Here is a 72,089-nt window from a genome sequence, read left to right on the forward strand (position 1 = left end):
CATCTCTAGCTTCCTTTCTGGTCGTTCTATAGCCGCTGCCGTAGACGGCCATCGTTCTTCTCCTAGATCTATCAACAGTAGTGTTTCTCAGGGCTCTGTCCTATCATCAACTCTCTTCCTTTTATTCATTAATTACCTTCTAAGTTGTTCATCTAACCCTATTCACTCATGCGCTGATGACTCCATCCTTCACCTTTCCATCGGCTTCAGCTGCGCCCATAGCGGCAGTTAGTTCAAGAAACAAGGGATAGCACACCTGTCTGACTTGGCTCATATCTCTGACTGGGGTAAAAGTAACCGCACACCCTACCTTACAAACCCTGGCCCCCACATCCTACCTCACACATCTTACCTCACACTACGTGCCCCACACCATCTCTCACATGCCCTGACACACTCTGCCTCCCCAACCCAGCCTCACATACCTTCCATCACACACTCTGCCTCACACACCTTTCCTCACGCACCCTCTACCACTCCCTCTCACTCCATCCTCTTATCCCTCCGCCTCCCACTAGCTGGTTAGGTCGGCTTAAATTACATCGTATTTTACGAACTCATTTACCCTGGTCATATTTTACCTCACTGTCTTAGCACAAAGCTTAGTATTTCTCCTCCACATCTCCTACTCTGTGTGTGTGTGTGTGTGTGTGTGTGTGTGTGTGTGTGTGTGTGTGTGTGTGAGTGTGTGTTCTGTTTTCATGTCTATTTACGTACTGCCAAACACTGCATGCACTGAGCTGTGGCCTTGATGAAAGAACTGTACCTAAAATGCGTGACTTACAATGCATTGCCCCCGAAATGGAAACAGAAGAATAACGTAGTGCCCCCGACAACGGGGCAAGTGAAATACAGCCCAGTATGCCCGGGAATATGCTGACACCCCCACACGGACCCCACGGGGTAGCCTCCACCAGTCGGAGCAACCCCCAGCAACAACGGGATATGTCAGCCCTGGCCGTGCGCCCCTATGCCACGCAGCCACCACGCCGTCGCCATCGTAGGAGAAGGACACTACCTTCATGGAGTGGGATTGTTGAACCAGCTAGGGGTGGAGTTGTTCTAGACACTCCAGACAGCGCCCCTCAGGAGACGGCCTATTGTCGCTCTCGCCCTTGTAAGACAGCCTATTGTCGCTCTGAAGGTGCCCTGGTCAAGACGGCCTATTGTCGCTCCCGCCCTCGTGAGACGGCCTATTGTCGCTCCGAAGGTGCCCTGGTAGAGACGGCCTATTGTTGCTCCCGCCCTCGTGAGACAGCCTATTGTCGCTCCGAAGGTGCCCTGGTAGAGACGGCCTATTGTCGCTCCAAAGGTGCCCTGGTAGAGATGGCCTATTGTTGCTCCGAAGGTACCCTGGTAGAGACGGCCTATTGTCGCTCCCGCCCTTGTGAGACGGCCCACTGTCGCTCCGAAGGTGCATGGAAGGAGGCAAGGAGCGAGACGTCACCCCGGCAGGAGACGAGAGCCCAGGCCTCCCATACCAAAGTGGCCCAGACAGGCCTCACAGCCTCCCCTGGCCTTCGCTCCCTACACCTGGCTCTGGAACAGATGCACCTGACAGGCCCCAGTGTAAGCCGATGCCGCAGCCCTCACCTGTCGGCGCCCCTAGACGCTGGAGACCGCAGTTCGCAGTCTTTCCCGATCCTCCCCAGGATGCCCGGGCGTGATCTCCATATGCCCCCACGACGACGTAAGGCTCCCACCTCCAGCCGAGACTTACACCAGAGGTTTCTGGAGCTATTCGGCCCCAGTCCCGAGGGCCATACCCCTGAGCCCAACCCGGAGGCCACGGGTAGCCCAGGACGCGAGAGGACGCCCCTACGAGTTGTCCTGTGCCCTCTTGGCATGCCTCCCCTTGGCGGTGCCCCTAGCCCGGCAGGATTGCCGACGGCGTGTTCCCGTCCCTGCCCCCCACGATGAATACGTGTGATGCTGCCCAGAAACAGTGCAAGTGACTTAGGTTAAGTGTGACAGTGCCGAACCTAGTGTAATATAGTGCAGTGACTTAATATAGTGAATATTGGGGCAAGTAAGATCACAGTGAGAGAATAAAGGACAAGTGTGCGAACCAGGATCTGATGAACTATATTTATGAGTGACGTCCCTTATATACAATTAGTAAGACTATGCCGCCTGGAAATTCCTCCGTGGTAATACACCTCCATTGCTGTAAGACCTAAAAGAAAAAATACGAGAAAGTGTAAATGATATTCCCCCACTCACACTACCCGTAAATCCTGTACGACACTCCCTCGTCCCAGTATCTAGTGTAAGTGTAAACCAAGAATAGAATCAATTACCAAAGTCCCTTTTCTATTGGAAAACATGTAAACCCAATTGTTAATACTTGCCTCTCTCCAGTATTACTAAAACTCCCTCCTAGCCATCACAAGTCACTCCCTGCACCCCCCCTCCTCCCCCCCTTGTGAGACTCACTCCCCGTGCCTCACGTGCGCACCTATATTCACTGTACCCTGAATACACTAGGCTTCGTTGTGTTGGCATTAAAATCAGATAAGCAAGTATCCTGCGAGATACACATGTCCTAGATAAGATTTTTCTTTTGCTATGTATTATGTTGTAATATCTGCTGATTTGTCCTGTGTCTGATTGTGGTAATATACGTGTAAAGGTTATTGCCTGAAGTTTTTGTGTCCTGCCTCTCTTTAGTACACTAAGCTCCGGTCTCGAAAGAGGACCCCTCTCCACGTTAGGTGTTTTAGGAACGAGAAGTCGAGCCTATTTACACCTAGCATTAAACTGGTGGCCAGCGGTGGTTCTTGACCCGGGCGTAAAAGAGAGGTAGTCAGAAATATTTGGCAAAATGGCAACTAAACTGCACGTTCAATTACCCAAGTTTGACCCCAACCAGTATGATATACACACATATCTGGCAATAATTAAACCCTTACTGGATATTGGCTTTGAAAATGACCAACAGAAAATTGCAGTTACACTACCTCTATTGGGCAAAGCACATAGCACCAAAAATCGTCCCGGAGCTCACCTGGCAGAACTTTATGGAGTTCGTTGTTCAGGCCATCACCCCATCATTAGGGAAAGTGGTGGCACTATCCCAACTGGATAGTCTAAAATTTGACGGGAATCTAAATGATACCCTAACTCTGGCAAGACGCCGAGTCACCATTGCCTACCCGGAGGCAGATAAAGAAACCCAGGAACAACTCACGTTTCATACACTCCTCAGGATTCTCCCCGGTTTTATTAAAGAACATTTCATAATGCACAAACCGACGGGAGACCTGGATAAAGATATTAGTTTAATGGGGCGCCTTCTAGCCGTCCATGCCACCCCTCAATGCATCGGCGAGATAAGTCATTTCCCCATTGACCTCATCACCGTCAACCCATGGGAATTTTCTCTGTGCTGCCACGGATGCCTGATCCACGACATCCGTGAGCAGCTAGAAGCTGCCCAGTGCAGCCAAATGACACGAGGGCGCTTACAAACCTCCCCACCATACACAAATTCCCCTAAGCCTCAGGGGAAGAAACTACAAAAAAGGAAACACAAAAAGCGCCCCCCCCACTGCCCCCGCATCCCACCGTAATGGCGAGGACCACCTCACATCTCCCCCAGTCTACGACAGGGGGGAACGTTATCTTTCCTTTTCCTCCCCTCTCACCATCTCTTCAGTTCTACCTTCCCCTATTCTTGCCCCTATCTCTAACCTTCCCACCCCACACACCACTATACCCCCTCAACACAAAACCTGCCTCCCTCTTCACAGGCCTCCTAGGACCCTTCCCTCATCTTACCCTAACCTACTTCCTAAAACCACCTCCCCCTGTCTACTGCCTTCCACCTACCACCCCGCACCACCCACCACCATCACTTCACCACCACTCGCTTTCCCCGACCACATGGTTAACTCATTCACCTTCCCTATCACACCCTCCTCCTCATCCCCTCCCACCTTTTTTTCCTCGCTCACCTTCCCTACCCCACCTCCAACCTCACCATCCCCACGGACCACCACCTTGTCCCCAATAACCTCACCAGATGCCTTGCCACCCATCACACCCAGCACCCCACCACCCATCACTCTCTCACGAGCTCAGCCCCCTGCTACCACTTGCACCGCCCCATCCCTGAACATTCAGACAACCCCGCGAGGCTGCATCTCCCCACCACCACTGGCTCCCTCTCCCCCTACACCTCACCCCACCTTTCCTCGCCTCCGACGACACACACCACCTGCCACATCCCACTCCACAGCCCCTGCCAAGCCACCACGGTTCCAGCACCACACACCATCCGCCATCACCTCCACACCCGCACCATCCCCTGGCTTTGCACCCACCGCCCACCCCACACCACTAGCACAGAACCCTGCTACCGCCCAAACCACCCCACCACGAAACACCGGGATGGCGCCACAAAATTGCACTCCCTCCTCACCACCTCTCCTGCCACCTCACCATCGCTACCAACCCCACACCCCCAACCTACCCCTGCGCCCGCATCGCCTGTCACTTTCACATACGAGTGCTATGTTTCCTCCTCGCCATCCCTCTCCACCCCCTCTACCATCTCAGCCTCCCCTGCTGCCACCACCCCCCGCACCTCACCTGACATCTCACCCGCCACACCTCGTTCACCCTCACCCCTTCCCTCCGCAGCCTCACCCTTTCCACCTGAGCCCACGCGCCCCGCCCACCCCACCACCCCTACAGGACAACCCACTACCACCGCCCTCTCCCCTCCACACCTATGCACGCCCACTCCGATGATCTTACCCTCCATCGCGCCCCCAACACGCGCAACAGCCCATGCTAACCAACCCCGCCCACCCCGCACGCCCACTTCCCCACCCACACCTCCCCTCAGAACCACCACCACCCCCTTCAGCCGACTCTCATGCCCACCCACCCAATACACCCACACTCCTACACGACCCACATCTCCACGACTTCACACCATCGCCCGGCAAACCATGCTGCAACACCTCCAGCCCATGTACACCACCCACGACACGCAAGCATTCCACCTCCAGCCACGGGGACGTGACTTTTTACAGGGGGAGAGTGGTAAAATGCGTGACTTACAATGCAGTGCTCCCGAAATGGAAACAGAAGAATAACGTAGTGCCCCCGACAACGGGGCAAGTGAAATACAGCCCAATATGCCCGGGATCATGCCGACACCCTCACACGGATCCCACGGGGTAGCCGCCACCAGTCGGAGCAACCCCCAGCAACAACGGGATATGTCAGCCCTGGCCGTGCGCCCCTATGTCACGCAGCCACCACGCCGTCGCCATTGTAGGAGAAGGACACTACCTTCACGGAGTGGGATTGTTGAACCAGCTAGGGGTGGAGTTGTTCTAGACACTCCAGACAGCGCCCCTCAGGAGACGGCCTATTGTCACTCCCGCCCTCGTGAGATGGCCTATTGTCGCTCTGAAGGTGCCCTCGTCCAGACGGCCTATTGTCGCTCCCCTCCTCGTGAGACGGCCTATTGTCGCTCCGAAGGTGCCTTGGTCGAGACGGCCTATTGTCGCTCCGAAGGTGCCTTGGTCGAGACGGCCTATTGTTGCTCCCGCCCTCGTGAGACAGCCTATTGTCGCTCTGAAGGTGCCCCGGTAGAGACGGTCTATTGTCGCTCCTGCCCTTGTGAGATGGCCTATTGTCGCTCTGAAGGTGCCCTGGTAGAGACAGCTTATTGTCGCTCCTGCCCTCGTGAGACGGTCTATTGTCGCTTCGAATGTGCCCTGGTAGAGACGGCCTATTGTCACTCCGAAGATGCCCTGGTAGAGACGGCCTATTGTCGCTCTGAAGGTGCCCTGGTAGAGACGGCCTATTGTCGCTCCCGCCCTCGTGAGACGGCCCACTGTCGCTCCGAAGGTGCGCGGAAGGAGGCAAGGAGCGAGACGTCACCCCGGCAGGAGACGAGAGCCCAGGCCTCCCATACCAGAGCGGCCCACACAGGCCTCACAGCCTCTCCTGGCCTCTGCTCCCTACGCCTGGCTCTGGAAAAGACGCACCTAACGGGCCCCAGTGTAAGCTGATGCCACAGCCCTCCCCTGTCGACGCCCCTAGACGCTGAAGACCGCAGTTCGCAGTCTTTCCCGATCCTCCCCAGGACGCCCGGGCGCGATCTCCATACGCCCCCACGACGACGTAAGGCTCCCACCTCCGGCCGAGACTTACACCAGAGGTTTCTGGAGCTATTCGGCCCCAGTCCCGAGGGCCATATCCCTGAGCCCAGCCCGGAGGCCATGGGTAGCCCAGGACGTGAGAGGACGCCCCTACGAGTTGTCCCGTGCCCTCTTGGCACGCCTCCCCTTGGCGGTGCCCCTAGCCCGGCAGGATTGCCGACGGCGTGTTCCCGCCCCTGCCCCCCACAATGAATATGTGTGATGCTGCCCAGAAACAGTGCAAGTGACTTAGGTTAAGTGTGACAGTGCCGAACCTAGTGTAATATCATGCAGTGACTTAATATAGTGAATATCGGGGCAAGTAAGATCACAGTGAGAGAATAAAGGACAAGTGTGCGAACCAGGATCTGATGAACTATATTTATGAGTGACGTCCCTTATATACAATTAGTAAGACTGCCGCCTGGAAATTCCTCCGTGGTAATACACCTTCACTGCTGTAAGCCCTTAAAAAATTAATACGAGAAAGTGTAAGTGATATGCCCCCACTCACGCTACCCGTAAATCCTGTACGACACTCCCTCGTCCCAGTATCTAGTGTAAGTGTAAACCAAGAATAGAATCAATTACCAAAGTCCCTTTTCTATTGGAAAACATGTAAACCCCATTGTTATTACTTGCCTCTCTCCAGTATTACCATAACTCCCTCCTAGCCATCACAAGTCACTCCCTGCATCCCTCCCCTCCTCCCCCCCTTGTGAGACTCACTCCCCGCGCCTCACGCGTGCGCCTATATTCACTGTACCCTGAATACACTAGGCTTCATTGTGATGGCATTAAAATCAGATAAGCAAGTATCCTGCGAGATACACATATCCTAGATAAGGTTTTTCTTTTGCTATGTATTATGTTGTAATATCTGCTGATTTGTCCTGTGTCTGATTGTGGTAATATACAAGTAAAGGTTATTGCCTGAAGTTTTTGTGTCCTGCCTCTCTTTATTACACTAAGCTCCAGTCTCGAAAGAGGACCCCGCTCCACGTTAGGTGTTTTAGGAACGAGAAGTCGAGCCTATTTACACCTAGCATTAAACTGGTGGCCAGCGGTGGTTCTTGACCCGCGCGTAAAAGAGAGGTAGTCAGAAATATTTGGCAAAATGGCAACTAAACCGCACGTTCAATTACCCAAGTTTGACCCCAACCAGTATGATATACACACATATCTGGCAATAATTAAACCCTTACTGGATATTGGCTTTGAAAATGACCAACAGAAAATTGCAGTTACACTACCTCTATTGGACAAAGCACATAGCACCAAAAATCGTCCCGGAGCTCACCTGGCAGAACTTTATGGAGTTCGTTGTTCAGGCCATCACCCCATCATTAGGGAAAGTGGTGGCACTATCCCAACTGGATAGTCTAAAATTTGACGGGAATCTAAATGATACCCTAACTCTGGCAAGACGCCGAGTCACCATTGCCTACCCAGAGGCAGATAAAGAAACCCAGGAACAACTCACGTTTCATACACTCCTCAGGATTCTCCCCGGTTTTATTAAAGAACATTTCATAATGCACAAACCGACGGGAGACCTGGATAAAGATATTAGTTTAATGGGGCGCCTTCTAGCCGTCCATGCCACCCCTCAATGCATCGGCGAGATAAGTCAATTCCCCATTGACCTCATCACCGTCAACCCGTGGGAATGTTCTCTGTGCTGTCACGGATGCCTGATCCACGACATCCGTGAGCAGCTAGAAGCTGCCCAGTGCAGCCAAATGACACGAGGGCGCTTACAAACCTCCCCACCATACACAAATTCCCCTAAGCCTCAGGGGAAGAAACTACAAAAAAGGAAACACAAAAAGCGCCCCCCCCACTGCCCCCGCATCCCACCGTAATGGCGAGGACCACCTCACATCTCCCCCAGTCTACGACAGGGGGGAACGTTATCTTTCCTTTTCCTCCCCTCTCACCATCTCTTCAGTTCTACCTTCCCCTATTCTTGCCCCTATCTCTAACCTTCCCACCCCACACACCACTATACCCCCTCAACACAAAACCTGCCTCCCTCTTCACAGGCCTCCTAGGACCCTTCCCTCATCTTCCCCTAACCTACTTCCTAAAACCACCTCCCCCTGTCTACTGCCTTCCACCTACCACCCCGCACCACCCACCACCATCACTTCACCACCACTCGCTTTCCCCGACCACATGGTTAACTCATTCACCTTCCCTATCACACCCTCCTCCTCATCCCCTCCCACCTTTTTTTCCTCGCTCACCTTCCCTACCCCACCTCCAACCTCACCATCCCCACGGACCACCACCTTGTCCCCAATAACCTCACCAGATGCCTTGCCACCCATCACACCCAGCACCCCACCACCCATCACTCTCTCACGAGCTCAGCCCCCTGCTACCACTTGCACCGCCCCATCCCTGAACATTCAGACAACCCCGCGAGGCTGCATCTCCCCACCACCACTGGCTCCCTCTCCCCCTACACCTCACCCCACCTTTCCTCGCCTCCGATGACACACACCACCTGCCACATCCCACTCCACAGCCCCTGCCAAGCCACCACGGTTCCAGCACCACACACCATCCGCCATCACCTCCACACCCGCACCATCCCCTAGCTTTGCACCCACCTCCCACCCCACACCACTAGCACAGAACCCTGCTACCGCCCAAACCACCCCACCACCAAACACCGGGATGGCGCCACAAAATTGCACTCCCTCCTCGCCACCTCTCCTGCCACCTCACCATCGCTACCAACCCCACACCCCCAACCTACCCCTGCTCCCGCATCGCCTGTCACTTTCACATACGAGTGCTATGTTTCCTCCTCGCCATCCCCCTCCACCCCCTCTACCATCTCAGCCTCCCCCGCTGCCACCACCCCCCGCACCTCACCTGACATCTCACCCGCCACACCTCGTTCACCCTCACCCCTTCCCTCCGCAGCCTCACCCTTTCCACCTGAGCCCACGCGCCCCGCCCACCCCACCACCCCACCACCCCTACAGGACAACCCACTACCACCGCCCTCTCCCCTCCACACCTATGCACGCCCACTCCGATGATCTTACCCTCCATCGCGCCCCCAACACGCGCAACAGCCCATGCTAACCAACCCCGCCCACCCCGCAAGCCCACTTCCCCACCCACACCTCCCCTCAGAACCACCACCACCCCCTTCAGCCGACTCTCATGCCCACCCACCCAATACACCCACACTCCTACACCACCCACATCTCCACGACTTCACACCATCGCCTGGCAAACCATGCTGCAACACCTCCAGCCCATGTACACCACCCACGACACGCAAGCATTCCACCTCCAGCCACGGGGACGTGACTTTTTACAGGGGGAGAGTGGTAAAATGCGTGACTTACAATGCAGTGCCCCCGAAATGGAAACAGAAGAATAACGTAGTGCCCCCGACAACGGGGCAAGTGAAATACAGCCCAATATGCCCGGGATCATGCCGACACCCTCACACGGATCCCACGAGGTAGCCGCCACCAGTCGGAGCAACCCCCAGCAACAACGGGATATGTCAGCCCTGGCCGTGAGCCCCTATGTCACGCAGCCACCATGCCGTCACCATTGTAGGAGAAGGACACTACCTTCACGGAGTGGGATTGTTGAACCAGCTAGGGGTGGAGTTGTTCTAGACACTCCAGACAGCGCCCCTCAGGAGACGGCCTATTGTCACTCCCGCCCTCGTGAGACGGCCTATTGTCGCTCTGAAGGTGCCCTCGTCCAGACGGCCTATTGTCGCTCCCCTCCTCGTGAGACGGCCTATTGTCGCTCCGAAGGTGCCTTGGTCGAGACGGCCTATTGTCGCTCCGAAGGTGCCTTGGTCGAGACGGCCTATTGTTGCTCCCGCCCTCGTGAGACAGCCTATTGTCGCTCTGAAGGTGCCCCGGTAGAGACGGTCTATTGTCGCTCCTGCCCTTGTGAGATGGCCTATTGTCGCTCTGAAGGTGCCCTGGTAGAGACGGCCTATTGTCACTCCGAAGATGCCCTGGTAGAGACGGCCAATTGTCGCTCTGAAGGTGCCCTGGTAGAGACGGCCTATTGTCGCTCCTGCCCTCGTGAGACGGCCCACTGTCGCTCCGAAGGTGCACGGAAGGAGGCAAGGAGCGAGACGTCACCCCGGCAGGAGACGAGAGCCCAGGCCTCCCGTACCAGAGCGGCCCACACAGGCCTCACAGCCTCTCCTGGCCTCTGCTCCCTACGCCTGGCTCTGGAAAAGACGCACCTGACGGGCCCCAGTGTAAGCTGATGCCACAGCCCTCCCCTGTCGACGCCCCTAGACGCTGGAGACCGCAGTTCACAGTCTTTCCCGATCCTCCCCAGGACGCCCGGGCGCGATCTCCATACGTCCCCACGACGACGTAAGGCTCCCACCTCCGGCCGAGACTTACACCAGAGGTTTCTGGAGCTATTCGGCCCCAGTCCCGAGGGCCATACCCCTGAGCCCAGCCCGGAGGCCATGGGTAGCCCAGGACGCGAGAGGACGCCCCTACGAGTTGTCCCGTGCCCTCTTGGCACGCCTCCCCTTGGCGGTGCCCCTAGCCCGGCAGGATTGCCGACGGCGTGTTCCCGCCCCTGCCCCCCACGATGAATACGTGTGATGCTGCCCAGAAACAGTGCAAGTGACTTAGGTTAAGTGTGACAGTGCCGAACCTAGTGTAATATCGTGCAGTGACTTAATATAGTGAATATCGGGGCAAGTAAGATCACAGTGAGAGAATAAAGGACAAGTGTGTGAACCAGGATCTGATGAACTATATTTATGAGTGACCTCCCTTATATACAATTAGTAAGACTGCCGCCTGGAAATTCCTCCGTGGTAATACACCTCCTCTGCTGTAAGCCCTAAAAAAATAATACGAGAAAGTGTAAGTGATATGCCCCCACTCACGCTACCCGTAAATCCTGTACGACACTCCCTCGTCCCAGTATCTAGTGTAAGTGTAAACCAAGAATAGAATCAATTACCAAAGTCCCTTTTCTATTGGAAAACATGTAAACCCCATTGTTATTACTTGCCTCTCTCCAGTATTACCATAACTCCCTCCTAGCCATCACAAGTCACTCCCCGCATCCCTCCCCTCCTCCCCCCCTTGTGAGACTCACTCCCCGCGCCTCACGCGCGCGCCTATATTCACTGTACCCTGAATACACTAGGCTTCGTTGTGATGGCATTAAAATCAGATAAGCAAGTATCCTGCGAGATACACATATCCTAGATAAGGTTTTTCTTTTGCTATGTATTATGTTGTAATATCTGCTGATTTGTCCTGTGTCTGATTGTGGTAATATACGTGTAAAGGTTATTGCCTGAAGTTTTTGTGTCCTGCCTCTTTTTATTGCACTAAGCTCCAGTCTCGAAAGAGGACCCCGCTCCACGTTAGGTGTTTTAGGAACGAGAAGTCGAGCCTATTTACACCTAGCATTACAGAACCATCAGGCATTTCTGACACAACTCAGCTACTTTTCAATTGTGTCCCTACTCAGCAACGACCCCCTCTTACCATAAAATATTACCCTTACACATATACCTCACTAGCTCTTCCCTCCACCTGGCTTCTGTCTCACCTTTTTCGTTCAGCCAACTTAGACTGATGATACCACCTTAGGAGCTCTCATTCTCCGCTTTGTATGTAATATTTCTTCCTGTCCTATTTTCCTCACTCTACCCAACCACTGGATCAAAATAAATAGCACGGGACTTTTACTGCAACAATTTACCCACTAATGTTAACCCTGGAATTTACAATGGGCATAAAATAGTGGATTATGCGAGTGTATTCATAGTATATGACTAGGATGACTAGGAATAATATATTTTAACCCGACCCAGGAGGACAGAGTACGTCAAATGTAATCTCGTGGTAAATTTAATCGTCTGTTTGTATTCTTCATTAATATCGGTTCAGGAAATGAGGGAGTGGTGGAAATATAGGTACAGAAGGATTACAGACAAGACACAACGTGAGGGAAGTGCAAGCATTTGGGGAGGTGGAACGTGTGCTGGCGTGATGGATGTTGAATGGGGAAACGAGAGAGAGAGAGAGAGAGAGAGAGAGCATTCTGTAAAACTGTAACTAGAGAATGCCTCTGCAACAATGAGTCAAAATTCTCTGCAAGACTTATACCTGATTCAGCTCTTCAGAACGACCATATTACACTGCATCTACACAGAACGGGCTAAACAAAGGTGGTGGTCTCTGGGCACAGCATCTTGTGGAAGGCCCTTAATAGGATAAGCACCGGAGATGTAAAGCTAATGGCTATTCCTGGGGTATACAGAAGCTCAGTAGTATAGACAGCCATCGCATTTATATGCAATACTTAACCTATGCAATACACATAACGTACCAGTATCTACCTCCATTTCTATTTCAGTCACATGGAATTTCTATGATCCTTATGCCACTCCCTCTGTATTCTACTGATTGCTTTGATATTATCATTATAATCATGTGTTAATTATGCATTTACATGTCAGTACAAAGTAAAAAGGCGCATTACAATTGGATGGAAAGCTTAAGGTAACCATAGAGACATCATGAAAAGTACCTTGCCAGTATGTTTGAAATGACACATATATACCAGTAACGAATCTGTAATCTCAGCTGTGACGTACGGTTGTGGGACCTGGCTACTAACCAGATCGATGAAAAAACAACTAATCCGTTCTCGAAGAGCAATGAAAAGGTCAGTGTTGGGAATATCTTTAAGAGACTAGAAAAGAAGAACTTGGGTGAGAGAGCAGACTAATGTCAAAGACATTATAGAAGTTATAAAAGAACAGAAATGGAGGTGGGCAGATCATATAGCAAGAATAAAGGATAACCGATGGAGCAAGAGGCTGACTGATTGGACTCCAAGAGATGTGGGCGTAGCAGAAAACGGCCAGACAGAATGTGGAGAGATGAAGTAGAGAAGTCTGCAGGCAAAACTTGTCAGAGATTAGCCAAGTCTAGGAATTTGTGAAGGTTTGGGAGCCTTTTGTTCATCACTGGACTTGCATTGGTTGATGATGACAATTGTGATGACAAAGTTAAAACAACTCGAAGTCTTTATAAGGAAAAGTAAGCTGTATGAAATTAATACAAATACAGTTGATGCTGGTATAAGTGTGAAATGTATATATTAGTAAATCCCGGTACTTTACCTATGACATGGTAAATGGCAATATTTTTGACTTTCGATGTAGAGTTGGAACTAATAAAGCAGTTCTGGTATATTTCTAACAACTAGGATATCGATGTCAATATACAGCATGTTGCAATGAGAAGTACAGTGTTCCAGTATTCAGCTTCACGCATAGGTATTTTACACCATGTCGTGGGAGCAAAGTCATCAGTTATAACCTTCACACCGGAGACTTTTATCCCCGCCAGCATTGTGGTGGCGTGATGAAATACTACCGCTCCTCTGACAAACTGCGCTGAGGTGAATGGTGTACAGTCTACCGGAAAAGTATTGAGCCCCCTGGAGCCGATGTTTCTGAAAATGCACACAACATGACATGCATGGAAGATTCAGTTGGGTTGGCATTTCCGAGAGTGGTCTGCACCTTCCAGATTTCGTGTTCCAGATAGTCGCCAAATTTGCAGCATGCCACTTACTATCACATTAGAGAACGAACTCGTACAATATATTCGTACTATATACAAAACCTTTACTGTTCCTTGTAACGCAAGTGATTCAGGATCCGTAGTCAACGTCCGCTCCAACAGATGGGATCCCATGTAGCAATATAACGTTCCTGAGTTTGCATGACCCGAGTTACTGTGGAACTGCTTTGAATGCAATATTCAGAAAATTAAAAATATCTAATACCGTATTCATGGACATGTACACAAATGAGTATTAAAATGTAATAGGAAATAAAAATAACATTGTGATGTACTGTATATAATTACTATTTACATCAGAAATGAATTAATTTAGTGGAGGATTTTCTGAAGCCTAAGTCAAAGCAATGTCAAACTCTCTTAGCCTATGGGTTTTACAGCCACACAGACACATCACAAAAATCACGAGACATTATCATCTCACTTCACGAAACAAATCTAAGCCTCTTGATATACTTCGGTACCTTACTATATAACTCTACTAATTGTACACTATGACCCACAATAACAGAATCATGTGCCTAAGGGATAACTGGCAACTCCTTCACAGTAGGATGGCAGGTCTGTCAACATAATCCAGGGGTAAACAGTTGCTTTTCAGAAGGCTTCGTCCACTGTGTCCCATTGCATCGACGACGAAAGGGGTCGTTTTTTTTTTTTCATTTCTACACACCCAGTCACAGTGCACCACACGGACGCCTACATCCCTGACCGTTCATTTCTGCCACTTCCTATTCAGCTGCTGACTTAATTCTCCTCACACAGGTTAAGGTTATTACTTGAACCTCTGAAGGCAGAAAGGATGTCAGGACTCCATATTATAATAATACAACTCATAGATAGAAAGACAGATAATAGATAGATAGATAGATAGAAGCACCAAGCCAGGGGGTGAGATAGGAAGTGTATCAGCGAGAATCAACCAAAAGGAAACTAGCTTGCAACTCTTAAGTGAAGGAATGCTAGAAGTGGACTGGAAGCAGTGCATACACACAGACATACAGAGTTCTAGAAGCTTCCACGACAGTATAGCACACGAGAACGTAGGAATCAGGGATCAGAAAGGGGCTAGCCATAGAACCAACAGGTAGTGGAGAGAAGGAGGCTAGCAACAGGGGCGAGAGGGTGGCAGAGAGAGAGAGAGAGAGCGAGACAGGGAGGTAGCTAGCTGGACTCTATATACTTCACTCGTGTGTGAGAGACTTCAGTTAATCTTTTCAAGACAAATAATATTATACATAGTCCCATACTCATCTTTACCTCTTCTGTCATTGCATGACAAAGGAAATGAAGATTATCTACTTACAAACCTACTCACGTATAACAACCGCTCGTCCACGAGTCATGTATGTATAACTGATCTACAAAACACACTACAAGAAGCTACGAAGTTTCTGCGAAAGATGGTGGTAGCTAAAGGACGAACCTCGTCTACGAATCAACAGTGAATTTCTACAAAAGATTCTATGTGCAGTTTACCTGTACGTATGTGTTTCTACTCTGATAAAATAAAACACTATCTTAAATATAGTAAGAATATTAAGTATACATCTTGTCATACTCCCGCAAATGCACCACAGACCTTCCTTCAAGAAACTAAACTGTCGTGTTTTAAAGGATGTGGCAACTTGTAACACCTTCCACGGCACTATTACAGAACTATTACAGACAAGCTCTCACGATGCCCACCACTTGACCCAAACAACAAAGCAACAAGCCTAGACACAGAGTGACTGAAGATTAAGACACTGTTTTAAAGCACTGCAGAGGAAACCCTAGGCTTCCCCACTGTCACGAATCAATTCGCGACATTTCCTTTTTGTGAGAAGCCACGAACTATTAGTGGAAAACTCACTGTGTATCGCTCAGTTAACCGTTTCTCTCTCCATTTCGGAGTAACTTTTCAAAACATTCGTCACTTTCAAAAGTGACCGATTTAATGCACGTCACTAAGTGCGCTACTGAGCGATACAATTGTTTTTTATCGTTCGCCTCTACTTCCCTCAACCGTTAGCCACGCCTTGCTTCCTGCCCATACAGTGCATTTGAATTGAGTCTTGTGTTTGCTGTGACGGAGAAAGGGTCTGTGCTCAGAAGTGGAGAGGTCAGCTAGCACCCCAAGCTCCATTAGTACAGTTAATCCCAGTACTCCCACCTTAGTGGTGATACATAGTATTCATCGAGTGGTATTTCTTTTGTGTATTTTGTAGTTTTAAGAGCTTAGTTAAGGTGTTTTTCCCTAGGCGTAAGTATTTAGCTTTTGTGAGAGTGAGTGAGTGCGTCTCATTGATTTGATTTGAAATGTAATGTTAAATTTATTTTTGTAATTAATAAATTTAACAGTTCTATTTCTTGAGCTTAATGTAGAGTAAATCTTGTTTCATTTCTCCATAATTAAGCTTATTTTCCATATAGCTCCTAGCTTGCATAAACGTTTTACTATTCATAACTGGTACTTAGACCAGTCTTGTATTAACTTAAAATCCGTTGTGCCAGGAGTTAATGCATCAGCAAGAACCTGATGTTATTATTATTAGTATTAGTTATTTATTGTCAGGGGTGATGTAACTTTCTCCAGAGGCTAACAGTACAGTAATTCAGCAATTGTGAGTAATTAGTCTCTGCTGTGTACTGTTGAGAAAGTTTATAAATTCTCGTTTTCAGAGAATCGTGCTAAGCCAACGTAAAGTAATCGTTGCTTGATGTAGCAAGACAACCATTGTCTCTGCTCTTCAATATTATTGAATATTATTATCAATTTAAATAGTATTTAACCATTTATATCAAAAATTACCGTGTTAATATAAAAACCCCGTGACAATTGGCGACCTCGCCAGGATATTAACTCCTAGCTCTAAAGCTATTCACGAGATAGTGCTCACTCATTCATATTTAGGTATTTATCATTAAAGTTTATAGGCACAAGCTTACTGGTGTTTACCCTTAATTTAGCAAGTGAATTTTGCTTTATCAATCCATAGAGTACATAACTCTAGTTTATTCTTGGTAACGCCAGACGATTTTATTCGCTCCTGGGAAGTCGCCGTACCATTCTGTTTATTATTGAGTCTTCCCAGTCATTTACATTTTTGATTTATTCTTTGCCAGTTAACTAGATAAGACTGGTCACCACTAGCTTGTGTCTGTACTCTTTACTTTTGTTTATTAGTATTCGTCGCTAAGCAGTCAGTACTCAATTTCGGTTTGCTTAATAAATTAGCGAAATGGCTACTACTGTATTTTTACAGGAAGCCAAAGATATGGGTCTTTCGGACCCAACCGAAATTAAAGAGTATATACTCTCACGGCATAATCAGGAACAGCAGCGCGAGAATGATGCCCGTGAAGAGCGTAAGATTCAGCGCGAATGCGAGCGAGAACAGCGCGAATACGAGCGAGAACAGCGCGAATACGAGCGTGAACAGCGCGAATGCGAGCGTGAACAGCGAGACAAAGAACGAGAACACGAACGTGCCGAGCGAGAAGCACGAGAAAAACATGAACTTGAAGTGCTGAAGCTCAAGCGAGATTCCTTGGCTTCAGACACGTCTGCTGCAGTTGGTCCAAGCTCCACGAGCTTTCTCCCTGCACATGTCCTGGCGACCCCACGCATCAAGCTTCCTTCATACAAGGAAAGCGAGCGAATCGAGCCGTACATAGCTCGTTTTGAGGACATGGCAGACATGTATCAACTGGATGAGGCAGCTAAGCGGATCCAATTTCTTAGTTTATTTGAGGGCCCTGCCCTCGATATTCTCCACAGAATTCGTGGAGACAATCTCACATATGAGATGATGAAAGCTGCACTCATTAAGGCGTATGGTCTCACAGTAGACGACGCCAAAGTTCAGTTCATGCGAGCTCGTCTCCAAGACAAGGAGACAGCTGTTCAGTTCCTTGATCGTCTCACAGCTTATTTAAATGAGTGGATGGAGAAAGATGAAACTCCTTCCACGCGTGAGGGGATAATTGACCTTATGCTGCGTACACAGCTAGAGAGGTCGTGGCCTGCTGAGCTCATAGCACAGCTTAAGATCTGCCAGGTGAAAGATGCCAGCCAAATGGCAGAGAAGGCTGACGCATTCTTTACTGCATACGGGTATCAAGCTCGTAAGCAAAACACCTGGAGCAGAAAAGATACTGCCAAGTCTGGGAAGCCGTCTCAGACTGAATCCCAGCACCAAGGCCATTCTCAGAGTAATGGCCAAGGTCCAAAACCGCAGTGGAAGGACCAGGGGCAAAACACTCAGAAACCTGAGTGGAAGAGGTACAACAAGTACGCTAACCAGCAGCAGTATCAGCCACGCAACCGACCGACGGGACAAAGTTTTTCACCACCAACTCAAAAGAGGCAGGAAGCGAATGCAGCCTTCATTCCTCAGCAGCAGTCTGGTGGTCACGTCCCTACCAGTGTGGGTACTTCCCCACAGTTCACTAGTCCCACAGTGACAGTGAACCCCCCTCCACAGATGGCCAATGTTCCATCTCCCCAATATAACCTTCAAGGCACAATGTTTGCCACATCAATTCAGCAGCCTCAGGAGTGGCTAGCTGCTTCCTCCACAGGCCCTCCCACAGGTGACAGTACCTTCCTTGTTCAGCCAGGGTTTGTGGGAGGCATTCCTGTGAAGGTCCTGAGAGACAATGGTTCCTCAGGTTGCTCTGTTAAGCAGAGTTTAGTTCGGCCTGAGCAGTATACAGGTCGACAGATCCATGCAAGCCTTATTGATGGATCAGTGAGATTGTTCCCTGAGGCATGTATCCAGGTGGCATCTCCATTTTATACTGGTATGACTCTTGCAGTTGTCATGCCAGAGCCTCTATTTGACTTGATAGTAGGCAATATTCAAGGAGCCAAGGATAGTTGCTCCGATGATGGCGCCACTCAGACTTCGGCTGCTGCGGTAACACGAGCCATGGCTGAGGCTCCAGATTGTGTCACCCCAGTGATCATTGAATCGCCGCAAGATCTGATGTGTAGTCAACTTGTTGTGCAAGAACAACATTCTGACCCGACACTTGCTACCGTGCGGAACAAACAAAAGGGTCGAGTGATTAAGTATTCACGGGGAGGTCGAGCCAAGTTCCTTCGTAAACAAGGACGGCTCTACCGTGAGTCACGAACACCCGAGGGCGAGGTTCGACTGCAGTTTGTCGTTCCCGCCGAGTACCGCCAGCAGTGTTACAACGGGGTCATTGTCCAGCCTCAGGAGGTCACCTGGGCAAAAGGAAGACCCAGGGCCGTATCCGAGCTGACTTTTTCTGGCCAGGGATGGGACGAGACATAGACAGTTTTGTCCGTTCCTGCAGTGTGTGCCAAAGTATCACCACTGATCAGGGACATGTCCTTCCTGTGCCGTTCATAACCACACCTGTAATCTCTGAGTCAGTTGAGAGACGGTAGTGGTGAAGTGGGTGCAGTCCTGACGTCTCGCCCATTGGCCCCACAGGACACATTATGTCCAGGGCCTGTACATACATATTATGTACCGTAAGTTAAGGGGGAAGTTGAGAGGCGACTTGAGGCTATGGAAGACCCAAGTTTGCACAAGGATTCTCAGCTTCCCGATACTAATATAAGTATTGTAGGTTAAGGGGGGAGAGAGAACTCCGCAGAGGCGACTTGAGGCTATGGAAGACCCAAGTTTGCACAAGGATTCTTAGCTTTCCGGTACTAATATAAGTATTGTATTGTAGGTTAAGGGGGAAGTGAGAACTCCGCAGAGGCGACTTGAGGCTATGGAAGACCCAAGTTTGCACAAGGATTCTCAGCTTTCCGGTACTAATATAATTATTGTATTGTAGGTTAAGGGGGAAGTGAGAACTCCGCAGAGGTGACTTGAGGCTATGGAAGACCCAAGTTTGCACAAGGATTCTCAGCTTCCCAATACTAATATTGTATTGTAGGTTAAGGGGGAGAGAGAACTCCGCAGAGGCGACTTGAGGCTATGGAAGACCCAAGTTTGCACAAGGATTCTCAGCTTCCCGGTACTAATATAAGTATTGTACTGTAGGTTAAGGGGGAAGTGAGAATTCCGCAGAGGTGACTTGAGGCTATGGAAGACCCAAGTTTGCAAGGATTCTCAGCTCTCCGATACTAATATAAGTATTGTAGGTTAAAGCACAGGTTGAGGACCCGTGTGCGGTTTGAGGCTATGGAAGACCCAAGTTTGCACAAGGATTCTCAACTTGCCGACCATAATTGTGTGCTATAATTAATGGCGACCTCGAATGTACGTCGTAGCACTGACTGCTAGGCAGAGAGTAATTGTAACATAATAAAATTTTGTCTCACTGACACTTTTGATGCTCCACCTCAATTGGTTTTGCAGGTTCAGCAATGGGTGTAGCAGTTTTGCTGTGCGGGCCAGCTGATCGTCTGCCGCAAGCTGCCGCCTCTTCTCTGCCTTCGTCGTCGCCATATTATTATTTACTGTGTCATTTTACACGTAGGTACAGTTACACTACAACTGTCACACCTACACCGTGTATTACATACACCACACTACACAACAATTAGTTGTCAGTGTAAATATAGCGACTTTTCGCTCAGTTTGACCTGAGTACAGGATTTTCACCGTCGTCACGGAGTTTTTCCCTCAAGCTTGCTTCTATTAACGTAAATACGAGGTTTTTTCGCTCACTGACGACTGCGACTTTCTCCTGTAGCAGGATAGCACACACACCACAGTGTGAATCTTGTGTGACTGAGTTAGGATTTATATATATGTATATTGAAATCTTTCTTCTGAAGGAAGAAAGATTTAATTTTCATGGGGCGTAATGTCATGAATCAATTCGCGACATTTCCTTTTTGTGAGAAGCCACGAACTATTAGTGGAAAACTCACTGTGTATCGCTCAGTTAACCGTTTCTCTCTCCATTTCGGAGTAACTTTTCAAAACATTCGTCACTTTCAAAAGTGACCGATTTAATGCACGTCACTAAGTGCGCTACTGAGCGATACAATTGTTTTTTATCGTTCGCCTCTGCTTGCATAAACCGTTAGCCACGCCTTCTTCCGGTGGCTCGTGCTTCCTGCCCATACAGTGCATTTGAATTGAGTCTTGTGTTTGCTGTGACGGAGAAAGGGTCTGTGCTCAGAAGTGGAGAGGTCAGCTAGCACCCCAAGCTCCATTAGTACAGTTAATCCCAGTACTCCCACCTTAGTGGTGATACATAGTATTCATCGACTGGTATTTCTTTTGTGTATTTTGTAGTTTTAAGAGCTTAGTTAAGGTGTTTTTCCCTAGGCGTAAGTATTTAGCTTTTGTGAGAGTGAGTGAGTGCGTCTCATTGATTTGATTTGAAATGTAATGTTAAATTTATTTTTGTAATTAATAAATTTAACAGTTCTATTTCTTGAGCTTAATGTAGAGTAAATCTTGTTTCATTTCTCCATAATTAAGCTTATTTTCCATATAGCTCCTAGCTTGCATAAACGTTTTACTATTCATAACTGGTACTTAGACCAGTCTTGTATTAACTTAAAATCCGTTGTGCCAGGAGTTAATGCATCAGCAAGAACCTGATGTTATTATTATTAGTATTAGTTATTTATTGTCAGGGGTGATGTAACTTTCTCCAGAGGCTAACAGTACAGTAATTCAGCAATTGTGAGTAATTAGTCTCTGCTGTGTACTGTTGAGAAAGTTTATAAATTCTCGTTTTCAGAGAATCGTGCTAAGCCAACGTAAAGTAATTGTTGCTTGATGTAGCAAGACAACCATTGTCTCTGCTCTTCAATATTATTGAATATTATTATCAATTTAAATAGTATTTAACCATTTATATCAAAAATTACCGTGTTAATATAAAAACCCCGTGACACCCACTCACCGCCATAATGACTGGTTTGATGAAAATGCTGAGGACATACAGTACATGACCTTCTTGGAATGAGCAATAGAGCATGTAACAATTGGTTGGGTCATCCTAGCTCCTTAACACTAAAAACTGAATTCCAGAATGTCAGAAACGAAACCCAGAGAAAACTGCGTGACATGGGGAGCAAATTGTGGACTGAGCAGCAAAAGAGCTGCAACCGATCAACATTGGTTCTACATGTACATAAAAACCATCTATGGGCCAACCAAACACAAAATAGCCCCTGTTCCACCAGCTGAAGGAAAACACCTAAAAGACAAAGCAAGCATTCCAAAAAAGATGGGCGCAACATTTCAATACCTTGCTGCATCTAATAAACATAGCAGAGCATAATATTCTTGATAACATTCCAAATGCTTCTCAGGCGGCAGATCTCGATGTCCCACCTACCCTTGCAGAAACTGTTCAAGCAATCCAATCTCTAAAAATATCAAAAGCCCAGGGCCTGATAGCATACCATCTGAACTAATCAATGAGGGTGGCCAGTTACTCCAACAGCACCTCCATAATCTCATATCTGGAACCAAGAACGAATTCCATCTGAATGGCTTACTTCTGATACTGTAACCATCTACAAGAAGAAAGGGTAACACTCAGACTGTGACAGTAGCAGAGGTATCTCCCTCCTTGTGAATGCTAGCAAAGTACTAGCCAAGATAATGTTATCCAGACTGACAAAACATCTGACGGAGTCAACACTTCCAGATTAACAATGTGGATTTCTGAAGGAACGAAGTCCCTGTGATATGATCTTTGTTGCCTAGCAAATACAAAAGCATTTGACACGGTCAACAGAGAACTTTTACAGAATGCACTTTCAAAATCTGGAGTTCCAAACAAATTTCTTACCATCTTGAAGATCCTGCATGACAACATGGATGCTCATGTGTCCGTAGGTGGGAGCAAATCCGAACACTTCATCGTGAACGTAGGAGTAAAGCAAGGATGTGTCCTGTCTCCTGTCATTTTCAACATCTGTCTCACTGCAGTCACTCTGTTAAGTCACCAACAAATGAACCCTGATGATGGATTAAAAACCCAGTTCTCTCTAACTGGTAACATATTTAATATCAGATATCTTCAAGCACAATATAAGACAAAAAGGCTCATTTCCTAGAGCTACAATACACTAATGAATGTGCTGTTATTGTACATACCCCAAAAGCCCTACAACAGAGTCTCAACATCGACCCTAACATATACCATGCAGTGGAGCTCCAAAAAATGTCAAAAAGACATTAATAACAATCAGAGAAACAACCCAGCAGACCCTCTTGCATTTCAGATAAGTGCCGAAAATGTACAACAGGTGGAGAATTTTACCTACCTTGGAAGTGTGCTCACAGATAAACATAACATTGATGCAGAAGTCCTTCCATGAGTCAACCACGCCTCAGCCTCTTTTGGGCGTCTCAGATCCAGAGTCTTTGAAAACACTAGCTTGAGAATCGAGACGAAGGTATCAGTATATACGGCTGTATGCAATTCCACATTGTTATTCGGTGCTGAATCCTGAACTACCTACCAACGTCACATCAAACAGCTCGAGTCGTTTTACATCCGATGCTTACAGTGCATCCTAGTACTTATATGGAAGGATAAATTCCCTCACTCACAAATTCTCCGGTGGGCAAAGTCGACCAGCGTAGATACCATGCTGGCTAAAAAGCAGCTGAGATGGATTGGACACGCGTTCCACATACCTGAGCACCACCTTCCCCGCCAGGTTCTGTATGGCCACCTCCCTGCAGTATGCTCCAACCCAGGGGTACAGAAAAAAAGATATTACGATCATAGAAGAACAACTCCGAAGAAATGCAATATCACACCAAAAAATCTTGAAGTCAGTGCCTCTGACAAAAAATAATAGCGAACCCTCTGCTGTGAAGGAACCATTCATCTCGAATAAGCCTGGAACCTGGCCAGGGAAGAGTTTAGACAACGGAGGCACATCCAAAACAGAGTTCTCCCAGCAAACATTGGACTTGATATGCCTACTTTGTGGCAAAGTATGCAGATCTAGGATTGGTCTGCACAGTCACACATGTTGGCATCAAAGACAGTGAGAAACATTGTATCCCCGTGGGTACAGTAGGCGTCGTCTTCTGAATCAGAACGACAACATTAAGTGTGTGTGTGTGTGTGTGTGTGTGTAATTCACCGGGTCGGTCAGGATCACTTGATGGTCGTGATCGTCAGCTTTTACCCTCCCGGAAGGGAGCTGAGAGCTCATATAGTCCGATCTAAGGGCAAGGCTGTGACCTTCACACACACACACACACACACACACACACACACACACACGTCCCCTTGCTCAAGGGGGACAGTAACCATCCACTTCGTCAGTGAAACTTTTCGCAACCTGAGCGAGGCGCGAACTCCCGTCCACCAGTTGGCAAGCGAGAACGTTACCACTGCACCAGCGAGCGGTGTGTGTGTGTGTGTGTGTGTGTGTGTGTGTGTGTGTGTGTGTGTGTGTGTGTACAAATTACAATACCATGGATTCTGCCGTCTTTGCTTTCCAGACAGAAACACAAATAGGTGGCACTTGCGTCATGTTCATGACGAGCACATTCGTCCTACTGACCAGACGGCCTAAGCTATTTTTCCCTGACGATAGATTTTAGGTTGCATGGTAATCAGAGCAGGTAGCTGGCCATGAGAGCTTAATCTGTTGGATAAACATTAGTACTGACAGGTTTTGAGCTGATGGCAAGTGTTTGTACTCAGAAGAAAGATGTATTTTGAGGACAAGTGTTTTTCAGATACACTGCAGATCGATTGCCTCTTGGGACGGGGACGATCGTAACCATGCAGTTTAGTTCATCGTTATATAAGTAAGAATTGTTGTTTTCATTACTTGACCCTGGACTGCCTGAAAGAGCAAACTCGTCGACAATAAGCAACTAATAGCTTTAGGTACAGTACAGTACTTACGCCATATGGGGATCCGACACCCCTTTGTGTGAGGTTCTTCCCACGGCGAGGTGCAGTGAAATACGAGGAGACTTGGCTCCAGGGTGGACGCCGCAGCAGCTTCACCCAGGGTGCGTACAACAACATCTAGGATCCTCGGTGCCATTGGTAAGAGCAGAAAGTGTGAAGTAGAAGAATGTAAATGTTAAAGAGATATAAACCGATTTCTGGACCGTAAATAAATAACGATGTTGCGGTTTTATATCAGGAGAGCAAAACAATTGAAAAATACAACAAATTCCAAACTGTACTAACTAAATCTATATATCTATCTTTTATCAGACGCCTCGATCCCGTGAGGGGTGGCCACAAACAAATCGCCTCCATGTCGCCCTGTCCAATGCCACACGTATAAAATTGCCAGAAGGAAATCAGAGACAGCGGCACAATTATAAGTACAGAAGCCCACAAGTGGCGTAAATGTGAATCTAAGGCTTTCCTGGCCGCTCTTTCCAAAGGACTATGATGTCGTCCGGGTAACAGCAAGTGTCCTCTGAAATCCACCAGAAGAACAGGCACTTTCCAGTCACTCTTACTGCACAAGTCAAAATAGAACTATTGTGAAAAATGCTGATGGTTCCATAAAATAGATGTGGTCAATTTCATTTATAGTGCAGATAAACGTTGCAGTAAGTAGTAAAGTAATCGATTTAAATGCTGAGAGATGAAACAGGTTCTACTTGTACCAGGGAAAGTTAAGTTGTTGTCAGATGAGGAAAGGAGTAAATTATTAGTAATACTGGACCGAGAAAACGTTGTGGTTAGTTATCACGATGATGACGTAATCTATAGAACTGCAAAATGAGGTAATGACAACTATTTACAGAACGTTGCTAGAGTAGAACCAGAGTTAGGAAGAATCTACAGTCATTAACCATTGCCTCTTAGTTTTTTTTTTTTTTTTTTTCTGTACTAAACCAACTGATCTGGTTTTTGAAAAAGTGTGCCTGTGACAACTGAAGGATTAAGTCCACTTCATTAATACGTACCCGATGACCCATCAATGCAGGTCTTTAACAGCATATACAGCATTTAGCGTCATGGCTCCACGTAAATATAACTTTTACTAACCATTTACTGAGTTAAATGATCTTAACTACTTTATTCTTGCTATCGTCATTTGTTAGCAAGATTACGAGTAGCTTCTCATCAGCGGAATAACGAGTCTCAAATACTCTGTCCAGGACGATAGAAACCATATCTGTTTACTTTCCTAACCGCCATGCAGTTATAATCAGATAAGGGATAGTTTCTCGCTACCAGAGTAGTTAATGAACAAACGTAACTTACGAACGTGAATGTGGATCCTTTACCACGAGAAACAGATGATAACACAGACACGTTATTATTTATGAAGTATTTCTTTATCCACAGGATTTTTAGATAAAATATTTTCAACGAAAAACAATGGAACAGTAATAAATTCAGAGCTTTTCAACCTTCGGGGTTTTGAAAATAAGATTACGTATAATCGGTTGTGAAAGAATTAATTTACCATCTAAAAAGGAATGTCAGAAGTTTGGTGCCAGTGATGTAGTGGTTCGTGTCGAATACTGTATGAACACTGATACCTCGTCACAATTTGTCAGAGGAGCGCTGGTCGTATGTTATCACACCAATACTGCGTGAAAAATGGCAGCCAGTTTGAAGGCACGAACAGATGACTTTGTCCTCGAGGGAGGGTACACAGTGTGTGTCTGCAGCTGCATAATCTTGTTTTTTTTTCCCCTCAGAGATTATGCCTCAGCTGATAAATCTTAGGGTTAGGAATAAAGCAGGAATCATTTTAGCGTAGCACAACTCTGTATTTTAACTTCCCCTTCAACAAACTATACCGTGACTTCTAAATAACAAAATCTTTAGCATCGCATCATGACTACATTACTAGCACGTACTCCACGCGGTTCCCAGTCAAGTGCAGTTAGTTAAGCGTTGTGTGTTTCTAGGCTACAGCCCCGACTCTTAAAGTTGTCCAGGCTCACTATCCCATGAGTGGCTTTATCTGAACAAAGACCCCTATCCCTCTCCCGGACGTAAACTCTTGCAGGCTTAATCCAGTTGCTGCGCCTTAACCCACTAAATCACCAGGCATCATTTGGTTATATGGCCATTATCAGACACATTAAATGGTTTCCTGAGCTGGAAACAGAATGGATGCTGTGCTCATGTGAATGGAAGTACCAGGCTTTACTGCGCCAGAAAGACGATCATGCATAGAATAAGCCGTGTTCATGCGAATCATGAAGATGTTCCAACAGCACAACGATAAATACCAGATTAGAAAACTCTGTTACGGACTGAGATCGCAGCTGAGTTACAAAGGACACTATGGTTTTTAAATTACTCCAGACTTCTGAAAGACATTCTGTGCTATCGACCGAGGTTTCTAAAGAAAAAAAAAAAAAAATTAAATAAAATGTGGTATCAGTGTGTGGGTCATAGATGGAACACACATTTTTGATTGCACATTAGAAAAATATGAATCCTACTCATTATTTAAGACTACTGTCATAATCCGAATTACGCAAACCTATAAAAGAATTTGAGTAGATTTAACCCTAATAGTAACATGCTTATGTAGGCAGCGCAAATATCATCGCAAAAGAAGCCTTCAGTGTTAACACCTGTCGTTAGTTACCTTATACTGACAATAGGAACCGCTGTGTATCGTAATCTGAGAATGCCTGGATCCCTTCTTGTCAGTTATATTTGCCTATGTTTGTGAGTGTTTACTACCCACAAAATACTTCCAGAGCATGTTGGACAAAGGCGTATCTCCTCCTTCCGCTGGAATGGAGTTCTTCATAATTCATTTTTTTTCCTACTCCCCTCCCCCTTCATTTTTTCCTTTACTAGAACTCCAACAACAATTAGAGGCGTACTCCTTGTCAGCATCCTCTTACATGCCTCGCTGAAACCATCCACACATTGAAGACTGTTCTCCATCTTATCAAAAAAAGCGACCCAAGACACTTACATTGCTACGCAGTTAAAATAGCTGAATCAAATTAGGCCACAAAAAGAGCGTCTCAGCTGCAACCGCTACTTTAAAGGGTGTGATGTGGGAGTTGGTGAGGTGCGATGCGGTGGCCACAACACCACCACCTGGCCACTCATATTAGGTCCAAGGACAAACCTCAGAGTCCTGGCTCAACTCTGTTTATTGAAGCTATACCTACTACCGTTTATAATATTTATAATATTTACCTACAGTTTGTTCCAAACTCCCTTTTCTAAATTTTCTGTGTCCACACTTCAAAAAGGAGTTTCTTATTCTTCCGTGTATTTAGTTTTGTAGCGTTTTTCTGTGCAAAGTAAACAGTTGTTGGACATCATGTTGACACTCCATTTACCATTGTATCCTTCGACCACTGCCCTTATATTCTGGTGAAACATTTAGCCTTGTACTTTAGAGTCCAATTAAGCATCCAAGAAATGTACTTAGTGACTCGCATAAGATAGTAATGCCTTGAATTTCTTCAACATCCCGTTTACGAGTTCTTGTATAATACATAACTACGAGTGTTTATGACATCTGTGAGTACAGCCCACGCATTTTTTTTCTCATCAGGCATAGAATTTTGAATTTTCTCATCCTGAACAAACTTTCTGCCTGGCCCAACAAATATGCCTTCTTTGAGCTAGCCATGTGTCAGTCTTGTAAACATCATTAACACAGGAAAAAAAAAAAATCATTTTCCATTTCACGATAACGCTGGAACAGATTGGTTCACTAAGCCATGGTTTATGTTTCAAAGAGGCAAGAGGATTATTATTATTTTTTTTTTTTTAGGCAAGAGGACCTTTTGTATTTATCACACTCTCTAGTACTACATTCTTTATCCCTTTGTCTTCAACGTACTCCAACTTCGGTATTGTTTCAAAGATCACTGCAACCTCTTGGCTCTGCTCTCCGAGTCAAATAGGATACATGCTGTTCAGGCAGCATACAAAGCATAGTACCTTTAAATCTCCACAATTCATTCATCTGTGGTTTTAGTAAATAAACTTTCTTACTACATGGGCTAGATTTTTATAGTTCTTATTATGTGCAGCATGACTCAACGGAACAGCCCCTCTTTCTTTCAGTGCACGCAGACACTTGTTACGCCTCTATAAAAGAACAGCCTTCAGACTTCTTGTATAGGAACTGGTGAAAAATATCCACCCATCAACATTAAATTCAACACGAATCCTTGTAGGCCACATCTGATTGAAGCCTCTGATTTCACTAGACTTCAAAGCATTCCATTAGTTACAGAATTACCACTCAGCTTGGCATATGGCTTCTTTAGTTATAAGAAACCATTTGGATAGTTACTGCATGCAGAGCCACCTAAATTAAAAGAAACTTAACTTGCGACTTCATAATTACAATTTGTTAAGAACTGTACGTGATTCATGCATCTGCGTATCATTTATGCACACTGAATCTCATCAGAAATAGACAACCAATCTGAAGCAACAAAATTGTAGTTGGCTTGTGTACAGTCTTTATACATTCAGTACATGGAATGCTTTTCTTCGGGCACCGTCTGCACACACACACACACACACACACACACACACACACACACACACACACACACACACGGTGGGACCTCGATATTCTGCTTCTTGCACGGGAGTGAGTTTCAGCCTTTTTACCTCAGCGGACTGCCCTGTGTCTAGGGGAATATTTCAGGGGCCCCTTATAACCCAGACCCAAACAGAATATTCTCTTTTCCCTTTTTCGTCTGTTACTTTGGATAACATTTAAGTTTGCTTGTATAACTAGACTGTGTTATTAATAATTCATAAATTGAAAAATAAACTTGACTTTTGCCCTATTGTTCTTAAAATCTATTGGTCATCTCCTTGGCTGACCTCAACTCTTCCACTAACTAACTTTGGTTTAATTCAGATATTTTTTATACACACCAAATGGTCTGATTGCTGGCCTTATCCGACCTCGACCTTTTACTGTTCTCAAGTGAATCCCATCATCCTTGCTTTACCCTTAACTGCTTTACCAAATTTGATCAAACGCAAATTGTCCATGTTGACTTTATTGTAGGCCTTGTCCTTTCAACTGTTGTTCAAAAAAAATATGGATGGTACGCAATCCTTCAACCAAGTATTATTAAAGTCGGATTAAAACTGAGCTCTAATGTAAACACACACACACACACACACACACACACACACACACACACACACACACACACACACACACACACACACACATCTAGTAAAACACTACACCCACCCACCCACCAACCCACCCACACACACACACACACACACACACACACACACACACACACACACACACACACACACACACACACACACACACACACACCACGTCGAGTTCAACACTACACCCACTAACCTACGAATGCGGGGATGTATTAATGCGATTAAATATTTTCTTATTCAGTGGCCGGCAAAGTACATGCAAAAATTATATAATTCAAATACTGTAAGAAAGAAGCGAAAACGAACAATGCAAACCGTTTGCTGGTTCATGAACATGAAGTTTTAAATGCTTGTTAAACACGAGACATATTTCTTATTACACATCAGTACATAATAAAACAATCCTTATTACCTAAATACAAACACTATTCTACGTGAGGCTCGCTGCTGGTGCCTAGCAAGAACGACATCAATGGTTCGGTAGATCTTTGATTACAAGTTGGGTTATGCATTAATACGACTAAGCGACTGATCGTTTGCATCCTAACGAACACCCCAGTGTCTGAACAACATGAACAAAAAAGTGACCATCAATGAGAGCAAGATTTCTAATTCACATTAATGACTGATACCAAGGTACGATCTGCCATAGTCTAGTTTCTGATGAATATACAACATGGCTAGCAAGCAAGACATCAGCTGGACATTAACATAGCTGGATGAAGATAATGTTTCCCATATATTTATCCTTTCTCTGCTTACAAATGATTCAATAACTACTTCGCTTCTGCAGTTAAGTTCAGCCGAATCTGAGTTTCGGTTTCCCTTCATACAGCTGCTTAAGACGAATCTTTTATTGGCATTATCCGATATCTGTGTTATACAAATTTTGCAGCTTTTTTTTATGCCCACGTAGTAATGGAATTTAAAATGTAGTAAAAAAAACATTATGTTCACAAATCACTAAGCTATTAACATTTAAAAAAAAAATCGTTGAAAATTATTTGAATTCGCAATGGAGGTGAAAGAGACTGAAAAAGGAAGGGCGAAAGGGTAAACTGGGCCAATTCAATCATTTTTCTAAGACATTTCGCTGACCCACTGGCAGGTCTCAGCGGCTCCTTTGGGTCCGCGGACTGCCAATCGAGAAACGCTGGTTTACGGGATATCATTGTTTTCCGTGGCCGCTCTCTCGCTGCGCCAACATCCACCCTCATCATGGTCCGGGCGGGGTTCATCTTTCCCGCCTCTCACTTTAAAACTCTACTGAAGCTTTAAAAAATGTGTGTGTGTGTGTGTGTGTGTGTGTGTGTGTGTGTGTGTGTGTGTGTGTGTGTGTGAAAATGAAAAGCGAGCAATCCGATCAGAATTAACCCCTTCCATCTGATTAGGAAATTTTATGCTCCCTCCTTTAAGTTTTTCACGTTTTTACTCTGCTTACGGGGAAATATCAGACTGTGAATGAATTAATGGAGACATTTTAATCCCGGTGCTACAGATCATTTCTGAAAATTAGCAAGGGCGATAAGAGGAAACAAAAATCTATCAATCTATCTATAGCCAGACGCCATAATCCCGTTTATGATTATGGCGTCTGGCTATAGGGCCGTTTGTCTTTGAGTTAGTGGTTTTACGGAAGAGGCACTAACCCTCCTCCAACCCACCTGTTGACACGCAGGAAACGTCTGTGGATTGGCTGTATTGTTACCACCCAGCACTGTAAACTGTTTCCTGGCTTACAGCGAACCATTAGACTTGCCAATCAATGTAAAGCCATCTGAAAGGGAAAGATGAGTAATTAAAGTGACAGGAAAGATGGAAGAAATAGGATGAGAAGACGGCAGACACAGAAAAAGAATGATAACGGTGAAAGAAGAAGTAGGCAGCACCACATCAAGTGAGTGGATGATGGTCGCCACCACCTGCCACAAAATTATACTTAATAAAATGCATTATAACACTGAAGGAATTATAATCAATTTTGTACCAGCTAAAACCTGCTACGGCATGGATATTCCTCTAGAGATAACGGGGTAATAAACTAGGAAATAATTAAATGACATGACACGGATATCTTCAGAGGAATTCAGTAATTTTTGACTGTACATGGCGACGGATCAGAAACAGAATCTTCAGCCACCAGCGTTAGTAAAAATATCAATAGGTGGTTTTAGTTCAGGCTGCTAAACCAATACTGGGACATTACCTACCTTAGTTAAATGATAAGACTGGTTATCACTACATTTTCATCTGCCTGTCTGTGTGTCTGTATCTGTCTATCTCTCTGAGTCTCTCTGTCTGTCTGTCTGTCTGTCTGTCTGTCTCTGTCTCTCTCTCTCTCTCTCTCTCTTATTCAGGAGACTTACCGGTAAAAATATATATTCTCTGCTACAATTCGTGGATCATTTTCAGCCCTACCATCTCATTTCATTATCCACAACATACTACCCAGCTTTATCCTTCCACATCACTTCTCAAATTCCTGTGCTGTCATATGTTACATTCTGATGCTGTCACTCATATCACTCACAGACACACAACAGCACACTCACACTGCCGTACGTTCAGATTCTGTCACACACGCACACACACACACACACACACACACACACACACACACACCTAATACACTGGGTTATCACTGGCGAGCCAATGAAATCAAGGCTGGATGAGTGATTGGATGTGTATAGTGTTATTGTTCGTGTGAACGATGATTGAACAAAATAGTGAGGGAAACAGAACGAATGCCTACAGATATAATCTCTCTCTCTCTCTCTCTCTCTCTCTCTCTCTCTCTCTCTCTCTCTCTCTCTCTCTCTCTCTCTCTCTCTCTCTCTCTCTCTCAATTCTGTATTTTTTACAAGACAGTTGGTTACGCTACCCATCCACTGCCCCTTCCGTGCTTAATACTCGTAGGTCACAGTAAATTAGAGCTGCCTAATAATATACATTTGTTTTAGATACAACATGTAGTGTCCCAATTTCCTCCTTTCATTACACAGACAAATAAAGATTAAACGCCCTAGTCCGATGCTTAGAATATCGTGTACCAGCCATAAGTAATAACAAGGATCATGTATATCAGAACGCAGTGTTTGGCCAGATTTCCTAATATACTTTTGGCCTATGACGATGACACATGCATGACCTTTCTGCAACACGATAGTGGGGCTCAAGTCTTGTTTATTTTACATAGTCCCTTTAATGTTCATAATTTTGTTTGATACTGTCTTCGTATCCTCCGTTATTATTACACCAGTGCACGTCACGAGAGATAGTTGTATTTGGTGTGGTTAGTTTGTCTCTATCATGCCTGTCTGTCGGTTTGTCTGTCTGCAAGATTATGGAAAACATTGAAGGACAGTCCGCCATAGATGGAATAATGACTAAGAATCATCACAGGAAGAAGTGATTTAGTTTTGGCTTAAAAAAAAAAAAAAAATAGGCAAAAGAAAGTCAAGCCGAACAGTTTTAATTCTTTTTAGGCCAAAGTTTGTGGAAGATTGAAGGGTCAGGAAAGCATGACGTGGTCCAGCAATGATTACCGTCGATCAAAGGTAACAACCATTGGACAGTTAAAGGTTCTGCCGGAGAAAGAGAGAGAGAGAGAGAGAGAGAGAGAGAGAGAGAGAATCTTCAAATGAAATTATTCCTAAGTTACCATGTGAAAACAAAAACATCAGGTGGAGAAGGGGGTGTGGTGCTGCCAAACCTTTTCTGTCATTAGTTAATAATTAGTCTGTTTTCGTACCTTCTCTCTCTCTCTCTCTCTCTCTCTCTCTCTTTCTCACCTACAAATCAGCCCCACGAAAAAAACTATCATTAGGCGTATCATTCACTCCCTTGTTCTTGTCCACAGTCCAGAGAAAGAGAGAGAGAGAGAGAGAGAGAGAGAGAGAGAGAGTCTAAACCTCCGGGGTGGCCGTCACCAAATGCAGTAAGGAGAATCCATGGGTTCAGGAGTCAACAGTTCAACAGTAGTGCCGTATGTTAACAGCAATGAGTTCAAGGATAGAGGAATTCAAAGAAAAATAGTAATACTTCATGAATTCTGATTTTGCTGAGCGTACAGTAAGGAAGGAAAATGCATTCGATTTCTATCTATCTGTCTATCTATTTATAGCCAGATGTCTTAATCCCGAAGGGGTGACCACAGACAAATAACCTCCATGTCGCCGTGTTCTCTGCCATTTCGTTGTCCTCCCCCCAACTTACACCCTCCTCTTTCGTATACCTCTAAACTCCATCCCTTGTTATCAGAGATTTTACAAAATGCATCGAGAAAATCCAGCTGCACAGTAAAAAAATGAAGAAAGTATGAAGTTCACGCTAGAGTTCAGTAATAATCAACTGAATGGTGAAGTATATGACTAAAACATTTCTCGAGACTATAGCCCGATGTTAAAAGGGTTCAAATGTTCAAACGTACAGTTCAGATGCACAGTTCATATCGAGAATCCTATTAAAAGAGCTTTACTATAAGGCCCTGTAGTTATAGAGCTGGAGAATGAAAAGTAGACGATGACCTAAAAAAAAAAAAAAACAAGAGTTCTAATTACAGTAGTAGGGACAAAAACGAACAAGTAAACAGCACTTGAAATGCGCATATCTACGCCAAAGATTGTATCAGGATAATGAGATCACCACCAATATTTCATCAACTCTTCCTTGGCTCACGACCCTCATATCCACAGAATTTAATTGAAATCTATCAGTACTTTTTTTAGATGTCTTGTGACCCCCCCCCCAAAAAAAAAAAAAGATCCTGAGCCAGGACTCCGACTCTGATCACCAACAAAATTTAATCAACTCTTCCTTGGCCAGAGACCCACATATCCGTAAAATTTTGATAAATTCCATCAATATCTTTTTGAGATATCTTGTAAACAGACAAACGGCGGTGAATATGTAATATCCTACTTTTTTTTGGCCGAGGTAAATATTTTTAGGTCCAATATATAAGGTGCAATTACAGTCCTCGTCGTGTTCAGCACGAATTCTGGTTTAATACCCATCTGGGTACGTTCCAGCTGCACGCGTCCACCATTAATTTCTGAGCAATGATAATTATTACGTCTAGTTCTCTCCCTCCTTCCTTCGCTCTTGCCTCCCCTTCCCCTAACCATACGCCCCTTCCTCCCCCCTTCTCTCTCTCGCTTTTTCTCTCAGTTATATGATACAGGACTTAGGAAAACGAAGGAAGGCTGTGTGTGTATTTTATAAACTATAGAGGTGAACATGGATGCAGATCGTAAAGGCACTTTGAACGAGAATCGAAAATAAGTACTTCATTACAACGGACTTTGGAGCGTGAGAAATCAAGAGGCCGAGAGAAAGTGAAAAGAAATGGTGGATAAATGTATGTGAGAAAGTGGTATGGTGTTTGATTGGAGGGTGTGGTGGAGACATGAATGTAAGGCTGAGAGTGTATGTAAGCCACCGTGGATGACCTATGCGATTAAACACCTCGTAAATTAGATAGATAGATAGATAGACAGAGACAGAGCTCGAGATAAATAGAGGTAATAAACTGCGAGAAGGAGTTGGGTTGAATGAGGGGGAAATGACTCGGTAATATTAAGTTAATGAATCAGAATAATTGCGCCCTCACGAATAAACCGTTTAGAAAAAGCAATGAGTGACTGGTGAGTACCAGGTACAAATAAAAAAGAAAGAAAGAAGCATTACTTCTTCTGTGTGTGTGTGTGTGTGTGTGTGTGTGTGTGTGTGTGTGTGTGTGTGTGTGTGTGTGTGTGTGTGTGTGTGTGTGTCTGTGTGTGTCTGTGTGTGTGTCTGTGTGTGTGTCTGTGTCTGTGTGTCTGTGTCTGTGTCTGTGTGAATCCAGAATCCACTGACCATGAATTACATCCCACTAGCGATAGAATAACATAAAACTACAGCACTAACACAGCAGCAGGGTAGTATTTCACGAGAGAGAGAGAGAGAGAGAGCAACTGGAATATTTCGTTGAGGTGTTACTTTCTACATAATTCTCAACAATATGTGGCAATGCAATGAAAACTGTAGTTCAGTAATAATGGCGTATAAAATTGCACTGAGTTAAATGGCTATGGGTTGACGTAATAACACTTCGTAGGCAACGATACCACGACGACCACCACCGCTACCACCACAACCACTGCTGCTGTTACTACCAGTGTCATGTTCATAGTCAAATGATTACCAGGAAGACGTAGCTCACTGCCTTCATTATTTATTTTTCAAACCCTGTAAGAAACCAAAGATGGTAGAAAGAATCTCTTCAAGACATTATTTTTTTTTCTTGTAGTGAAACAGCTAATTCTTTTTACTTTAGCATCCAGCAAAAATGAACTTTACCATCATATCTCAAGACATTTTTGCCCCAGCTTCGTAACGGCTGCATTTCCCGCGACACGCCTCCCTCCCTCATGTGCCTCCCTAGTACAGCTAAGTACAGTCACTCAGTCTTGTTCTGGATCTGCTTCTTTCCATTTCCAGCCATCATACCCATAAATTCTATCACATATTTTCACTCACTATTCAACCCATACTGGCTCCCCACGTCAAAGTACGAATACTTACCTCCGCCAAGAAGGTTACGTTTTCACCCCTGTCCGTTTGTTTGTTGGTTGGTTTGTTGGTTGGTTTGTGAGCAAGATTACACAAAAACTACTGGACGGATTTCCACGAAACTCGGTAGATGAATGGGCCTTGGCACAGAATAGACTCCATTAAATTTTGGTGCAGAGCCTTATAAAGGTGTGGATCCAGGTTTTGTATTTTCATTTTCTTTAACATTGCGAGATAAGGCATTTTTCGATATTTTCGTAAATTTTTCAGTGAATATTGCATGATTCTTGAAAAAATCAGACATATTCAGGATGCTGGTATCTACGAATGTGTACAGTTTGGCTATGATCCATATAAAATTCCGTATCTAGTGGATTTAATATGCTTTTATAGGGGGGTAGGCTTTTCCATACTGGATTAGACTTGACTGAATTAAAAGGAACTGCATGTTGGGCCTTGCCGGGGGTATGCGCTCTACTGAGTCCCATTATAGTTATCACTGTATTTACCAAAGCATCCCTCGGCACAATGCTTCCCTCGATATCACCAAAGTGCATTGGAATATGTTTCTCATGCCGTGGATATAGGAGAGAAGATTTTGGTATTAGAAAATATTGTTTGGCACCTCTAGTTATAAACTTCAAAGAAATCTGTCCCAAGCTAAAGAAACTGTAATACAAAAAATTACAATAAACGTTCTCGAGTTTAGACGTTAATGGCGAGTGTCTGCAACAGCGCTACTCCCAATATGTAATATATCCACAAGGGGAGGAATGGTTTTGGATACTCTGGCAAATTGTTTGGCTAACTGGAGCGATATATCCTGGAGCCTGATTGTATATTGCATCAGGTGTTTAATTACGTGATTTGCACAGGTGTTGCTCAAGGTACATGCAAACACCCAGACATATTACATCAGCATATAACAGATTAATGTATTTGTCTGTCAGTTTATGTCTGTCAAGCTGTTTACTTATGCCTGTCCATCTATATCTATTTGTTTATCTATCAGTCTATCTACCCACCTGTCTCAGTTTAGCTATCTGTCTGTCTGTCTATATCTCTCTATGTATTATGTCTATCTATCGATCGATCCATCTATCCATTCGTCCGTCAGTCCGTCCCTTCGTCTATCTATCTATCTACCTACCTATCTGTCTTCGTACGAGTATCTAACGCCGCGGTGGCTGAGTGATTAGCATCGCTGATAACAAAGCTGACGGCCAGTTAGCGCCAGAGTTCGAATCTTGGTGAGGGTAGCTGCAGGTGTCCATCCACCCTTTGTGGGTTGGTAGGTAAAGTGAGTACCTGCGTAACACCTAGGGAGGGTAACTGTGGTAACTTGGATAATGCAGTGGCCTTGTATCCCAAGATATTGAGTGAATAACCCACCACAAGCTAAAAGGCCTAAGTTACGGAGATCAGGACCCCGATAAAGCGCCTCATGACACGTGCTCCCACCTTTACCTTTACGAGTATATATGTGTGTCTAACTGGTCATCTCTGTTGTGATGTCATGTTCCCTGTGGGGTATTTTAGAGCTCATAACTTATATTTATCTGTCGCCGACTCTATTTCCTCTTCCCCTGCCACACCACACTCCCTCATTTCTATCAAATACAAATAAACTTTAGGTATCCATTCAGGCACGTAAGCTACAACACTGCCTGGGTGTGGGTGTAGTTGTCGTGGACTGTCTTTTATACATGCAGAAGAACCACGGAGCAAGAGTGTGAACATATTGTTCTTTCAAGGAAAATCAAAGAAGTAATGGTCAGAACAGATATCTTCATTCTGAAAATCTTGGACACATTTGGATGACCATAAGCAAAAGCAAAACGTCCCAGGGTTGACCGGTTGCCAACATAAAGGTCTCTCTTGTGTTGGACTGTGCTGACAAACGGGTGCTGCGGCCAGTCTTCAACAAGTGTGAAAGCAGAAGCATCAACTGGAGATTATCCTGTGTCACATCGACAGCAAAATGAGAGTGATGCAATATTACGGAGACTAGTATGGATCTCAGTTCCATACTTTGAGTTGACAAAGTCAGAAATTCATTTCTTAAAATTATGACGCTCATTTCCTTCCATGTTTCCCAATGATCTTATGAAATCTTTACTTCGTCTATATATATATATATATATATATATATATATATATATATATATATATATATATATATATATAAAGAGAGAGAGAGAGAGAGAGAGAGAGAGAGAGAGAGAGAGAGAAGGATTGTGGAAGGTGCTGCACATGTACGGTGTAGATGGGAAGCTGCTAGGTGCTGTCAAGAGTTTTTATGATGGTAGTGAAGCATGTTTAAGGGTTAATGGGCAGCTAAGTGAATGGTTCACGATCGGTGTGGGCGTGCGTCAAGGTTGTGTTATGTTCTCATGGTTGTTCAATATGCAGTATATATGGATGGGGTGATGAGAGAAGTAAAAACACGAGTATTGGAGGAGGGGAATGGCGTTGGTAATGAATGGTGATGGATGGAATGTCTAAAATTAGTTGTATGCTGATGATGCAGTACTACTTGCAATTACCGAACAAGAACTCGGTAGACTAGTGCAGAGTTTTTCTGATGTCTGTGAGTGTCGCGCCTTGAAAGTAAATGTAGAAATGAGTAACGTGATTGTTATTGAGAGAGAAGGTGACTCCCAGTGCGATGTTGCAGTGAATGGAGAGAGACTGGAATTGGTGAGAGAGTTCAAATACCTTGGTACAGTGATAGAAAAAAGAAGAAAATGTGCTAATGAAGTGGAAAGTAGAGTGACACAAGGAAGGAACGTAGCTGGTGCAATGAAGGCCATGATAAGAAACAAAGGCTTGGGTGTTGCAGCTGCACAAGGCTTACATGAAGGAGTGTTAGTGCCAACTTTAACATATGGATGTGAGACTATGGTGTGGCATGAAAATGAAAAGTCAGAAGTGAGGGCAGGTGAGATGGGACTGCTGAGGAATGTATGTGGAGTACAGAGAATGGATAGGATACGAAATAATGTGATTCGTGAAAGATGCGGAGTGAGGAAGTCGGTGGACACCAGAATCGAAGACAGTGTACTGAGATGGTATGGTCATGTGGAGAGAATAGATAACAATAGAGTGGTGAAAAAGCTATATGTGAGCGAATTCGAAGGAGGAAGGAGGCGAGGTAGACCAAGGAGAAAGTGGAAGGATATGGTTGATGAATGTGTGAGGAAGAGAGGTTTGGAAGTCGGTGAGACTACGGAACTGACAAGAAGAGATCGAGTTGGCTGGGTGAGTATTGTGAGAAGCGCATGATCAGGTACTTCGCACCCCTTTTTAACGTGACACGTCCGGACTGACTCCATCGGATACATTTATGGGAAGCTAAAAAACGTGGTGAATGTTTTTAGCGTATCCAATAGTGCCAGGACTCCGACGGCTTGAGTGGTGAGTAAATGGAAGCGTGGTCCATTGGATTAGGTAAATTTGGGCTGTCTGAACCTTGCTACTCTTCACCCTGCCCTGAGGTGGGAAAGGAGGTCCGAATGATTATATATATATATATATATATATACCGGTATATATATATATATATATATATATATATATATATATATATATATATATACCGGTATATATATGTTTCCCCCCCTGTGGCGGGGGGGACACAATCTGGCCGCACTATGGGGTGGTACTACTACTCTGCGGCCAGGTTGTGTTAGGAAGAATACTGCCACCGTATTCCCTGCGTGTTGTAAAAGGCGACTAAAAGGGGCGGGGTGAGGGGACTAGGGACCCACTCCTCTGTTTTTTAGTTCCTAAAAAGAGACAGGCCAGAGAAAGGGATGGGGGATGGAGTTATCCCCGTACCCTGAAGATTGGGTCTATGAATGTGCGTGGATGTAGTATGATTGAGGCTAAAAGGGAGGAGATTGGGAGAATGTTTATGAGAAGAAAGTTGGATGTGTTAGCTTTGAGTGAAACGAAGATGAAAGGGAAGGGGGAGTCTATGTTTGGAGGTGTGAATGGAAGATTGTCAGGTGTTGATAGAGGAAGTGCAAGAGAAGGTGTGGCCTTGTTAGTGAGTCCGGAAATACAGCAGTGTGTGACTGAATGGAAGGAGGTGTCATCGAGACTGATGTGGGTGAAAGCGAAATTTGAACGTGAGTTGTGGGTGTTTATGAGTGCATATGGGCCTGGTAGTGAAAGGGATGAAAAAGAGAGGGAGTCTTTCTGGAATGATGTTGATGAGTGTCTGCAGAGTTTTGGAGCGAATGTGAATGTGGTAATGATGGGAGATCTGAATGCTAGAGTGGGAAATGTAGCATTTGAAGGTGTAGTTGGTATGCATAGTGTGCCTGGAAGAAATGAAAATGGGGAGCGAATGATAGCGATGTGTGTTGAGCGAGAGATGGTGATTGAAAATACGCTGTTTGAGAAGAAAGATATTTATAAGTATACATGGATGAGACAGGAGGATGGAAGGGTTGTTGATAGAGCTTTGATGGACTATGTGGTTGTGTCTAGGAATGTAATAGGAAGATTGTTGGATGTGAGAGTTCTGAGAGGGGAGGGTGGAGGTATGTCTGATCACTACCTTGTGGAGGGAAAGTTAAGAGTAGGCAAGAGATGGGTGAGAGCTAGGAGGGTTAGGTGTGGCAGGGAGGTTTTGAAAGTGAGTGAGTTAGATAAAAGAGAGAAAAAGATAGAGTATCAGCAGAAATTGAAAGATGAGTGGAACGCAGTGAAAGATCGGGAAAATGGCAGTGTGGAGGAGGAATGGCAGTTATTTAAGAGTGCTGTGGTTGGGCATGCAGAAGAGGTGTGTGGTGTGAGACGTGTAGGTGGTGGTGTAAGAAAAGGAAGTGAATGGTGGTGCGAGGAAGTAAGTATGGCTGTGGCTGAGAAGAGACGTGCATATGAAGTGTGGCTGCAGAGGAAGGATGAGATGTCATATGAGAGGTATAAGGAAAAGAGGAATAGGGCGAGAAGGGCTGTGCGTGATGCTAAAGTGGCAGCAGATGAGAGGTGGGGTAGAAGGCTGACAGAGAATTTTCGACAGAATAAGAAAATGTTTTGGAAGGAGGTGAAAAGGGTGCGAAAGGGAGAGTCTGGGAAGGAAGAACGAGTAAAAGCAGAGGATGGAAGGATGTTAATTGAGATGGATGCAGTAAGGAAGAGATGGGGGGAGTATTTTGAAAAAGTGTTAAATGTAGAGGAGGAAAGAGTGGCTGAGATTGTGGCGGATGGAAGGGTGCAAGGAATAAATGTGTTGGGAGAGTTGAATGATTCTTTGATCACGAAGGAGGAAGTGGAGAAGGCAGTAAAGGAGATGAAAACAGGGAAAGCTGCAGGTATGGATGGGTGTGTTGTGGAATGCCTGAAGGGTGGTGGAGTGACTATTGTTGACTGGTTAGTAAGATTGTTGAATGTGTGCTTTGTGAAAGGTATGGTGCCAGTTGACTGGGCAAATGATTGTGTGGTCCCGTTGTATAAAGGCAAGGGTGATAAGTATGAATGTACTAGCTTTAGGGGTATAAGTCTGTTGAGTGTTGTAGGTAAGGTGTATGGTAGAGTGTTAATTATGAGAGTTAGAGAGGGTACAGAGGGAGTGATTGGTGATGAGCAGTGTGGCTTTAGGAGAGGGAGGGGATGCGTGGATCAGGTGTTTGCGGTGAGACAAGTGTGTGAAAAGTATTTAGCGAAAGTCAAGGATGTGTTTTGGGCATTTATGGATTTAGAGAAAGCGTATGATAGAATTGATAGGGAGGCTTTGTGGACTGTTTTAGATTGTATGGACTTGATGGTAGGTTACTAAAAGGGATGAAAAGTTTTTATGTAAATAGTAGAGCGTGTGTAAGAGTGGGAAATGCTGTGAGTGACTGGTTTCCTGTGAGAGTGGGGCTGCGACAGGGATGTGTGATGTTGCCTTGGTTGTTTAATATTTACATGTATGGTGTTGTAAGGGAGGTGAATGCAAGAGTTTTAGGTGGAGGTCTGAGTCTGGTGAATGTTGATGGTGGAGAGTGGAATCTGAAGCAGCTGCTGTTTGCAGATGTTACTGCACTGGTGGCTGTGATTCAGAGGAGAGATTGAGACAGTTGGTAGAGGAGTTTGGAAGGGTGTGTGAAAGGAGGAAATTGAGAGTAAATGAGAATAAGAGTAAAGTGATGAAGTGTACGAGGTTGGTAGATGGTAGGGGGATGAATATAGTTTTGAATGGCGAGTTGCTTGAGGAGGTAGAGTGTTTTAAATATCTAGGGTCACATGTTGCTGTGGATGGAAGAATAGATGCAGAAGTGAAGTTTAGAATAAATGAAGTAGGAAAGGTGCTGGGAGGAATGAAAAAAGTGTTTAGATGTCGTTCACTTAGAATGGATGTAAAGACAAGGCTGTATGAGGGTGTTGTGGTACCGACTGCATTATATGGGGCTGAAACATGGAATATGGGTGTAGCAGAGAGGAAAAGTTTGAATGTAATGGAGATGAGGTGTCTGAGGAGTATGTGTGGAGTGATGCGTATGGATCGAGTGCGGAATGATGAAGTGCGAAGGAGAACTGGAGTTGTTCGGGAGATGGCTGGTAGAGTTGAGCAGAGGGCGTTGCGATGGATTGTGCATATGGAGAGAATGGATAATGAGCGATTGGTGAAAAAGATAACTGGATCTGATGTGAGAGGTGTAAGGCTGAGAGGAAGACCACGAATAGGATGAATGGACAGTGTGAAGAGAGCGCTGGATGCGAGAGGGATGTCTGTTGAGCAAGGAAGAGTGGCTGTGCGTGACAGAAATAAATGGAGAGAAATTGTGAATGAATAAGTGATGACGCAGCCCTGAGGGGATATTCTCCCGCATTTGGTCTGATCAGCTATTTCAGGTCAGGTGCGGGTAAGGGGATGAGTCTGTTATGATGTGGCAGGGGTAAACCAGCTCTGCTGTCGGGTCCTACTGCGGATGTCACTGATTGCATTGCACAGTTGACCCTTGTGCGGTGTGGTGCGGTGAGGATCTGTCCGTTCTCCCCTTTGGGACTAAGATGTGAATGAATGTGTTTGAATGGATGAGTAAATGGGGAGTGTGTCGTCCTGTCTCGGCTACCTCCCTTTCCTTGGGGGAAGCAGCCTAGGTATATATATATATATATATATATATATATATATATATATATATATATATATATATATATATATATATATATATATATATATATATATATATATATATATATATATATATATATATATATATATATATATATATATATATATATATATATATATATATATATATATATATATATATATATATATATATATATATATATAGTGAATGTGTGTGTGTGTGTGTGTGTGTGTGTGTGTGTGTCTGTGTCTGTGTGTGCATATGTGTGTGTGTGTGTGTGTGTGATGAAAACGAAGCACGACCATGCCAGGAGTGGTTAGCTGGGGACCCTGCTGAACACCATTTACGTATTGTTCTTCTCATTACCCATTTATGGACACATTATCCCAAACTTTGGCCATGCCAAAAGCGCCTAAAAACCATCTGCACACTACCGTTCCCACTCTCAAGTCTATATGCTGTAGTATTCTCTCATGTTCTCTGTGTAATCATTCTAGGTCGTTTTCGGTCTTCACATTCTCCCACCACCCTCACTCTTAAACTAGGCAACAGTGTGAAACAGTACCTCTTTCACTGAGTGTAATGGCTTACTAAGATTTTCACATTATGAGAACCAACAAGGCTTATCACACACTTCCGTGAGGGATGCTGTGATAACTTCATTTATCGTAACAAACCACAGATTAATTTATTCATCTCATCCTCTTCATTTATTGAGTCTAAATGAAATTTTTCCAAGATTTTACTTCTTGTCATTTCCACAAAACGGTGCCAAACATAGTTGTCTCATCCTTGTTAATACTGTGTCAAATTTACAACGGTTTAATGCATCTACCATTCCATCCCTCCCTGCTCCCAGCTCTATCTATTTAGACATTTCATCTTATATCGCTTCCTCTCTCACTCGGTTTCTCCCTCCCTCCTCTTTCCAGTTCTTCAACTTCTCGTTTGGCCCCCTTGCTCTCCAGACTTGTCTTACTTGTCACTCTTGCTCCAATCTCTCTGACTTAACTCTCCCGCCCTCTGCAGACTCTGTTCGCCTATCTGTAGTAGAACACTATTTGTTTTTCTGTCCTGACTTCCGTCCTTCCATTACTACATACTGTTCAATTTTTCAAGTTCGTTTGTATTTTTCTGTATCCTAGGATTTACTTCACACACACACACACACACACACACACACACACACACACACACACACACACACACACACACACACGCACCAACTTTGCATACTAGGCTTCTCTACTTTGCTGTCCAGGCTGACCCCCTTCATCTGTTTTTCCAGGCTCAGGTAATATCCCTCACTCTTTCAGTCAAATTCTCCTTCCTATATTGTAGCCAGTCCTCTATTTTATTTCCAGTCATATTATCTATTCCTAGACTTACTTCTCTTCTGGTCATCTTCTCTGTTTTCCAATTCTGATTCTTCTTTTACCCACCTTAAACCATCCTTCCGTCAGTTGTTATCACCTACAGTCAGTTAAGCTTCTCCTTTGTACCTTAATATCATTGTTTAATTCTCCTCGCCTCTTTCTTTCCAATTTCGTCTCCTATTTTTTCCTCCAAGGTACCGTCCCTATGTTTTTCTCCCAAATTTCTATTTTTTTTTTTTTTGTTTGATTCGTTACATCTGACTCCATCTTTCTATGCCTCTTTTTTTCCTCGGACCACTCTTCTGACCTACAAGCTTTCCCTTTTCCCTTCTCCTCTCTCCTACAAACCTCACTTCTTTCTTTTCCTCATTCCCTTTCTTCTCTCTACCCTCCAGCCCCCGCCCTTCAGGATGTGCTCGGCCAGTCGTGTCATCACGAACGGACCTCACCGGATTCGAACGGCATACCAAGTGGCAGGAGAGAGGGACGAAGGAGACAGGTAGTGGGAAAAAAAAAAAAGAAAAAAAGAATCCAAGTGTGGAAGCGGAGATGGGAATGTGTCAAAAGTGATAGGAAGGATGGAATGTGTAAGGATGAGAAGGAGGCTGCTAAAAGAAGAGGGATACACGGGTGTCAGGAGGGGAAGAGGTGTCGGTGGGTGAGAGAGAGAGAGAGAGAGAGAGAGAGAGAGAGAGAGAGAGAGAGAATGGCAAGGGATCAGGGTGTAGGAAAGGATCACATGGGCTTATTCCTAGATCAGCCCTGGGAGGAAATGGTGCCCTGGACGCAAACACAAAGCCAGGGAGAGGAATTGTGGTGTAGCTGGTGTCGTATTTGGTAGCAACTGTGTGGTGTAGGTATTGGTGGTATAATTGGTGGTCTAAGTCAAATGAAGGCAGTGGTGTGTATTGGTATAATACTAGCCATTAAGTGAAAGGATGGTGTCACCTCAGTGTTTTGATGGATAGTGTAGATGAACTGAATATTCCCATGTGAACAAGTATAGTGGAAGAGTCCAAGCACTTGCCTATGTTTTGGTATGGTATATGCTTTCATTATTATGCTGTGATAAATTTCCTCTACCAACCTTAAGAGGCCATGTTTGCGTGCATGAGGCGGGGTTGCGTGACAACACCCATTGCCAGGCTGATGCTGGCTACCGTTTTGGGAGTTTTATGCCACCAGTGCCACACCCGCGAGGTTTAAAATTCTCACACGTATGCAGCCTACAAGTTCTGGGTATTCGTATGGTTGCACAGTGGGATTATTTATTGCACCACTGTGACCTTCACCCGGTTGGCCCGGATGTGAGAAGTAGGATCAGAACGGCTTTCAGAGGTATGTGTATCCCCCAGTGCAGGCAGATGGACTGAAAAAAGCGATTACGTGAATGAACTCACCGTTTCGCTTTCATTAACATTAAAACAAATTTTTGTGTAAATTTCTTGGATCTTCTGACCAGTTCTTTTTTATAATAGAAATTGTAGATGTCTTTAACTTTTACATCATTTTGCGTGGCTTATTGGTTACGTGGCGTTAATATTTAGAATTCTTTGGGTTGGTGGAAATGAGGTCACAAAGTTCTGAGTAAAACGCACGTATCTATTCTGCTCCCTGGTTTTGTATATTTCCGGATGTGAAGGCTTCTAGTTTTTTCTGTATACGAAAGGGGGTAAGGACGGAAATAAGGTTATTCATGTAAGGAAGTAGGGAGAGATAGTATAAGTTATTTTGTCCACCATGGATAAAGCAATTATTTTCACATTCATACACTTAATATTGCCACAATTTCCCCTAGCTTATGTATTGACGGATAAGCCATTGAATGTGTGTAGTTTTCATTTAGAGAGAGAGAGAGAGTTTCTGTCCCATGCTTCTCCAGCGTAACACTTTCACATAAAACACATCCCAGACACAGCACAACCACGCTCATTCTCCTTTTTTAACAATAACATCATCCACTTACCACCAGGGACCTGACTGATGGCTAAGTAACTGTACTATGTGGTGGCTTGATGTTACTGTGTTGTGGCTTGATGTTACTGTGTTGTGGCTTGATGTTACTGTGTTGTGGCTTGGTACTGTGTTGTGGCCTGATGGTACTGTGTTGTGGCTTGATGGTACTGTGTTCTTGTACATCACTCCCCACATTCTGATGGCTGCCTCCCTCCTGTACACTCCAGACGGTGGTGGTGATGTAATCCGCACCAAGCTTGGTCAAAATCCAAGAAATCCCGCCACAAATCCTTGGCCAGGCGTAGGAAGTTGAAGCCAGGCAAGGTCTTCTCTACCCCAGCATTTACGTAGGTAGAACTTGAAGAGGGACCTGGAGCTGAGACAAGTACCTAGGTAGGTATTCTTGTCGGGTTAGGAAAATTACTAACACTTCTTCCTTACTGATTTATTTCTGATTCTGCTCCGTTACTACACTCTTGTGTGTTATTTATGCAATCAATGTCGACATCAAAAAGATATAAGATAAAAAAAAAAAACGATATTAATGGCTGGTTCTGAAAATAAATCGTTAAGGAAAAGGTGCTTGGGAAACTCCTTACTCAACGAGCATACAAGCCTTAGAGTTTAGATAAGTGGCTGTGTTTGTAGTTTTTGGGAAATTTGGGAGTCAGCAAAAATTGAGTGTCTTCTGTAATGACCGTCTTGCAGTAGGCAGGCATCATTCCAAGAATACTTTGTCTCACATTCGGTGTTTAATATCAGTTACAGTTGTTAATATCAATTTTCATTATCAGACGTCAGCTGGCAGCAGGACAGTGAAATGGCGTTGGACACTGCATCATGGAGGCGATTTATTTGTGGCCACCCCTTACGGGATTGAGACGTCTGGCAACAGATAGATAGATAGACAGTTGCAAATACAAGTAGTTGCCTGAATCTGTTACATTGCAATTATGAACAGAACGTTCAGACACAGTACAATTAAAGTTTGAAAATCGAATGTTCATTTATAATTACAGTTTCATTTACACATTGCTACATCCTAGGGAAATCCTTGAAAATAAAACCTCTTCTGTGTTCTCTGTGTCAAATTCATATTGATAAATATGTATCTCTTAAAACTCCTGTCAAAGCAGCAGACATGAGATCACGCTTGAGTGGCATTCGGTGTAGTGCCTAGGGTCGTGATTGAGGCTGATTTTAAAATTTAATTGGAGAACTGAATTCAGAGTTCTTACTAATATCCAATACATGTTATCTTTTAAATTACAGTTATAAATATGTGATATAACAATTGCAGTTACAATTCCAATTATTTAATTAATTATAGATCAAGTAAATTACAAATGACGTTACTCCAAACATGATTCTGCCTGTGCTCTCCCTAGCTCCCTCTGTCCCGCAGCTTCCTCTCTGCACCACAATTTTCTCCCTTCTACAGCTATTCCCTTTCACCACAGCCGCTCTCCCTTCCGTTGTTGAGTATAATTTCCATGTTTTGTCGTTGATTTCTTATCAGCAAATACACAGTGCACTCGTGTGTGTGTGTGTGTGTGTGTGTGTGTGTGTGTGTGTGTGTGTGTGTGTGTACAGGGTTACGTACTAGTTTTATATTCATGAAAGAAGAACCAAAAGTGTATCGTCCCGAAGATTTAATTCTTTTTATTGTCGAAATACCAGTCTCTAACAGCCGTCCACACCCATTTGTTATGGCCAGCCAGCACATACTTCCTCACCTAACTTCCCAAGACGGCATCATCTCACTTCTCAAGACGGCATCATCTCACTTCCCAATCATCATCTCATTTTCCAAGACAACATCATCTCATCTCCCAGTCATCATCTCACTTCTCTATCATCATCTCACTTCCCATGACGGCATCATCTCACTTCCCAAGACGGAATCATCTCACTTCCCAATCATCATCTCTCTTCCCATGACGGCATCATCTCACTTCCCAAGACGGCATCATCTCATTTCCCACTCATCTCACTTCCCTATCATCATCTCACTTCCCAAGACGGCATCTCTCACTTCCCAATCATCATCTCACTTCCCAAGATGGAATAATCTCACTTCCCAATCATCATCTCACTTCCCATGACGGCATCATCTCACTTCCCAATCATCATCTCACTTCCCAAGACGGCGTCATCTCACTTCCCACTCATCTCACTTCCCTATCATCATCTCACTTCCCAAGACGGCATCTCTCACTTCCCAATCATCATCTCACTTCCCAAGACGGAATCATCTCACTTCCCAATCATCATCTCACTTCCCAAGACGGAATCATCTCACTTCCCAATCATCATCTCACTTCCCAAGACGGCATCATCTCACTTCCCAATCATCATCTCACTTCCCAATCATCATCTCACTTCCCAAGACGGCATCATCTCACTTCCCAATCATCATCTCACTTCCCAATCATCATCTCACTTCCCAAGACGGCATCATCTCTCAGTGTCGCTCAAGTGTAGTCGTGGGCTGGTCTGCTACAAATGAAGTGGTGGCGCCCAAACCTGTCCCATCATTCTTCATTATAAGTTCTCTGCAAAAGTTACCCAATTCCAGGTAGAGGATGAGGTGGCCTGGTAACTTCCCGGTGCGTGTGACTGCCAGGTTGGAGACGGATTGAGCCAGACAAGATATGTGGCTCACTCCAGCACGTATATTGCCCGCCTGGAAGAGTTTTATTGTACGAGTTGGGAGAAATGCCTTTGTTCCAATTAGGTACCAGAAGGCGTATCTATCCTGATTCAGAGAGAGAGAGAGAGAGAGAGGTTGGATGGCCAGTAAAACATGCTCCTTATCGTCTAAGTCAGGCAAATGTGTCCTCCCCTCGCACTCTCACCTAGTACACTGCTAATAAAACTTTTGAAAATATAAATACACACTACACAAAAAACTGCCTGAAGCAATCTTTATTCCTGTTAATTTGCCACAAAATAAAGTTCGTCTGAGGAGAAACTACTGTAGATTATTAAGCGCCATATATATGATTCATCCTGTGGCCTTTAGTTACACCTGATAAGTAGAAATTGATTTCATGGTAACAAGGTGTGTGATACTATTAGCTATTTCAGCAATTTGTCATTAAGATTATCAGTCTTTCTCGTGCCTGTCTCTCATGCCTTTATTCTCTCTTCCACTCCCCTTCGTTTGCCTATGCTCTGTCTGTCTGTCTGTCTGTCTCTGTCTGTCTGTCTGTCTCTCTCTCTCTCTCTCTCTCTCTCTCTCTCTCTCTCTCTCTCTCTCTCTCTCTCTCTCTCTCTCTCTCTCTCTCTCTCTCTCTCTCTCTCTCTCTCTCTCTCTCTCGAGTATTTCATTTTCAGTTCCTTCCCCAAGGCGTCACGATTCCCTTCTGCCATTTTCACCTTCCCCTGATATAGTCTCTACACCATCCCATCACCTGTTTCCTCTTCCTCTCCGTCTCCCACATGTATCTTCCGCCGTTCTTCATCCTCTCTTCTTTTTCTTATTCTTATCTCCTTTTCTTCCCTTTCTCTTAGCTTCCTTCTTCTCTTTAATATTCTGTTTTTCATGTTCTCTCATTTTCCTCTCTCCTCCCCCTCCCTCCTTTATTTCATTGTTGCTTAACTCCTCTATCGGTTTTACCAAAATCCTGAAAACAGGATGGTTTGGAATCTGTAAGGAATATGAGAAGGTAGCCAGTGGAATGCCCCAGGCGAGACTCATAACAGTGGTCACAGAATTGCAGATTTGTGAGGAGAGTTCTCCAGTGTCTTTCCTGCTCAAGACAGACTAAAGCACTTTGGAATTAATGCATGGGATTTCGACGGCTGATTGAATATGTGGTTTGGGAACTTCACCTATTTCTGCGCAGGGTGAACTAGAGTCTGTTTTCTGTAGGAATTACAGCGCAGGTAGGCTATGTGGTAGTCAGTAGGAAGAAGAGATGGAGAATATACACTGGAATCGATCCAAGCGTAGTTTGGGTCAATGGTGTGAGGAAAGACTTCAGATTTATCCGAGAAAGGAAAGGCGATAGAGCCAACTAAGTGGGAAAAGACAGGAAATAGAGAGAAGCAAAGATGGTGAAAAAAGTGCCACAAGGAAACGGATGAGAACGTACTGGAAGGTTTATTACACTTGGAACGAATGACATTGTTTTTGACATGGAAATAAACAGATATAATATGTGGGTCATGAAATTTGGAGTGTCAGTCCAATCAGATGAGAAGTAAACAGCACAAATATATATAATCAACCCCTTCGCTACAATGACGTAAATCGTATTTAATTCTTGCTACCATCAGACGATGCTATTCAGTTTCGGGGAGAATTTTTGAACCTGAGGGATTAGAAATAGAACTCTTTAATCCCTTCACTACAACAACTTCCCCAGTGCTGAAGAAAGTCGTTTGGCAGCAGTAGGAATAGAGCAAAATAAATGCAACCAGGTACAATAAATCCTCACATAGATGAAGTCAGTCTTAGTATAATACAACACATACAGGTCGAACTTCAAACTTACCCCAAGACCTTCACCTTAGACAAGTTGTTGTCAAACAGCAAGGTAAACTTAAGCAGTTTTCACTTGACTTAGACCAAACAGTGTGGAAAAGTAAATGGTGGGACAAAACTGAAGTGATTTTATTTTCAGAATAATTGGGCAGTTGTGAAAAACCATTGGTTAAGCCCAAAGATTCGACCTAACAACTCTGTTTTCATCTGATATGGACCAAACCTGGATGAAGGGCTGAAGGACAGGCAGTGATGAACAGATACGATTTTGTTATCAACCCGTAGGTCAAGGCCACAGGGGAAGCTCAACTCAAGCCTCTTTGGGTCACACTTTGGGTCACACTTGGTGGATGTGTGAGGGTCAGCACGGTAAGAGTTTATTCAGTTTTAAGAACAATTGGTCGAATGTCAAGAATGGATTTGCACGAGTTGTGTTGTTAGACTGAATTGGAGCTCAGATTCACCATACACTTCAGTGCCAGCAGATGTACTTGCCTTCAACATATTCACAGTACAGTTCTGTAGTACGCATTGTGACTACAATTTCCTCTTATGTAGAACTACTGAAAAAAAAAAAAAAAAGAGAGTATAATAAAGCAGAGATAGTACAAAAAACTCTGTCGGCCGGTTTATTGCACCAACCAATACATAACAAAAGTTATATATAGAGTGAAAATGAAAGAAAAGTATTATAGCATGACCTCATATAGTTGACCAATAATCTTTGGACATTCCACCATTGGCTTACGATATAGCTGTAGTTGGATCTGACGTGCTGCCAGACAGTTTTGCAAAGTATATCAGAGGTACGTTGATGGCCGTCGTCAATCACTTCGTGGCCAAATCTTATCCTCCAGTTTTTCTTGCTGCTTCATAACTACTAATTCCTTCATGAGGCAAAACAATTGCAAAACTCCCCTTGGCAGAATCGAGTAAACAAAACAGACTAGAAGATAAAAAAAAAAAAAAAAGACAAAGGACACCTTTTACAGCCTTTTCCAACCCAACAATATTGTAAGGCGAAAAATAATTATCGACGGGGAAGGCGGAGGGGCGAACTCCAGCTGTCCAACCCTCAATAAACTGTGATCCAAGTGAAGGTCTATTACTGAGAAAAAAAAAAAAATCTTGTGCCTAAATAAGAATTATGACTTTGTCCCATCTCGGGGCACTCTCCACCTCCGTGTGGGGTGGTCATCGAGAGTCCCCTCCTGCCTAAAACTTGGGTGGGGTGAACCACTGCCAGTATGAAGAATGTTGTGTTCCTTGGTTAACAACCATTTCTGTGTATAAAGACTCTACCCTGGACCCCTGGGGCCGCTCTCCTAACGAGGGGTGGCCTCTGGGGGTCTCACCCTACCCAAAACTTGCCCCCAGTAAAGATCTAATGTTGTGCGAAATGTCACATTCTTAGCTAAGAAACTATGACATTGTCCCCCTTAGGAGCCGTCCCCTCCGCCTGTGGGGGGTTTCATCAGGGGAACCCCTTGTTTAAAACGTGGTTTGGGTAAATATTTACAAAACGCAAATTTCGTGTTCCTAGGTTAGAAACTATGGCTGTGTATAATGGCTTTGCTGAAAGTCCCAGGGGTCGCCCCCTCCACCGTGACAGGCGACCCTTGGTGGTTCCAGCCTTCCCAAAAGGTGGTGAGGATGGATATCTGGTAATATGCTAAATTTCCTGTCCTTCAGCTTAAAAGTTTGGCCGAGCATAAAAAAAACTTTGGCCAAGACCGTTGGGGATTCCCTCCACCTCCTCTCGTGTGATACAGTCCTCAGGGGGTTCCATCATGTTTATAATCTGAAGCGAGAATGCTCTGCCACTGTGCAAAAATTCTTCATCCAAGGTTAAAAACTGGCCATACCTAATAGTTTTAAGTACACCCTGGGACCTCCAACCACCCTTGGAGTGCGACGCTCGGGGGTTCCACCCTACCTAAAGCCAAGCCCAGAGGGAGATCAACGATTTTGCATAATAATGTTTTTCTAACACTCCTCTCATAAGGGCTGGACCCCAGTCTTCATGAAAGTACAGTATCTCAGTGAGTTAGTGAGAGAATGAATGACACAGTTAGATACAAGCACTATATTAGGCCGCCCCTGTGAGTGCACCGTACAAAAGGAGGGGAGGGACTGGCACAGTGTTGGCTTATGTAACATTCTCCTGTGAATGACCGTCAGTTATGAATCTGTCATTGTGAAACTAATGGTTGTATGCTTAAAATAATTGTGCCATTCCACATTTGAGCAGTCGGCGTGCTTCACAAGTGGATTCCACAATTTGTTCAAATGCTTAGTCGCCATTGCGACGTGAGATGATATTCATAAATATGATGGATACAAGAAGAGTGGATTATTGCATATATTTTGTCTCTGAGAACGATAGTGAAGACATCTCCTTCTTCATATTTTCTCAGCAATTTTGGCATTCGAAGATAGCACAAATGTAGCATCCCACAAATGTGGATTCTACATTATGTTTAAGCATATCGGCTAGCAGCGGCTGCGACTCGAGCGAGATATCCATATTTTTGTCTATGCATATGACCATAAAGCACTGTATCGTGGATGAGAATGTTGATAAGACTTATACTGACTCACCCATACTTCCATGTGGTGTGAATGGGAAAATGAACAGCCTGGTCCTGGTACTCTATGATGTTTGTTTCTTGTTTGGTCGACGATCTATTTTTGCCAGCTTTTATTATTTTATCATGCGTGCTACGATGCTGGGGCCTAGGTAGCTCCAGATGGAGGAGTGTTGTAATTTAGTAGGTTCCTGATGTGTTCACTACCGAGAAGCTGTAAGAAATGCTGGAGGATCAAATGCGGCTGTTAGATGAGTGAAGACGGCCGTCAAAACACATTTTGTATTATTAGCAAAACTGTCTGGAATCATGTCGAATACAATTACAGCGGTACTATAAGCCAAGGGCGGAATTACTCAAGACTTAATATTTGATTATATTATGTCCAGCCATAAGTTATTCTTCTGCTTCGTTCTCATTCTATTAATATTTTGTCCTGGTTGGTGCAGTGAACAGGTCGACAGTGTTTACCATAATGCTCGACGATTATCTATTTTATTTTATTGCACTTTACTTTTTTGCTCTAGATATAGCTTTTGTGCAAATTTCGAGTGCACAGTCCTAGTCCATTATCATAACCATAAGACTTTCATGTTTCTCGTCCTGCCGTATGCAAAATGTACGCTGCTAAAGTTAATCTGTGTTTGTCATTATACAGTACATTCCTGAATCCCAATTTTTCTTACTTCAAATTTCCAACCAGCCTATATATTCCATTTCCCTGATACACAAAATCAAATTTGGTGTTGCTATTCAGGAAGCCTACAGCACAGTCCCAAACCTGCGTTAAATTCATAATACTATCTTTTTCAGAGGTCTAATACTTCTAATTCTTAGGGGCTCGTTACATTACTAAACACTGCATAAACGAAAGCTCGTTACAGTACTAAACACAGCATTAACGAAAGCTCATTACATTACTAAACACTGCATAAACGAAAGCTCATTACATTACTTAACACTGCATAAACGAAAGCTCATTACATTGATAAACACTGCATATACGAAAGCTCATTACATTACTAAACACTGCATACACGTCTAATGCTTCTAGTTCTTAAAGGCTCGTTACATTACTAAACACTGCATTACTAAACGCTGCATAAAAGAAAGCTCATTACATTACTAAACACAGCATAAACGAAAGCTCATTACATTACAAAACACTGCATAAACGAAAGCTCATTACATTACAAACGCTGCATTACTAAACACAGCATAAACGAAAGCTCATTACATTACAAAACACTGCATAAACGAAAGCTCATTACATTACTAAACACTGCATAAACGAAAGCTCATTACATTACTAATCACTGCATAAACGAAAGCTCATTACATAACTAAACGCTGCATAAAAGAAAGCTCATCACATTACTAAACATTGCATAAAAGAAAGCTCATCACATTACTAAACACTGCATAAAAGAAAGCTCATCACATTACTAAACACTGCATAAACGAAAGCTCATCACATTACTAATCACTGCATAAACGAAACCTCATCACATTACTAAACACTGCATAAACGAAAGCTCACTACATTACTAAACACTGCATAAACGAAAGCTCATTACATTACTAAACACTGCATAAACGAAAGCTCATTACATTACTAAACACTGCATAAACGAAAGCTCACTACATTACTAAACTACAGAAACGAAAGCTCATTACATTACTAAACACTACATAAACGAAAGCTCATTACATTACTAAACACTGCATAAACGAAATGCAGAATGATGACCACCTAATAAATAAGAATTATCTCAATGTCTAAAAGTACAAGAAATATATTGTTTCGTGTTCTTTAACAAATGCGTACTTGTACATTTATCTATCTTCCAAGAAATAACGCACAGTTATAATACAGACACACACATGAATTAGGATGAATAAGGTAATGAACACTGAAAAATAACAAAAATAACATTGGTCATCCTAGCTCATCTGTTACTGTTTCATAAAAGTGGCGTTTGGAGGAAAAAAGGTGATCTGTGATAAAGAAATGCACTTAACCCCTTCAACCAGGCAACGTATTTTCATTATTTATTTATGCTCCTTCTCTTCACACGACTTTTGCACCTTAGGAGAGAGTTATATCAGTATTGCAGAAAGTTAGAGCTAAATCCAATCTCTTCAACCGGAAATGGATCTCCACAGCTGGATATAAATGTCTGGTAATAGGAAGAAAATAATACCGGTAATAATAAAACAAGTCATATGGCAGGAGGATTTAACTTCACGAGAGAGGGTGTTGTACCTTGCAAGAAAAAAGGCCTTGATTATTATACATTACAGGATGGTCCACATATATCACTACTTCCATCCCGCCAGGTGCTTTTTCGTGTGTTATGCAGACGGCTACGTGAGAGTTACCAAAGTCTAACATGTATCACTTATTCATGTCTGACTCCCATTGCCACAACCTTGCCCACATCAGCCGACTGACCCGTGCCCACAACACATGCGAGTTTCTAGCACAGCACTATTTACGGGCCACCCGGTTGGGCTTGGCGTGCCGCGGTAGTGATCTGGTCTTCCTCAGTTCTAGGCCCAAACCTTCTTCCTTTTGCGGTTTATTTCATGTAGATCAGGGACAGAAAAAGACAATAGGACGTCACTACATCCTTTCCATAACTTTTTTCCGTGATTAGCATCCTATTCTAATGTAGATTTACCGCTACAACTCAGCATTTAAGATCGATAGATGGCAATTTTAGGTCAAATACTTGTAAATGGAGAATAGTGGTGCGATGGTTTGGGGGAACAGTGACAAGTGTTTACTGAACGACGGTAGACGTGTCCGAAATGGATGAAAGGCGCCTGACTCTCTTCAAACGTTAGCAAAGAAGAGTTGGCAGGATGGCCGAAAACTTCACGCTAATGTGGGTAGGATTTTTTTGTTTATTATTATTATTATTAATATTATTTTGTCTCCGGCTCTGGACATGGTTTATGAGGATGTTCCCTGAGGTGCAGCAGTCCTGCGAATCATACACCTACACATTAGAATGATGGAAAGACTGCGTTTATTACAACAGTGAAAAGGCAGAATGACACTAATATTGGTACCCTACAGCAATGGTAGCATGCATGTCCTGATATCCTGGCATTAATATAGAAACAAGACCAGAAAGCTCTCAAACAGTGCATACCTCCGCCAAAGCCATTGTGGGATCTGGATCCTCCGCCAAATTTAATTAATTCCTTCTTCGCACATGGCCCGCCCCTCCATAAAATTTCATTGAAATTCATTGAGAACTTTTGAAAATATTGTCTGGATAAACAGACAGACAGACAAACAGATGAATACATAACCTCCTTGTAGATTAAAACGTTTGCAAAATATACTGTAGATATTCCAGACCCTAAGGCACCCCAGGCAGGCTGTAAAACAAGGGGCGCTGAGGACACACCGGTATAAAATAACTAAGTCGCCCATCACAACAAATTGGTAGGAATACAGCTGGTACTTAATTTTCAGTCAACAACGCAGCGTGGAGGGAGAGAGAGAGAGAGAGAGAGAGAGAGAGAGAGAGAGCACATTACTAGCAGAGAACTGGAGAAAAGAAACTTCTTACACAGCAGATAAACGCACCAAATTCACGCAGGAAAACAAGCAAGGTAATGAGAAAACTTAAACAAATTTCATTGCACCACACCTGTTTACTTTCCAGAATTCTCTCTCTCTCTCTCTCTCTCTCTCTCTCTCTCTCTCTCTCTCTCTCTCTCTCTCTCTCTCTCTCTCTCTCTCTTCTCCTCTGTCATTCTCTCTTAAACACACACACACACACACACACACACACACACACACAGATAATCTTTTCGTTCTACACACAACGTTCTACACACCCTACCTCCCGCACCAGCAAGCGAGGGCGAGACAGGCAGATCACGAGGATGGGACACGAAGACTGAGGATGCGGCATGAACTAGTGGCAGACCACGATGTAAAGCGGCTCGAGGAAGCAGGACTGGATGGGTTACAGTCACACGAACATAAAGAAAACACATCCACGAAAAAGATACGTTAAAACAGTAGGCAACATTTAAACGGATTCACGAGGAACACTCATACTGATAAAGAATGGAAAGAACAGAGCAAAGAGGAAGACAGACAGTACAGCAAGACAGCCTTGTAAACAACAGGACACACAAGAGATTCCAGTCAACACAGAACATCAGAACAACAAATGCCACAAAAAAAAAGTTTGACAAAATTTACCCATTTCTGAATATCCCACCACACTCCCATGGAATGCATGGAACAACAAATTAAGCTTACTTAGAGAGCGCATGCCTGTGTCAACACCTATACCAGACATCTCTGATCACCATCAAACTGTACTCAATTCTTCCTTGGCCCATGACCCACATATCCACAAAATGTTATTGCAATTCATCACTGACTTCCTGAGTTATCTTGTGGGCAATCAAACAAAAAAATAATCCTGAACCAGGCTTCGAACTCATATCACCACCAAAATTTTATCAATAATTCCTCGGTCACCGACCTACACATCCAGAAAATTCCATTGAAACCCATCTTTAACTTTTTAGATATCTTGGGGACAAACAAAGGAACAACCAAACAGAAAAACAGGGTTGAATACATAACCTCCATCAACTTCGTTGGCAGAAGTAATAACATCTGCAGAGCTGTTTCAGTAGTGCAACCACTGACAGAGGTGCTGTAATGTGAGGGATAATGTCTTCAAAGGAACGAGACACCCATCACCTGTATCCATATCTACAGAATTGATTATGACCATTTTCAGCCAGGTCTTCTTTAACAGATTTCAGCCTTAGACATTAATTACATATATCCAGCTGTCTCGGGAGACTACATCTGCATGCCATGTGATCCAGGCTGAAATAAGGATCCTATCGTGATGGAGTGTAAACTATGAAGTGTATTGTAAAAAAAAAAAAAAAAAAAAAAAAGCAAATACGAGAACATGAGCAAATGTTTTATAAAAAGCACGATATTAATGAAGCAGTAACGCAGCAAAACTTCAAGCATTCCAGCAAAGCAAGTAACTTAATATTAATTTGCCTCGATAAGGGTAGAAAACCAGGATACGTTCTGTTGTGTTAGGACTGACAGTAGCCTACAAGCAGTTAGTCTTGGATGAGACGTGTTAATGATCAAAAGTCTGGATAATTAGATATGTATAAACCTTCTCCTATAGGGATGAATGGTAGAGATCTAAACAACACTTCATGTACAGCATAAAAAATACGACTTTGTGCAGAAGTTGAATATCTACAGCGCTTAACAAAACACAGTAAGGTCGGGATATGCTCAGGTAAAAACGAAGTACGGAGATTCGCTCGTCTGAGGTGATTATGTGCATTCCTGGAAGCAGAAAACTGAAGTGAAGGTAATGCAACGTCGAGAACTCGGGCCCCGAGCTGTGGACGCAAAGCATCGCTCGGTATACCTCCATCAAGCCTTGCGCACGGACTCACCATACAACCTCCATGAGAGGGTTCACTATGGGATGAAATGAGACTAAAGATAAAACGTCGACCCCATATAACCTTTATCTTTGACCACTTGACCTTGCTAACCTAATCAGTTCATCATCCCTTCATGCTGTATCGCCGACAAAAGTCTGGTCGAAATCCGTCGAAGGGTTCAGGAGATATTGCTCTGACAAGGATAGACTAAGTCAAATGAACCTTCACTTTTGACCAGTTGTCCTTGCTGATCAAAATAGTTCATCACCCTTTCATACTGTATCGCTGATAAAAGTTTGGAGGAAATCCGTCGAGGGGTTCAGGAGATATCACGCCCACAATAGTGTTACTGACGCACGGATCCACGCACGCACAAACGCACAGATCAATCACTTCGTGCGACAGGAGGGCGGAGGCACAAAAAACAAGGAACCCCCACCCCCCAAGTGGTTCTGAAAGTATACTCACATAACCTCTGTTTTTTTTTTTACATAATCACAGAAAAAATGACGGTTCAACTGCAACTTAATCGTATTTTTGACATGAAGAAGACTGAATGTTTTAAGCTAAGGAAATGAGGGGTAAAAATGATATTACGGACATTTTCAAGAACCATTATGCCTGATCCAAATCCTGCCGACGCTCCCCTGCCTGCCGCCTCATCACCAAGTATTAGGACGTCGTGAGGGTAACATGACGCAGATGTGGCAGTCTCAGCGCCTCACACTGATTGGGTTCTTTGATCCATGAGCCAATCGCCACTGGACACGCAAGGGAAGGCGGCTTTGGACACCTATCCCTTTTGGCTGAGGTTTTCTTGAGAAACTGTGTTGGATGATTCTCTCTCTCTCTCTCTCTCTCTCTCTCTCTCATTCACAACTGGGTATTTTATCTCTGAAGAGGGAGGGGGAGGCCGAGGATGAGATGGAGGGATGGGATGGAGAGGTATATGAGAGAGGGAGGTGTGAGTTGGGAGCAGGGCAGTGAAATGGCGGGGGACAGGGCGACTTGGAGGCGATTTGTTTGTGGCCACCCCAAACGGGATTGAGGCGTCTGGCGGTAGATAGATAGATAAACAGACATTGCTTTTTGTGCCCAGTTATAACGGGAACAATATTTCTGACGCCGTTGTAGTAAAGAGTAAGGGGTAGGTTGACAGAGGATGAATCGACAAAACACAATATGATCTGAAGGACAATTCTTTGGAACTGAAGCACGGTTTGTGTAAAATTCACTACCTATCGTGATGATCAACTGTGCTTTGTGCTACCATCTAACGCAAAGAGTATTAGGCTACATTTAAAGTCTGAAAAATTAATGAATAAGTATAGTATTAAAAATAAATATGAACGATAAACGCTATAGAAAAACTTCAGCAAGGAAGGAATGTTTCTAGCGTCACCATATCAAGCAGTTAATATGACATACTGAACATGACCATCACTGATTTCGACTGACTTCAGATAATGGTCATATAAACAAAACATGTTAATATGCTGAGATCTCAGTTGCAAATGGCTTGTAGTAGCGTAGAAAGGTAGGTAAATAATGAACACGGCAGATAAAATATCTCTTGATTTATTGACGAGAATCCAAGAAAATGACCACCCGGGTTCATGGGCTTATTCTGATTTTAATGAAACGTGATATCTTCAGAAACATGCCAGCTAGGTCAGTGAAAGATGGTATATATGAATATTTTCACAACTACAATTAAAAAATCAAGACCTACGTAAAACACTGAAAATAACAATACTTTTTACCTGCGGCGATAGCCAGCAGGTCAGTGAGCCTCCAGTGTTGTTCTTCTTCTGCTTCTAGAGGATTTGTTAAAAGGAGGCCTATGGAGACATAAAAGTGGTACTTTACATGGTAATTTGACATGGAGAATCCAAATCTGCCATCAGCTGACACCTGAGATGGCGCCATCCAGCAACAACTTTAGTAAAAGATCTTCATTTAAGCCCACTGAGAGGTAGAAGTGGTCCCATATAAGGTTATTTGACATGGAGAATTTCAATTTCTTGTCAGCTGACAACTTTGGTGGTGCCATTTAGCAGCAACTTCCAGAATCTGGGTAGTGGATCTCTCTGTTAAGGTTAGTTACTTCATACAGCAAACAATTGGAAAGAGGAGTCTCGCCGCAGGTCCCAGAGCAGTTCTACTCGATTCATTATAAATAACACCCTTACTTTTTTTTTTATAAATTACGAAAGGCATTACATCTCTCTGGCATAAACAAAGTCATCAATAGTTTCAGAGGAAAAACTCTAACAGATTCTACAGTACTACCACAGCCACATCGCAAAGTATATTTCACTTTTTTGCACAGCAACTATATCATGATAATGCACAGGCCATGCACTGATACTGTTCATGCTTAAGGTATGCACTGAGAAATGGTTCTTCATCATAAAGAGGAAGTATATTCTTAGTTGTAGGTCCTTGTATAAACCAGTGTCAGTAAAACAAGTGTCTGGTTATGTAGCAGTGACAAATTATTGATTCAGTTTTGTTTTCTCTAGGAAGGCTGAGTCAGTATGATAATGCTATATAAAAAAAACAAAAAAAAAACAGAGTTTTAAATAAAAACAAATACACGTATGAGCTAAGCAAGAGATGTTAATAAAGATCTCAGAAAATGCGTGTATAATACTACATATAGTTGCCAGTGTACCAATAGAAAAATGCGTTTTTTTCCCTCTGACCTCAATAAAATATAGATTACCAAGCCTTTACAGCACGGTTAAATATAATTTGAAAAATGTGTTATTTCCTTCATCAGTAATTCATTCCCAGTGTTATGCTTGTCGCCAGAATTGAGAAGCTTCTGGGATATCTGGGGTAAAATCGATTGTTGTTACCTATTTATAATTGGGGCCTCATTTTTTTACATTATTTACCCTGTATAAAGGTATTCCTGGACACTTGCCTTACATCCTACGATTTTTTTAATGCGGGAATATTCAAAGTTATTTCAGCCGTATATTGAAATTAGTGACTCTTTTTTACCTTTCTTTAACACTATTTCCAAGACCTGTGGAAACCCTGTCGATCCAGCTGTAAACTCTTATTTTTTAATGCGCTTTTTATGTTCTTCCTGTGTGTGAATCTATCCCTTTTAATTTTGTTCTCGTTTGTAGTGTTCCTTTCATCCCTGCTTTTCAATACTGTGTTGCTGCCAAGTCTGTACCTCTGTTCCATGCCACGTCCTCATCCCCACGTCCTATCTTGGTCAGCCTTCTGTGGTGTGTGTGTGTGTGTGTGTGTGTGTGTGTGTGTGTGTGTGTGTGTGTGTGTGTGAGAGAGTAAACCAGGAAGGAAGCGTGCGTGTGGCGAGCTGCGGTTCTTTGTGCATTCTCATTATCGTGCTTGTTTTGCTCGTGCCTGAGTGGGAAATTAGCGCCTGTGTTGATGAGTTGTGTGTGTGTGTGTGTGTGTGTGTGTGTGTGTGTGTGTGTGTGTGTGTGTGTGTGTGTGTGTGTGTGTGTGTGTGTGTGTGTGTGTGTGAGTTATCCTCCAAACCTCTGGCACTCGCATCATACTCAACGCGCCAACCCCTGCATGTGTGGCGGTGAAAATGCCAGCGTGAAAGCAAATGCATATTCAACATGGGTAAACATTGTGGTGGTGTGAGAGTGGAAGGATTGTGGCGCGTTGTAGTGCACTGATAACTTCCGTATGGCGTCTCTTGGGTTAATAGTGTTTATATACTGGTGGAGAAGGTGAATGAAATCGTTAAGACAAAGACTCTGAGATGATTTGGCCATGTGGAGAGAATGGGAAATGAGAGACTGACCAGAGGGGTGAATGTGAATAAGGTGGAGGGGGAGAGAGGGAAGGGGAGACCGAGGATGGGATAAAGGGATGGTGTGGAGAGATATGAGAGGGGTGTGTGAGTTCAACGGAGGGCAGTCAAATGGCGAAGGACAGGGCGATATGAAGTGAGTTTGTTTGTGGCCACCGCTTAGGGATTCAGGCGTTTGGCAATAGATAGATACATAGATAGATAGATAGATAGATAGATAGGTGAAAATAGTTAGGTGCATGCCCGATACAGTTTTTGTAACCTTATTCACGATAGCCCCAACACAGCAAAAACATATCACTACGGCTCTTCGTCCTTTATATGTTAGCATGGATGTGGGAATCTTTTCTCTTTCAATTAATATGTAAAGATTTTCCCGTCTATATCGTTAAGGAAGATCCGATAAAATATTAATGAAGCTATGCAGTGTTTTTTGTACTACGCTATATGAATTTCCATTTTTAGCTCAATTAGAAAAGAGGAGATGCAATTCCATTCTCATTTTTGTATTACTAATGACTACAGACTCATTTCTGCATAGCCTATTTTGGATAAAGAAATACAGAGTTTTCTTAATATTCTATAGCCGTTATATCGAAACCAAAGTAGATTTTATTGTTTACTGATACAGACAATTGACAAATTAAATGCAAATGCTAAATCATGCCACTGCTTAGTTCCCTGTGCAATTTTTTTTTTTCCTGGTATACTTGGTCTTCCAGTCATGTTGGCTCCCTACTTGTCGTATAAGGCGACTAAAAGGGGCCTTCTTGTCTCCAGTCTTTCTCTCCTAACTGTCCTCTTCTGTTCTTCTGTCCTACCTCTCTTCTTGATATTTCCGTGTTTCTTCTGGCCTTTTATTTTCCCTCTACTCCTACAGTGCCATATAACCATACTCTGGCTTGGTGCTAATTCTTCACTATTCCTTCCTTCCTTTCAGTCATGTTGGCAACGTCGGATCGGGTGCCTCGAGAAAAGAATCGGCAACATTGCACCTTCCTCATGTCCCCAAGCAAAATAAGGTATAATGCTAAGTTAACGTTGGATTTGGCCTAAGTTGGTTAGGTATGAGCTGGTTTAATGTCAAATTATGGCTTTTCTATTGATTTTATAGTTTGATTAGCCGAACTGTCTCATCTGTTCCCGAGCGAAGGTGCGACATTGCTATTTATAGCTGAAATCGCTCAGATTCTGCCAATATGACTGAATGACTAAGTGTACCGTGAAAAAAAAAAAAAAAATAGGCGTCCCGGGCGAGACCATATTGTTGCAGCGAAGGAAAGGATTGAGTTGTGAGGGGAGCTGGGTTGTATCACCGCATTGTTTGGTGCAGTGATGTGGAAAGGGGGGGGGGACATGGGCTTGATGAGTAAGGCATAGAGACCACCAGAAAGGCAGGGTATAGGAAAGGATAAGGCAGAGAGACAGACAGACAGGCGGATGTGGAAAGGAGAGGAGGGGCGGGTCAAAGAGGACAAGTATAAATTATAACAGAGACAGACAGACAGAGGGCAGTGTGCAATGCATGTCCCAGAGAGTATGCCTCACTGCTAAACAAAAACAGTATACTTCATTTCAGTGCGTCTTTAAGTTTGGAAGGCCGTCAAAATTAACTCAGTTTTTACCACGGCACCTCCCTCTCTAACCCTCATATATTCGTAACAAAGACTATTTTTGAACTACAACATGGAGCATCCTCATGTAAGCATCGTGTCAGTTACCATTTTTCCCTGATAAAGTTTACAGTTCGTTAGGGAATATTCTACTGCAAATTACAGAACGTTAGTTCCGTGAATCTCATCTTCTCAAGTAAGACCAGGTAATTGCAAGGGTGGAATGTATAGTGGCTTGCTTTAGTTGCTTTCTTTAGTGGCTTTTTTTTTTGTGTGTGTGGCTTTCTTTAGCTTGGTGCTGAGTTGGGGTTATCAATGACTAAGAAGTACTATCGGATACCTTAATTACTTATATATTTGTAAACAGACGGCCTTTCCTTTCTCTATCCTCTCACACGTCCCTTTTCTCACTATTTTCCTCAGCTTCTCCCCATCTTTTTTCCCTTTCTTCCTTCCCTGTTTCATCTCCCTTTACACCTCTGCCTTTCCCTCTAGTCTCCTGCTATCACTCTCGCTTCCCTCCATTCCTCGCTTTCAGTCTCTCCCCTTCCAAGCTTTCCCTCCCCCACCCATTTCTAGGGCCTCACTTCTCTGTTCCTATTCCTCTCTCTCTCTCTCTCTCTCTCTCTCTCTCTCTCTCTCTCTCTCTCTCTCTCTCTCTCTCTCTCCCTCCCTCTCTCTCCTTACTCTTTCTACAGTTTTATCAATGTGAGTTCCAGTTATTTTCAGTAGTTTCTCCCTTTCCTTACAGTTTCATTTCTTCCCCACATTTCTCTTCATTTCTTTCAACACGTTCATTCTTCTTCATGCCTGTGCTCGCCATTTCCTCATTCTCATATCCTCCCACCTCTCCCACCATCCCCTCCTTTGCTATTCCCTCTCTCTCACCTTCCGTATTTATTTTACTTCTGTCTTTACTTACAGAGCGACGAGAATGCCAGCAAGAAGAGAACGAAGAGAAATGAGAGAAAAGAGAAAGTTAAGGGAGACGGATGAGATGCGAGATAGACGGATGAGAGGTAGAATTAACCCATTCCCCACCGCGACATAATTTTTTTTTTTTTTTTTTTGCTCCAGTTATCTGCCCATTCAGTCTGGTGACGTGTTTTATTAATATTCGTTGATGCTACTTACAGATGATTTCATTCAGCATTCCGCCAAACAGTGCCAACTGAGATTTCCTTCACTTATCACTTTTTTCATTTTTACAGTAACTTAGCTGACTGATTAAACATGACGCACACACACAAAAAACTAACATTGTACGCTTGTTGAGAATATGCATACCTATATTTTCTTTTACCAGTATTCTCTTCTATCCATTAATCAAGTTTTAAATTTCTGGTGGACAAAGATACACACACTGGTAAGAATTAAGTTTTAATTTTGCTTCATTTCAAGGCGAATGTATTTTGCGTACTATACAAGAACTACAGTAAATGCCTGGAAACATCAGTGGGCAGTAGATACAATATTATAGATACTAGTTGTCTCGTGGGGTCAAATTTTCCTGTAAGCAAGAGATTAACTTGGTAATATTAACATATGGAGGAGAAGAAAGAAAGGATTAATGGAGAGAGAAAGAGAGAGAGAAAGAGAGAGAGAGAGAGAGAGAGAGAGAGAGAAAGAGTAGAACAGAGGGAAGGATACGAGATGTGGTGGATATTAATACTGATGAAAAAGGTGGTGGCAATCGAAAGCCGATGAAACTGCCATACAACAACAACAACAAAAAATGAAAAATCACACACGTACTTCAACAGGGAAGACAAAATATCGGCCATGAGATTTTGACCGTGTTGCCTCAATGGAAATTTATATTCATGACTGGCGAGGTTTGAAGCTTCCTGTTGCCCTGCGGGAAAACTGTTCATATCTGGAGGGTTCAGATTTTACTGAGGTTGCGTCTGGATGGAATACAGAGGATGTTCATGTATACTGGTGTGTTTGTGGTGTCAGTATGGCCACTATCTTTATACTTATTGCAGTCCAATCGGTGTTCATAATGTATTGGGATGTGCTGGTTTTGCTCGAACATGGCCCATATTCTTGTTCTTCCAACTTGTTTCACATAGGTCAGTGGCAGAAAAAGACATGCTGCGGCTTTACATCCTTTTCATAACACTTTTTCGCGACTAGTATCATATTCTAATATAAACCTATTGTTACGGTTCAGGTTTTAAGACGGAGAGAGGGCAATTTTGGCCCAAGTAAGCGAAAAAGACAGTATAGTTGCTTAATGCATTAATTGGAAAAAGGATTATGTTCTTTGGATGTATATAGGTAGGGCGTTTCATCAAGGAGACTCGGGGTCATATGATCATGTAATGCCAACACGGGCGTAGGCTGCTCAGTCTCTGTTCCTGTTCTAGACAACAATACTCAATTCTCGAAAGGGGTTTTATGGTACTCGTTATTACAGTTGACAGTAATGATAAAGCTGTGTTTAAAGAGTCACTGATTATCTATGTAAGTACAGTGTATTATCTCACTTCAGAGGTATAAATACGTAATTCATAATTGCTATAGCTATTACTGTATAACGAAATTATTTGTATTTTAAGTGTCATAAACTGTCGTGGAATATCTGGCATTAACTATTTCCTTTCCCAATCTCCATCACTGTTTGCCACACTGTGAGATTTCTGTTATCCTCCTCACCCTTAACTTGACCTCGTCCCTAACCTGCCGTACCATGCCTTAGCCTGTCCTGCCTTAGCCTGTCCTGCCTCACCCTTTACATGCCTCACCGCACCCAACCCAGTCCTACTGCAACCTTGACAAATCCTGCATCGCTCTGCCTAGTCCAATTCTGCCTCATCCCACCTTGCCACGACCTTGACCTGAACTCTCCTGCCTCATCCAACCCTGACACAACCATACTCTGCCCTTTCCTCCCTCAGCCAACCCTGCCACGTCCTTTAACTACCATACCCAGCCTCACCCTAAACACTGACATCCTTCAACTACCCTACCCTGCAACATCCTTAGTCTACCCTTCCCTGCTTCACCTTATGCCTCGACATTATAAACAGTCCTGTCTTGCCTCTCCCTGTCATCCCACAACATAACCCCCTTTTTAACTTGACAGTCGACGGATTGACCGTAATTGTCAGGTAATGTGAAGCGCACCTGTGAAGAAAACGTCAAAAATACTGCAGATGTTTAAGACTATGAGGTAAGCCTGAATTAAGAGGGTTTGAAAGTGAGTGAATGATTGTCCGACCCATTTCACCTGAGATTTTGTTCGTAGTTAACCCTCTTTTGTACCTTGTTTTGTGGACTCTGTTTCACAGTATCCTTGAGAGAGAGAGAGAGAGAGAGAGAGAGAGAGAGAGAGAGAGAGAGAGAGAGAGAGAGAGAGAGAGAGAGAGAGAGAGAGAGAGAGAGAGAGAGAGAGAGAGAGAGAGAGAGAGAGAGAGAGAGAGAGAGAGAGAGAGAGAGAGACTGGCTAATAATGATCACGAATATCATATGTAATTGCACTCGTGTACTTAGGATCTCATATCAGGTGGGGACAGGGGCGGTAATGAATATGAAGGGCAGAAGTCTAGGTGGTAAATGGGTGTTGATGGAGATGAGTGTGGATCTGACTGAGGTAAGATTAAAGGTGTGTGTGTGTGTGTGTGTGTGTGTGTGTGTGTGTGTGTGTGTGTGTGTGTGTGTGTGTGTGTGTGTGTGTGTGTGTGTGTGTGTGTGTGTGTGTGTGTGTGTGTGTGTGTGTGTGTGTGTGTGTGTGTGTGTGTGTGTGTGTGTGTGTGAGTGTGTGTGTGTGTGTGTGTATATTAGCCCGAGGGATCGTGAAAGTTGTGAGAATGCTGTGTTCATACAGTGAGATCAGAAATAGAGGAAAGACAGGGAGACGATGTTACCGGCAGCATTATGAACTGAATGAAGCCTCGATCTCACAGAGGTATGAGCGTCCAGTGGGGTGAGAGACGTATATGGACCTGTGTGAATTGAAATGAAGGGCAGATCTGTTTCTTAAGCAAATGGTCATCAAATACAAAGGTGGAACTCGTGAGCCTTAGCTGGCAGTCCACGTAGGAGAACGAACACAAATTTCAACCGTAGATATCCAGACCTAGCGTCCAGAGATCCCACACCCCTGTCAACAGGCTAATGACGAGCCCTCCCCTGGCTTGGGAGGCTGGGAGACCTGCATCCCATCACCGTGAAAAATAAATAAATAAATAAATAAATAAATAATAATAATAATAATAATAATAATAATAATAATAATAATAATAATTCGCCACCAAATCTGTAATGAGGAGATTGATTCAAGATCAACTGACTACCCCAGCCTTGCCGGGGGTTCTTTCTCGGGTACTAGCGGGGCAGGACACTTGATGCTCTGTCAGGCTGGTACCTATTATGGTGGCTGCTGGGCAAAGCTTCCGGAACCCTTGCAGCCAAATGCAGGGAAGGGAGTGAGGAGGGGAGGGGAACTGCCTTGTCCCAGTTGTATTATTAATGTACGTCGTGGTGCAGGGTGCACAGGATATACGGGACCGAAGCTCCACACACGGATATAACCAACAAATGATAATTCAGGTTGGGGCCTTGGAATGTTCTAAGGTTCTCTGAGGTCAACTGACTGCCTACAGTATAGTGTCACAGAAGTTGGGGTGACTAAAGTGGGGCGGCCCGGCCATGATGAGATCAGTAGTGATGGTTACACGAACTACTTGTCTGGTTGTAATAGTAGTGCTCATCTTGAAAGTGTTGCTGTGACAATTTCTGCTCAGTCTGTTCCTTCTGCTTGTAAGCTACGCTGGTCAATGAGGGTGTAATGTTGATGAGGTTGAAGCACACTCACGGCTTCATCTTTCTTATGGAACTGCACACCTCTACTGAGATGGGTGTATCTGATCTTCACCACTGAACATGGCAGTCTAGCGTTAGAGGGGCTGCTTAGGACACTGACTGGAAATAATCTGTGAAGGAACCCTCAGAACCGCAAGGCTATCAGGAGTTCACGAGTTCTTTCCTCTGAACTCAGGCTTGTTGCTACTCAACAGCTGTAAATCAGAACTGAAAGAATCTCAAGATTCCATCTCGACAAACTCAAGGAGGAGAAAATTTGTGCTTCTAAGTATGCAGTGCCAGTCTTGAGTCAGTTTGAGATGCCCAGTGCTGTTAAGGACCACGTTGAATGGTGGGATAATGTTAACCTGTGGATTGCAAAAGGGTGTTGCATAACATGCTGTTTCAACAAATTGATCGCCTGCGTGTTTCTGTTTGTCCTGTTTACCTTCTGCAAAACGTTTATTCTTCCAACCTGCTGAGCATCAGACTGAAGATGCATAATCGGTTTTGCATGGAAGAAGGTCTGTGTTGTACCGCCTCCGAGTCTCAACCACTGATACCCCACCTGGTAGCAAAGATTAAATTTTGACCCTATCACTGACTTTTCAATTGATTTATGAGTGTTCTGTTCTATGCATGCACCGAGCCTTTATTTCTAACCATTTTCGTCATGGTCATTCGAGTGTTGCTGGTTTATTTACTTCCATCATATGAACATGTAGATGAGGACCAAAGATATTATCACATTTAGTCATAAGGCCACAGAGAGAAAATGAGCTACACTGAGTAAGAATGTCCAGTGATGAAGATGTAACCAAATGGGATGTACAGATTTAGTTTAGTCACAATGAGCACATAATAGTGAAAAGTTAAGAGGAATGGCTGCCGAAACAATCTGATGGGGAGAAAAAAAAAGAACGACAGAGAAGGGTAAAGTGAAGGGTTACATGAGGAAGGATGATCTGGAAGGGCTTGAGAGGAGAGAGAGAGAGAGAGAGAGAGAGAGAGAGAGAGAGAGAGAGAGAGAGAATGATATTACTATTGGAACTGGTGGACGTTCATTAGGCCTTCTTAACGATGAGTAAGAGGAATCAATTACCTGCCCCGACTCGCCAAGGTGCGTCAATTAACAACAGAGAATTAACGCTCCTTTCACTGCCTCGTCATAGAATAAAGCTGTTTGTCCTGCATACAGAGAATACAACAGGGAATTTCTGCTTCGACCGCAGGGAATAATCGTTTGTCGGAGGATGGGACGTGTGAAGGGACTTGGTTGGTTGGTTACCGTTGCCTCGTGCCTCTCACACACCCATTACCCCACTTGACCACCAGGCGTCATATGGTTCTTTGAATACCACCTAACATGACTTGTATTATTATTATGATATGGTTCTTTTTTATACAAAAACAGAGCAGTGGAGGGAAAACAAAAGAATAGGTAAAATAATCCATACACCAGGTTACAGGTGTCTTCCATTCATTAAAAATCTGGATATGTTTTGGAGACTGCTTTAAGTACCCCCATTAAAAAAAGAAAAAAAAAAGATCTATCATTTACTGTTGCTGAGAAGAGATCGAATACACGCCTAACTGCCAAATGTCAAAACTAAAGTGACAGGAGTTCGTTGCTGAAATAGAGCCATAGGTTTTGTACAAGGAAACATTATAAACCGCCATAATAGTAAGCCAGTATTAGTTGGTGTGTGGATATCAATGGTTGGCACACGTATACTCTATATTAAATATTTATAACAACCACACTGCTTTTGCACAAAAAAATACTCTTCTTTCATATAATTTTCAACACAACACCATTACCACCACAACACAACACGTCACACCACTACCCTCACGCCCCTTGCTCTCCTTCCTCTCTCTTACACAGTAGTAGTATAGTTTCTTATTGACAAAATATTTTACATGCTTCAGGTATAAAGAAAACACTTATGGTTTAAAATATCTTGTCCAAAAAAGAATTATTCATTTAAAAAATTCTGCATATGTATGAACAGCATACCTTATAACATGATTAAACATAAATCTGTAATAAGAGAAGCAGCAAATATAAACGGCTAAAAGCTACACCGTTAACCAAAAATTAATCAACCAATAAACAGAAAAAACAGTATAAACATTATAAATATAGATTGTACACCTCCATACGATAAGTATTTGACATTATATGTACAACTGTAGCGTTTCATAAGCATAATTACAGGACTCTTGCACAAAATTATTCTCACCAAGCAATGCATCTAGCTGAGAAAAATCTAACATTGAATACCTGAGACGACAAGGAACCGAGAGAGGACAATGCAACAGTACATGAACTTCACTCTGTACACTGTCCTCATTGTATGAACAGAGTCGCATTTCAGTAGGCGTTCGGCTCTATCTGCCAGTCTCTATTCTAAGGGCATGAGACATTAGGCGTAATCTAGTTAGTGCTTTACGCTTATAATCTGGAATATACTTCCTACTTTTATAAGCTTG

Source organism: Coenobita brevimanus, chromosome 6, assembly GCF_032717465.1.
Source record: "Coenobita brevimanus isolate Jiangsu-jjx chromosome 6, ASM3271746v2, whole genome shotgun sequence".
In the NCBI taxonomy this organism is placed as follows: Eukaryota; Metazoa; Arthropoda; class Malacostraca; order Decapoda; family Coenobitidae; genus Coenobita; species Coenobita brevimanus.